The sequence below is a fragment of the Helianthus annuus genome, chromosome 13 (genome assembly GCF_002127325.2).
Source record: "Helianthus annuus cultivar XRQ/B chromosome 13, HanXRQr2.0-SUNRISE, whole genome shotgun sequence".
Taxonomy (NCBI): domain Eukaryota; kingdom Viridiplantae; phylum Streptophyta; class Magnoliopsida; order Asterales; family Asteraceae; genus Helianthus; species Helianthus annuus.
Window position 1 is genome coordinate 160,061,504 of NC_035445.2, and position 72,089 is coordinate 160,133,592.

The window sequence follows — 72,089 nt, forward strand, 5'->3', positions numbered from 1 at the left end:
GTGGTTGAATGTGGTAAAAATGGAAGAAAAATGTGAGTTTTATAGTGAAAAGATAATTTTTTTAACATAGTCGTTGGCCAACGGCTATTTTGGTTTGGCCATTGAGAACCCGCCATGTCAGCTTGTCAAGATCGCCCCACGCCCAGCTTGAAACCCAAACCCAAGGGCCACGCTCCAACCCAAGCCCACCCAGGGTGATGGCTTAGGCGTTTTCTTCCAATCCACGTCCCAACCCAAGCCCCATACCCCATAGGTTTAAGGATTGAAAAAATAAAGAAAATAACTTTTCTCTTATGGATATGGATATATAATTTCTTTTTTTATGGATATGGATTTATTTGCTGTTAACAAGGTTTATTTTTAACTGATCTGTTGATAAAGGTAAAATCTTTAAATACCTAGGTATAGGAAAGTTTTGGGTTTAAGTCTTACTGACAATATATGATAAGTAATTAATTTGTGGAGATCACTGGTTTTCATAGGTTTCAAAGAAAACTAAAAACTTAGCAGTTGAAGAGGGAACTATTCTACTAAGACCACCCGTAGTGGGAGGTTATTTTTCAAAAAAAAGCCAAAAAAAACGCCCCCACACCTATTACATAGGGCGTTTTGGGGGGTTATTTTTGAAAAAAAAAATTGTGTTAGCGTTATTATTAAAACGCCAAGAAGGGAGCGTGATGGGTTGACTGATCTTTGACTGGCCAATAAGAAATTAGTTAGCTTTTTTTTTTGTTTATTGATTGGAAGGGGCATTATTTGGGCATTATTCCCACTACGCCACTTTTGCAATAACGCCACATGCTGACTGGGTTGCCACGTGTCGGATAATGTCCCATGGTGGGGGCATTATTTTTCTTAACCACTACACATGGTCTAAGGCCACCCGTAGTGGGGCGTGATTTTAAAAAAAAAATTGAAAAAAAGTGTCCCCCATCCATTACACTAGGCGTTATTTAAAAAAAAAAATTCAGAAATTTGATTTTGGCGTTATTAAGAAAACGCTGCATAGCTCCATTTGATTCTTGCATGTGGCCAATGGGAGAAGAAGTGGGTTTGACTAGCTAATGATCATTTAGTTTGCCTTTTTTTAATGATTGGAAGGGGCATTATTTGGGCATTTTTCGCACTACGCCACTTTTGCAATAACGCCCCATGCTGACTGGACTGCCACGTGTCGGATAATGCCCCATGGTGAGGGCATTATTTTTCTTAACCACTACACATGGTCTAAGGGTCGATGGGGAAAACCATCATCTGATCACTCGGCACAAACCAATCAAGCTATGCCACCTCATATCCACTTTTCACGGGTTCTGGTGATCCAATGGGTTGGGGCAATGTTTCACACAATCACTTGATCACTTGGCACCTTCCAAAAATTTCCCTCACAATCCTTCACTTTTTCTCCCATCTAGGCGTGATGGTGAACACAGATAAACCATATACCGTGATCGCCACAGTTACGACAATGTGATAACATAAACCAATCCTTGGAATGCCCCGCCCCTACGATAATTAACTTATTTTCAAAACAGAGTTTTGTGGTGTTTCAATAAAAGATACTGTGGTACTTATATTATGTAATTTTAAAGTAAAGATATTGTGGTACTTGTATTATGTTATGTAATTTTAAAGGGATTAGAATATTTAGTGGTTCATTCGAATACCCTAATTAATCTGTGAAAAAGTGACTATTTATATCTACTAATTTGAAGGTAACATTAGTTTCCCAAGGTCACATGGTTCCATTTTAGTAAATATCGAACTTTATTGACAACTGAAATAACTTTCTTCATTTTTGGTATGTTTGGCATCAAAAACTGCTTTGTAGGTTCTCCATCTTCATCGATGTGATGGTGGCTTTGTTTGTAGGGATGCTAAGAAATTTAAAGCTTATATCTATACTATATAATAAAAGAAACCACTTTAGGGACACTTGTCATCATATTAGGTCATCTCTTATAGATAATTATTATTTTAATTTAATTTCTTCTAATTAATTATAGATAACTCTTCTACTAAATATTATTTAATTTAATATTTTGTATTATAGATAACCCTCAAACTAAATATTATTAGTTTAATTTTTTATTAAAAATATTGAACTACTAACACAACCATGAAAGTAAATTACGCATTGAGAAGACAATGGATCATGAATATGTAAAAACCTTTATCCATTTATGTAAGACATTCTCTAAGAAAAATATTGAGAAGAAAAATGGATTGAATGAAATTTAAAGCATAACTTGTATAAATAAAAAGGAAATTGGGCTTTGTATATGAAAGGAATAGAGCTAACTTTAGTGGACAATTATAATCAAAGCCCAAATCGATTCACTAAAATGGTTTTATTTTTTTGAATCACTTATATCTTTGACTTAAATCTATACAATATATAATAAAAGAAACCACTTTAAGGACATTTGTCATCAACTAAATAGAAATGAGTACTTGCTACGGATGAAGGAGAGATATAACTTTTTATTATTTAATATATAAAATTATATTTATTCAACCTGTACAATAAATAAGGTTTTTAAAGATATATTGTTTTATTATTTAGTATATAAAATTTATTTATTCAACCCCGTGTAATACACGGGGTTATAACCTAGTATATATATAAATGAGATGGATTTGGGCTATGTGTCCTTTGTCTTTGGCCATCTAGGCTGATGTGGCAATATGGTTTAGGAGGGAATCCATTCTCAATACACTAAATCTTTAATTCACGCGGGATCCATTTTTGTTCGGGTCATTTGATACCCGTGTTTTCGGATATATATATATAAAATCCACAGAGACAACTTTCTTTCCTATTCTCCCTGTAAACCCTAACCAAAAACTTCATCGCCGCTTTCATTTTTGTGGCAATCAGAGGTAACATAGTTGGATTCAAGTGATGTTGGTTTGATATGCCGACCATGATTCATCGCCGCTGATGCTTTCTGATTATCCTACCGGTAAAGTTCACCGATGATGGTGGTTCTACTTTCTCATTCATCCAATCCTACTGGTAAAGTTCACCGATTTGGGGTTTTTTGATGATATATGTAACCATTAAAGTAAATTTTATTCAAAGTTTCAAACTAAATCTTTGAAAATTTGATGAAGATTGCTGCTTCACGGTTTTAGGTAAGAGATTTATGGCGATTTGATGAACATTTCTGCTTCTTGGTGTTCTGGTAAGAGATTCATTACGCTTCATCATTTTCTTTCATTCGGAATGTTCTGCAAAGGTAAGCATTAGGGTCGTTTTTTTATTTCTTCAATTAGGGCTTCATTTTCTTATGATTAAATTCTTCTGTTCGTTTATGTTACATATATATGTGTCTTAATTGCCAGGCTACGAGCAAATGTAAGGGTTTTGAAGAACATGAAATTAGGGTTTAGTACTGATTAGTACCGATTTGGATATGGAATTAATTTTAAATTAATCCAGTAATTCAATCCCTTGAATCAAATATAGATATTTATCATATTCTGATATTCATCTTATCGTTAATGAGATGAATGCTTGGATTTCAAAATTCGGTTTCATTTAGTTTGCGTAACAAGATAATTTGCTTAATGAAAAGTGAGAAGGAAAAGAAGTCATAGGGTAACTGAAGGATCTATTACTATTGTCCATTCCATTTCCGTCCATTTCCGTGTCTTTTTCATTCTTATTACATATTTATATGTCACTGAACGATGGGATAATGTATCTAGAGACCATGCGTTTTTTCAAACAAATTTGTTAAGGCGGCCCATATTAAGAAAAAACAACTTTATTGGCCACAAAAGTTTGTATATGTTTTTGTATATACCAATTCCGCAAAACTAATACTGGAATAATATAAAATGACAAAAACACCCCTAATTTTTTACAAACTAAGTTAGTATCGTATAATGATCAAAATCTGAAAAGCCACCCTTCTATCATTTCTAAGAAGAGAAATATGCATTGTAATGAAGGATGTTTTAAGAGTTTTTTTAAAGTTAGAACTGTTTTAGCCATTTTATGATTTTCCGGCACAAATGTGACCTCAATTTCTATAAAGAAAAAAAGTACATATTTTCCTATCATGTAAGATTGTTATTACAAACAGGTCGCCTTAATGAAAGTCAATACTTGGATAGCCTTCACACATATTAACTGTGTATTAACTGTATAACATGCTTCAGCTGATCGTCTTCTTCATTGCATTTTATCTGATTAACTACTATTATGTATGTGGAATCGTGGACTGCAAAAATGGTATTAGTTTTTTAGATTTTAAGCTAAAGTAGCAGCCGAAGGTTTATAATCCAGTTTCCTTTGCATTCATATATACTATCTTCTATAAAATTTGAAGATTAATGGGCTTTTGTTAAATTTGCAGCTTTATTTAATGGGCTTTTGTGGAATTATGGAATTATCATCGATGAAAATCATTGTCCATCATTCTACAGCGGTTTTTTATTTTTTATTTTGAGTTATATAATCTGCACATCCTTTCATGAACTATCATGCTTTTGTTTTATGCATGAATTATCATACTGTTGTTTTATGCTTTTCAAGACTGATATAATCCGATTTGGGTTCCTTAATCGACAGATTTGAAGCTCTTTGGGTTTTGGTCAAAGTTGTCATATATACAATCAATGAGATTCATATTCATCGATCGATTGTAAGAGTTAACACTAACCTTTTTCCTTTTCATATTGTTCATATATTTTATCTTAAATCGTTGATTTTGATGTTATTAATGATGGTTGCATTTTGTTCAATTAGAAAGAGGAAGAGTACATCATCAAATTGAAGGTATGAGTTATGGATTCCAGTTCTGTTAGTAATCCTTTCAAAATGTATTCATATACAGATTATTGACAACTATAAAGTTGATTCCTCTTCACTTTTTGTTGTGTTGGGGAATTAGGGTTATGGAACTATAAAGTGGTATGATTTAATCATACCATGTTGTCATACACATTTTGATAGTAATCCTTTCAAAATGTATTTTATACACATTTTGATAGTAATCCTTTCAAAACTTTAGCATTTTGATATGACAAATGTTAACTCATACTATAAAGTGGTTGATTCCTCTTCCCTTTTTGCCATGTGTTTAACAACATGGTATGATTTATTAAAACTTTGTTTTTTTGTTTCATGTATGTTAATATCTTAGTCAACTTTGAATTGTGCATAACTATTTTGGCTATGTGGTTAAAAAGAGCTATTTTTATAGTGATTTTAGCTTATTTTTGTTGTTTATATTGTTTGGTAGGTATCCTAACATGTCAGAAGAGGAATTTGCTGAGTGCTGCCCTGTTTGCCTTGACAATTGCAACTGTAAAGCGTGCTTGCGTGATGTGCACCCTAAAGTTTGTTCTTGCACCTTTTCATCTGTTATATAACATATTATTGTTCCCATATAAGACTTGCAATGCTGAATCTTTTGGTGGCTTTTAGGTCAAGAAAAAGATTGATTTTAAACCTAGCAGTGAGCAGAAGTAAATTAATGTGATTCGGATCGGGTTAGAGGGTATAACGGTTAATGATGCAAATAAGTAAGATATATAATGACTGATTTGATTAATGAGGTTTTTGATTGTTTGGTTTAACGAGTTGATGTTTTGATTGTAGACCGTTTAATGGAGTCTGTTCTATGCTCGAGGATATGCTGTGTTGAATAAAGATGAGTTGGTTCAGTTGGCATTTGATGCTATTTAGTTAGTCAATTCGGTAAGATTGGTTTAAAGAATTTATTAACCTTCCCAATGCATATAAAATTATCAAAAATAATGAGATGAGTTGGTTCAGGGTATTACTTGGACTTGCGACAACATTAATTTTTATTATGCGTTTGTACATTCTACGATTCTCGTGCAGGTTACTTTTAACTGGTGTCGTAAACACCAACCCTAACCCAAGCACTTTTAAATTTGCGTAACCCGGAGATGTCCCGTATAACCCGTTTATTTAATCGTGCCAAATGAGTTGGCGAGTTTTTTAACGAGTTCATAGGTTAAACTGGCTGCCATATAAACCCGAGTATGATAAGCTATTTAAATTAAAGTCTACTTGACATTTTAACTGCATATACGGTATTGTTCATTGTGTTTTAGTGATTGTTTTTTGCTTTTTTTGTTGCCTTTGACTTTGTGTAGTTGTGAATTATTGATTGTTTATTGTTATTTTGTTGCAGATGTAGATGAATTTTTACGCAATTTGCAATCCAGGTTTATTTTTTTTTGTTTAAATACAGTTAAATAAATCATGTGCTTTTGAGCAATTTTATGATATTTGGACCTTTTGTGCCACCGTCATCTGGACTATTTGCGCCACTGTCATCTGGACCTTTTGGGCCAGCACCGTCATCCGGACCTTTTGCGCCAGTACCGTCATCCGGACCTTTTGCGCCAGTACCGTCATCCGGACCGTCTGCACTGTATGCACCAGCACCATCATCCGGACCATCTGCATCAGCACCATCATCCGGACTGTCTGCACCAGCACCATCATTCGGACCACCTGCACCGTCATCCGTACTGTCTGCACCAGCACCGTCATCCGTACCCTATGCACCAGCACCATCACCATCATCTGGACCATCCACACCAGAACCTGCACCAGCGCCGGCCCCTGCACCAGCACCGTCATCTGAACCGTCGGCACCAGTTTCGGATCCTACAGAAACTCAGCCTCCAATATTACCATTACCAACTCAAACTGGTAATCATTCAAAGGTACTACGCTTCACCCTTTTTCCATGGATTTTGTTGATTTGCAGAAGATTTGATTCGTGGAACTTGTCTTTTAATTTATCCATTTAAAATTTATATTAAATTATTATACTAGCATAACTTGAAAAAGTTTATTTACTCACTAATAATATGTTAATATTTAATTTAACATTTAATTAACTTTGCTCTTACAAATGACGTGTCACTAAGAAAATATTTTACAATTCGGTGATATAATTGCAAAAATTAAAAACAAATGATAGAATATTGTTTAAGTACATGATTATAGAAAAGTGAAAGTATATTGTTTAAAGGCGGTTGTACGCCGCGACCTGTTGACCTCTAAGACGACCCTGGTTAATGGTACAGCCAAAGGGCGTTATAAAAGCTCGGTTGCTTCTTACTATGTGTTTGACCTTGGTGTGTGTCGTCAAGAGAATGCTTGAATGATCATACTACATGATTACCCGCTTCACATGGTTGAACACACGGGGTTCATTACTTTTGTGCATAACTTACAGCCGAGTTTCAACCTGGTTAACTTTAATAAGGTTCAAGGTGACTGTGTAGCAACTTATATTAGAGAAACATAGACTGTTCACAAGGTGATTAAATGTTACTAAATGGTAAATTTGACAATCGGTCAAATGTTGGTTCATGTGATGAAGTGTTAGATTCCAGTTTCTTTTCTGATAACATTAACCATTTGCTTTTCGAGTTTGTTTTTATACGTTTATTATTATATTAATCGTGTGGGACTAACTCATCTGTATAGGTTCTTCTTCTTGATGAAATTACGGTTGACCTAGATGTACTTGCCAGGGCTGATCTTTTGACTTTCCTAAAAAAGGAATGTGAAGAGCTCGGTGCTACTATTATATATGCTACACACATATTTGATGGCCTTGAGAATTGGCCTTCACACATCGTAAGCTTTTAATCATTATCCATTTATTTTAAGTCCAATATGCTATCATGGTAACAAAGTTATAATCTTTATTTTAGGTTTATGTTGCTCATGGGAAGTTGTAGTTAGCATCGACTATGGAAGAGGTCAAAAAGATGAGCAACCTATCTTTAATGGTCAGTTTCACTTGGTTCACACGTCAACTTGGTTACAAAATAAATTGTATTACCACATTATAAAGATATAATTTTACTTAACATTGATGTATACGTTTCTGATAACCCCATGTTAGTTTCAAGCTTGAGAAATAATATATTGACCTAAAAAGTCAAAGTCAATGGAGCAATCAACACAGCTTCTTTGTATTTACAGAGAACAGTAGACCAATGGCTGAGGAAAGAAAGAGACAAGGAGAGCAAGAGAAGGAAAGAGCGAAAAGCAAACGGACTTTCAGAATTTGATAGGCGTGTTGATGGAACAAGGGTAAGTGGGGACCTGGTTCGTGTGGTCAACAACGTTTGTGCTGCTGGTAGGCTGAATTCCACAGTTGCCGGTGAAGAGAATTTCGTGTATAGTTCAAACATGGTTATTAGACAATAGTCAAAATTGAAATCCAAGACAGTATCAAACATCATTGAATCTTACTATGAAGGTTTGTAAAATGGTACCGGGGTACCGGTAGCGAATTTCCGAACCGACATAATTTTCTGCAATGATATTTAGCGTTTTTTGTACCGGTACAGTGCGGTACCTTCAAATACTGGTCTGTACCGGTACCAAACCATACCGGGTATTTTCGGTACGAGTATTGATACCCATTTTTTGGGATTTTAGGTACCGGTTGGTACCGAGCTATCCGTAGGATATAGAGGCTCAGGTTTTAAACAGATTCAGGAAATCATTTTGTTAGGCTTTGTTTAAGACACAGTTAATTTTTGATCTTTTAAATGAAAAGTATTAACGTTAAAGTATATAAGATTACTGATTTATTATGTATCTACTAATTAGTATGGTTGCTTAAATTGCCAACAAGAATAACTATTTGTGTATGGTACAATTTTCGCCATATAGCCGACCCATTGATTGTTCCTTTTAATATTTCTCATTCTATGTAATCACAAACATCATTCTACAACCGATAGAGTAATTTTATGTGGTTTATTTTTGTTCCGGCACTTTTTGCTAAAAAAGTAAGGTGTGTTCGTTCATATTCTTGAATCATTTACAACAAATTAAGTCGGGGATCACAAATGACATTAACAAACAACGACCAGATATGATTCGATGGTGTTGCAAGCATATCAAGGTATGTCGTTGATGATTACATTTTCTTTTATTTATTGGCTGGCGTTTTAGCATGGAAGGACCAGCAAGTTTTGGTACCATCTCTTCAAACCGTATAAATACTGGTTGTACTTTAGCCCTGTCATGTTAGAAGTATATCTTATTTTATTGACTTCTTGGTTTGTATTTAAACATGTGCAAGAAACTTCCATCTGATGCTGTTGATTTTGTTATGGATGCTATTCCTTTATTGACTAATCTTTTTTCTACCATTACCATAATGCCAAGGTGAGTACTACAAATATTTAATTTTAGCTACCTAGGATGGTTAAATGATTTTTTTTATTAAAATATCATTATATTTACAAGTTTTGGGGCATGCTTCAGTTTGTTTGACTCAAGTTGCTGAGGTACTTGTAGCATCTCCTGATCAGCAGGACGAGCTTTAGGGTTGTTCATGGTCCGGTTTAGTCAGTTTTTGGGTCAAACATGAACCAAACCGGTAGTCACAGTTTTTGGTGATTAAAAACCGAAACCGAACCGTTGAACTATTTGGGCCTTAATTGCTAAAAGTGAAAAAATAAAACAAAAGAAAGAAAAAAATAAACTGTCCAAATTAGAGGATATAATAATACTTATCCATAATTCTTAAACCAAATTGTTTCAAATATGGACTGTTAGATACTGTTAGTTTGTTACATCAAAAAGAGATGCCCATATACATCAAAACAAAAGATGTTGGCTGCTGTTGTGGATGGTGTCCAAAAGGTTGTTGTCCAAAAGGATGTTATCCAAAAGCTTGCTACCCTAACTTCAAACTGTGAACATTCAAAACAAATAAAAATAGGCTGAAGTTGGGCATTCATATATGTGTAAGAATGATAAAATCAAGTTACCTATCAATAGATGTCGTCCGTGCAAATATTAAGCATGCTTGCAAAACCTGAAATAGAAGTTATATATTAATTAATGAAATTGAAAGTGGCCCATTTTATAGTTAACACTATTAATTTACTTAGATTAAATTTAGTTGTCCTTTTTTTATGTCTATATATATAATATGTGATGATATATTATAAATAAAATAAAATATGTTCTTACAGTCCGGCCCGGTTTATTATGGTTGGTTTTTGCTATAAACCGTAAACCAAACCGTTTGCTACGGTTTGCAAATATTGAAACCGACCGACCGAAAGATAACTAAAAAAACCGACCGTGAAACTGAACCAGACCGGTTTGGGCGGTTTCACGGTTTGAAACCGAACCGTGAACACCCCTAACGAGCTTTGTACCCATGTATTGCTTAAATGATTTGCTTTTTTAGTGTGCAGCTTTTTGAGATTGTGACTTCAGCAAATGAGCTTCTTCCTTGGTTTCCTAATGGAACCATAACTCTTCATACAAGTAATAATGCAATTAATTACTTACAAATCGTATCCATGAATATATATGAGGAACAACGATGATTTTGTCCATCTTGCTCAAGCTCAAGTATCAAGGGTCTTTAATGTTGGTTTTTTCTCTCCTTTAAATTCCTTGAGCAACATATCCTTTTATATATAATAGATTATTTTACTAAAGTTTATTAATGTCAATTTTCTATATTTTTAACTGTAAGTTATTCCTACCTTTTGTAGTTTAAACTGTGGCTGGCAAGGAGCTTGACAAAAAGGCTATTTATCTTGGTAAACTATTTATTGCTGAGTGGTTAGAAACCAAATGTATGGATACTCCTCGGATGAAGAAGTTATTCAACATTTGTCAAGTGCACTTGTGCTGATGATCCACACAAAAAGATGGATCCAAGATTGGGACTCTCAACATTAAGCATGGCTGTGCTACGATCATTAATTTTTCTTTATAATTATATTACTTTGTTTTTTTGTGTTGATTAATAATTGTAAATTCGTGTGCTGTTTTTTATGCAGAAAAGAAAGAAAAATATAAATGGAATGAAGGGCCAGGTCAATATAATAGCTTTATGAGATTTCGCACTATGGTAATGCTGGATTTTTTTAAACTCTACTTTTGGCGTATGACTTAAAATTTGATTGGAGATTTGGCTCAATTGTATCCTCTCTATTGTTGATGACATACAATTAATAACAAAGGTGGTCACCCTTTATATTAAGCTTTTGCATAGTCATGAAATGTCCCAATAGTTTATAAAATTACCTTACAAATCAATAGTGAGATTTGGCAAGATGGTAATGATTGTTATGTTTAGTTGCACGCTATAAAGTTCACATAATTTAGAGTTAGAAGGCAACATCTATGATTTCACATATAAAGGATCAGATTACTTATTTAACTTCGGCTCAGTTTTTTAAGTTCTGAGTGATCGAAAGTTGCCATCATTGTACAGAGATCAATGAATCTGATAAAATTTTTGTTAAACAATTAGAGGAGATTGTAAATAAAATTCATACACATTTTTTGATTTTGTTCAAACATTATTCGTCTTTTAAATTATATATAAAGTTGTGTTTAATAAATTTTAAATATCTGAATCCGTGAGTACTCATTGGTGATAACCTATGTATTATAAAGAAAAATAAAGACGACGGTTTTTCTTCGGCCTATTTGATTCTAATACTCTAAGTTGGCTTTAACTATGCCTATGACTACTAACTGTATTGTATATCCTAAATTCAACAGTTCTTCTTCATAGTAGACATACCATTATTTAATAGTTCATTACTCAATGCCCAGTATGATGTTGCATTTTTATGACAGTACAATGGTTTTACTTACTCAATGCCCATTATGATGTTGCCTTTTTATGACAATATAATGGTTTTGCTTAAACTTGATGCTGCTGTGCTAATCTTTTTTATTTTGTTCACGGATCAAAATCAAGACCAATCAAAGAAACCAAAATTCCAAACTCTATAAAGTAAGTTATGGAAAAAATCAGGTAAACAGGTGCCGCATTTTGTAAACATAGCTAATGATATATTTACTTTGTAACATGTCGTATATTTGTATCACGCCACTACCAACTTTCAACATATTGGCCGAAAGCACTTCCGAACTAACTAAATCCTAACCCAGTTAGTTTTTTGTTGATATGGAACTTGTGTGGTGACATGACATTTTACGTAAAAAAATTTAATGATGTGGCAGCTGACGTGGCGTCTGAGTTAGCTTTTTTGATGATGTGGCAGCAAACGTGGCATCTAGCTTGGCTTTTTGATGATGTGGTAGCTTTCGTGGCACTGGTTTGGTGACGTGGCAGTTGTTGTCAGCAAACTAGGTTAGTTTGGAAGTGCTATCGGCTAATAAGTTAAAAGTTGAGAGTGGTGTGATACAAATCGAAAGTTGAGAGTGTTATCGACCAATTGATGAAAGTTCAGGTTATTTAAATCCAATATCTCTTTTAAAAATGTATATACAGTTGTGTTTGATACAATTTAAATGGTCCAACCCGCGAAGTTCGCGGGTGATAACCTAGTTAATTATAAATTTAATGATTTGATAAAACATTACCATGGTTAAACTTATATTACATCTAACAGACTTTATCTGATAAATAAGTCATTTGTTTCATCATGTGTCACAAATTTTGTGACTCCAAGATTTTTTCCCTGCCTTCCTTATTATTATATATATCAATCATAACATGGCTTTGCGCCAGTTTACTTCTTGGTTTCTCGAGTTTTGCCAATTTGTTTTCGGTGTTTTCTGATTTTGCCCTTGTGACCACTAAAAATAAGGATATCCATGCGGTGAATAATACAAAAATGCATCCAAATCAATTTCTTTTAATTTCATTTAATTTTATAATTTATGTTTCAAGTTTTTCACTTACAAACTATGAGTTAAGTTCACATGAAAATAAAATAAACGTACGAAACGTACGAAGTGAAAGAAAAGTCAAAAAAGTGGCGGTGTCATTTTGGTAATTATCACCAACTTCGAAATTACTCTAGTAGAGTAATTTTGAGCTTCTGTAGAGTAATTTTGGTCGTGTAGGGTAATTATCAAAATTACACTAACCCCCCCACCCTACAAAAACCTAAATCACCCCCTCCCCCCCCCCAAAAAAAAAAAAAAAACCTAAAAAAAACCTAAACCACCCCCAAAAAACCTAAACCATCCCCCCACCCCCCAAAAACCTAAAAAAACCTAAACACTCCCCTCCCCCCCCCCCCCCCAACTAAAAGCTAAAAACTAAACCATAAAGCTAAACCCCATAACTAAATGCTAACAAAATTACTCTACAAGACATTTTTCCAAAATTACTTTACAGAAGTCAAAATTACTCTACTAGAGTAATTTGATAATTACCCTACATTTCCCCAAATTACTCTACAGATGCTCAAAATTACTCTACAAGACACTTTTTGCTTTTTCCCCAGTTATTTTGAAGTTGCTCATAATTACCAAAATGACACCGCCACTTTTTGCCTTTTCCCTCAATGCGTACGTTTCGTACGTTAATATTATTTTTATTTGATCCTTTACCTACAAACTATAACTGAAATTATATTTCTTACCAACTTTTATTAAAAAACAAACATGTCAATTATAATTGATTTTTCTGCTCTTTATCGTGATAAACCGAATCGACACATACGGAAATATCATTAGTTAATACATACACGCGTCATGATATCTCTTTCGATTTCTATAACGAGTGTTTGTATCGTACTCATACCTAAGGATGAGTAAATGGTACTCGAAACCGAAATATTGTTGGTACCGATTCGGTACCAACTTTTGACGTTTTTGATACCGGTTTATACGGTACCGGTATTTACTGGTTTTAACCTTCAAATACTTGTATCGTACTGTCACCGAACCTTGCGAAGATGCGCGAGGAAACCCACCGAAACTCGTTGCGAAGCGCGAGAAAACCTTCTAGTTTCACACATTTGTATTACATCTTTTATTTATTTAATATACTTTATGTCCATATATTTTTTTGTAATTCTTAAATTTTTATTACTAACTATTTAGTACTTCATTTATTCAACTTCATGTAATACATGACTTTCTAACCTACTTTATCATATATAGTTAAAATGTATTGAAAATAATGTTTATACAAAATCATTAAGGTTGAAATTGTGGGGTGGCGCCTATGCCACCTCATCCTTTCACGAGCGTTAAACACTGTAACATGATAGTTAAAGGGAGACGTCAAAAGGGAAGAAGTTACCCCTTTACGGGAATGAGAGGATAAGAAGATATGGTCCACCCCTAATCAACCAATCACTCTTTTTATTTTATTTAATTTTTAGGTGTTGTTTGTTTTTCGGCCAGAAGCAATTCTGCCCACTTATGTCTGCGTCGCGCAGACACGCGCAGACCTTTGGGTCCTGCAGCTTGTTTGTTTTCCAGAAGCACTTCTCACCTTTTACCTCTTCCCCACCTCTTCCCCACGCAGACATAAGCTCACCTATTCTCACCTCTTCTCTCTTTCAAAACACAGACCACTCTCCACCGCCACATCTCCACCACTACCTCCACCACCACATCCCCGCCACCACCTCCACCACCACATCTCCGCCACCACCTCCACCACCACATCCCAAAATTTCCACCGCAAAAATAGTGGTGTACGGCTGCTTCCCCCAATCGATGATAATGATGGTGTTATTAATGATTCAAGAATCCAAGAATTCTAATATGTTGCTGCCATCTTTCGTGAATGGTAAAGGCCCATCAAAAATAATGATTCCCTTGACTTTTGTGGATGTTGCTGCCCAAAAAAAACGTGATGGTGGCTGCTAAAATATCGCTGGAATGGATGTGGAGGAGGTGGTGGCGGATGGTTGTGGTGGTGGTAGATGAAGGCAGAGAGAGAGGAGTGTTCTGTGTGTGTGTGTGTTGTGAAGTGGTTTTTGTAAAAGTAAAAAAAACAAACTCTCTTCTCCTTGCAGACTTTGGTCCACCTCTTCTCTTGCAGATGTCTGCAGATGTGGTTCGCAGACTGCAGACCTTTTGGGTCTGAAAAAACAAACACCACCTTAGTTAACAACAATTTGATAGCTAAAGCCTACGATGTGGCAAAACGTTCATGTACTCTTTAGTTAACCACAATGCATAGCGTAAGAAAAAACTGATGATAATATACCTAGTTTATTTATTACTTCAGTTACAAATATGATAAGTATCTTATAATTTCCAATATAAATATACATACATATTTTTTAAGTTTCGAGTCGGGAGTATCACTGGAAGCAGTCGCTTTATTCCTATGGGGTAGAGATAAAATTGTCTACATTTTACCATTCTCAGACCTTACATTTGCTTTGCTATTAGTGGAATATAATGAGTATGATGATGATATATATTTTTTAAGTTATTATTAAGTGAAAGTTTCAACATTACACGTTGCTTATAGAATTCGTATTAATTATTTCAAACATATATTTTTATTATAGTTGTTAAGTACCTAACATAAAAATATACACTGTTGAAAATAACTTTAAATGGTAGAATTAGTTTTTCACCACACAGGGGGTGGTCATTTTCACACGATACGAAAACATTCATGTATTTGGTTATCGTCTTTAAATCATTTAATAGCGGATCGTGTTTAGGCTGATATGTTTAATAAATGATATGTGTTTAAACTGACATGTTTAACCCTTTTAGTTACACATGCGAGTACTATTAACCTGTTTCACCTATGTAGTACGGAAACGGGTACGGGACTGGGGTACGGGGACGATACGGGTACGGAGAATGGCAAAACTCAAAAATTCAAGATACGGGTACGGCAAAAAAATATAAAAAATAAAAATATATTATAAAACTATTCATACATAATGAACTTGTCTGCGTCTTTCAATCAAAGTTAAACACATATAGATATAGTACATGGAATTTTTATTGATAAAATTCTAACACAGATCCGATTTTTACCCATAATAGATATATAAACAACTGAAAACGAATAAAACTTGCGCACCAAAAATTGGAAAAAAAATCACACTGTTAAACACAATTGACTATCCATTATCCAATAATAAAACTCACCACTTGTGTACCCAATTTAATTAGTTATATTAACACTTGATATAAGTTAACTTTAGGGAAGTTTAAAATTAAAATTGAACTAAAAGGTTATATTTGTAATTTTATTTAAACTAAAGGGTTTAATGTGAAAGTTGGTTTTTATTCATTTCAAATATCACCCACGTCTTCCTCAACCCTGAAACTTCCATTGCCGCCACCACCTGAACTCCATAACCGATCTCTTTCTTCTTTGTTTCTTATCATCGGCTGACGTTATGGAATCTCCAAGGCCTTGATTCAGTTTTATTTATAATTAAAACCCTAATTTTAATAAGGAAACGTCCCCGAAACGTGGAACTGCCGTCCCCTTATTCCCGGAAACGTCCGGGGGACGTCCCCATGGCGTTTCCGGTGCGTTTCCGTCCCCACGTCGTCCCCGGGACGGGTACTCATGGTTCCATCATGTCCCCGTGCTTCATAGTGTTTCACACATTTAAATAAACTAGCTAAATGGACGTGTTGAGTTACCCAATTATAAGTGTGTATGAGTTAATGTTCATGTTACATCAGTGGCGGAACTAGAAGAAATATTCAGGGGTATCCCAAATTTTTTTTTTTACGATACATTTAGAACAAAATTTTTTTTTACCTGAATTACGGGGCGGGGCCGATCCTGAAAATTCAAGTGCCCTGGGTGAGCCAAAAAAAGGCCCTTAGGCCTTAGACCATATGTAGTGGTTAAGAAAAATAATGTCTCCACTATGGGGCATTATCCGACACGTGGCAGTCCAGTCAGCATGGGGCGTTATTGCAAACGTGGCGTAGTGGGAATAATGCCCAATAATCCATTTTAGGCGTTTTTTTATTAAAAAAAACCAAGCTAGTTTCTCATTGGCCAGTCAACCCATCACAATCTCTTTTAGGCGTGGTTTTAAAAACGCCAAGCAAATTTTTTTTCAAAAAAACTGCCCCATAACGCCCTATGTAATGGGGAGGGGGCGTTTTTTTGGATTTTTTTTTCAAAAATAATGCCCCACTACGGGTGGTCTTACCGAATTAAATTTTATAAAGTAGTTTTTTTAAGTTATTAGTATTTAGGTTAACGAATCAATATTGAGCATATCACATTTGGGCTAGGCTTTATGAATTAATATTGGCAATAAGTTTTTAGATATTAGATTGGGCTAGGTTTATTTTTAATTTTTAGATCGAAATTAAAAAATACAAGAACTCAAGAAGAAAAGAAATAAAGAATACTCACAATCACAATTATCACAACAATCTAATACACTATTGGGTTATTATTTGGTTATTTGGGCTAATTACTATTGGGCTATCATTTGTTTTTTTTTGTTTGGCTAATATAATCAGTATTATTTAGGCTTGATTTCAGTTTGTATTTTTTTTTTCAGGGGTGTCCTAGTACTTGTTGAGGGGTGTCCTTAGTATAAAAATCGAAAAAAAAAATAAAACTTTACACTACCGGAAAAAAGTTGAGCCGTAACCCGTGCTACGCCCCAACCTACATTAGGTCCGTCCCTGTGTTACATAATTCAACCTATCAACCCATTAACACGTCAATTCGACATGGTTAACGCTTCTAATTTTAACAGTTAATTTTAATATGTTAAGAAGGAACTTAGTAATATCATTCATGTTATACCATCTTATTGTTATTCTTTTAACTTTAGCTTTATTCATCGTTTTGTTATTCTTATAACTTTGGCTTTATTCATCTTTCTTGAAAAATAATTCAATCAAACAGTAAATTAATATAACTTTATTAATTACCGAGTTATCAGCTAAACCGGTTTGTTCCAACTTGAGCAAACTGATTAAAGAAAGGTAGAAGGAGACTGTCCCGTTATCGGACGAATTTAAAGAACATGCAAAATAAAACCAACCTGGCGATTGAGAAAAAACAATCTTCGAACTGCACGGATGATTCCTGTCCTTAAAGGATTTTACGCGCTCGTATTGCTGTGAGCTGCAGCATAAACTCCCAGGATTTAATGCAGAACCGATCCGATATTCCAACAGCAATGGAAACCAGAAAACGCAGAAGCTGGAGAGGAAACTGGATCACACAAGGAGGAGGCTGCGAAAATTGTGGTATGGAATGGGTAGTAAGAGCCTTTTATTTATAGGTTGTGATCCTACCAGAGAATGAGAAAAACGGGGAGTGGGATAACCATCCATAACCAATTCGAATTACTAGAGATCATGGGATATCCCACACGAATTCGAATTACTAGAGATAATGGGATAACCCCCACTGTTTCGAATTCACCTCTATCTCCTTCTTATCTCATCTCATTCGGTTCACAGATCTGACCCACCTGAACCGGACCTTAGCTAAAAATAAAAGCTCCTCGCGACGTGCAAAGTGCGCCTCATTCGCGCCTCAAATGTGAGCTCGCGGCTCGGCTCGGCGTGCGTGTGGGCTTCACCCACTTCTCAACCCATTTAACACTATAGAGGCCCATAAGGAGTAATCCCTTATAAACCACTCAAACTTCACTCACTCCACCAATCTGAGATGAAAAAAACATACCAACTTGTATGTTCCTCTTTAATATTTCCAACATTACATATGTTCCTTTTATTATCATCATAGATTTCTATAAATTTAATATCGAAAAGCAAATCTCAAATAGAAAAGAATGAAGTGACATTCTATGAGTCTAATCCCACTTTTCTTGGCTAGCACTTAACAGGAGATCTAGAGATCATGATATGGTGAATCATTGGTGTAGAACAAACAAATGGATTAGCTTGTGAAAGAGGCCATTCCAACTTTTTTTCTCGTTTTGTTCTGTTTGTTTGTCTGTTTCCAGTCGCTTGCGGGCTTATATATATAAAGTGAGTTTGCTGTTCAAAAAAAAAAAAAAAAACTATCAAAATGATCACCGAGGTTTAGTCACTTTTGATACTTTAATCTAAAATTTAAATCTTTTGAATCTGGGTTCTTGTAGTTTCAATTTTGTTGTCATTTTCATCCAAAATCAAAATCAGGTCAGTTTTTTCAGTTAACATTCAGTTTTTTTTTAATTCTTTTTCCTCATTTTTAATGAATGGCAAAATGGTCTTTTAACGTTTTATTATAGCAAATTAAAAAAATCTAACCATTTCGCCCTTTATTAAAAGAGAGGAAAAAGACAAAAAATTGTATGTTAACTGAAAAGTCTGACCAGATTTTGCTTTTGGATGAAAATGACAACAAAATTGAAACCACGTGAACCCAGATTCAAAAGGTTTGAGTTTTAGACTAAATGCAAAAGTGACCAAACCTTAGTGACCATTTAGCAGTTTACTCTTTTTTAATTCTATCCCTTTTCGTGAAATTATAGTTAGAACATCCACAATAAGAAAATATAAAAAAACACTTAAAAACGTTAGTCATCTGTCATATCATCAAAAAAATATCATTCTTTTAAACACACTCCAAACCCACCCAACAAAAAAAACCAAATCACCCATAAATATTGCCATATCATTACCATTTTTTTATTTTTTAACAACTCATCTCTGTCTTTATTAATATTTTATAATTAAAAAGTATAATCACTCCATCTTCAATCCATTTTTTTCTAGCTTTTGGTCAAGAACATGCTCTATAATTAGGTGTAAAAACATGCTCCACAATAACAAAAAAAAAAAATGTATGATGTGGAAAACCTAGAAAAAAGATATGTGAAAAATGCCTTATTGGAAATGGTCTTATATTAAAATAAAACAGAAAAAAATTAACCGTAAATAATTGGATTTGAAAAACATAGGTTTTCTTTTATAGTGTGTGTTTGAATCTGCATCTCGTTTTGTGCGTATTGGAGAATGAATAGAGCGGTAATGAAGGAAACTGAAATATTATTGTTCGCGGGAGTAGAAAAAGAAAAGTCGTGAAATGGAGAAGGCACAAGAAGGGGATCCAAACCCCAAAGGCCACATCTAATATAGCCTGCAACGGTTACGTTTCAAATCTAAACCATCCATTCCCTCATCATCACCACATGGCACCTTCTCATAAGCCACGTGTATCCATGACCCATTCGTATCGCCTTTTACCCTATCCACCCCCACCCCATCCCCGTGCATTCTTCGCGTTGCATTTTCTACTGTTTAGCATTTACTCACTCAAATTTTTTAATTTTTACCATTTACAAAACATATTTTACTTATTTTGTTCCATGATGTTAAATTTGATTGATTATGTTGTATCACAACATGTTTGAAACTTTAATTCTAACTTTAAAATCTAAACATTGCATACGTTTGAAAAAATAACAATAAAGTAATACACATTAAATATTTAGTTTATTGTCGCGTATTACCGAGTACCAGTACTGTGTTTTCATTCATTTTCAGTTTCGTTATTGAATACCTTTTTTTTCTATTAACGTTCCAATATATATTTTATTGAAAATGAAATTGTATTAACAAATATTCTTTTGGTAGCATAAACTATGCTGCATATCAGTATCATAACAAACCGAACCGATGTCAACCGCTCAACATTGGTACAGGTATCCATATTATTACTATTATTATCGTTTTCGATCGATGTAAAAATAGTGTCGATGTCCTTTTAAGAGACAACTTTTGTATAATTAAGCTTGATACTATTGTAAATAAATTTTTATTTTGTACAACACAAATATTTTCCTTTTATCGCACGAAAGCATTTCCACTGGTTTATTTCTAAGGTTGTCATATCTGAACCAAATGAACTCAGCAACGAGGGAGTACCACTTCATTTTTTTTAAACCCAAATTGAACTCATTAAACCAAAATTGTAAGAGGCACTTAAAAAATGAATCTAATGAACCAAAATTTTATTTTCCCCAAATTGGAACAGTCGTCTCTTCGGTTTCAAAATCGGGTTCACCAACAAGAATTCCTAACCCGAATCTCATCCCAAGCCATTTGCAACGGGTTTCCCATCTAACCAATACCAACAAAACAACATTGGTATCGATACCAGTGTTTGGTTTTGTACTTTTTGGTCAATTTAAAATACGTAATTATATTGAACCCTGGTATTGATACTGTAACAAACTGAACTCATAACGTAGCAGACTCACTCGTACCGGCTGAAACCCGCTACAAACAGCGAAAAACCCCACTAGCTCATGTTAAAACATAAAGTTCAATATCGGGCAATACGGGTTTGGGACAAATCGGGTTAATCGACATGTCGGGTTAATCGACATGTCCCTTTTGTTTGTGACTCCATGACCATAACTGTAACTAAAGCTAAGAAATCCATTGATTATCTGTTAGATAACAGACTTCACAAAGACCTTACAATGTCATCATCATCATCATACCCTCTATCACTTAACACAATCTCCATGAACACTTCAACCCACACTAATCAACCAATTCACCCATCTTCACTACAGTTACCCCCACAATCCACCACACTTCCACACACCCAATTGACCAAAGATCACCCCCACCCACTTCACAAACCCCGAACAATCCGGTACCGGCTCAGCCAATTATGCAGAGAAGGCCACCCCCATCTTGCCCACCAACTGTTCGACGAAATTCCCAAACCAACAACTGTTGTTTGGAACTCTATTATAATCGGGTTTATCTGCAACAACATGGCTCATGAAGCTATATTGCTTTACACCCAGATGAAATCCAGGTCCTTTTTACCCGATTCGTATACGTACTCTTCGGTTCTTAAAGCATGTGCAGAAACTAGGGACATTCGGGTTGGTAAAGCGGCGCATTGTCATGTTTTGCGGTCGGGTTTGTATCCTAGTAAAATAGTTTGTAACTCGCTTTTGAACATGTATGCTAGTTGTTTGGATTATGGTGTGGAAAGGGTGTTTGGATGGATGCCGAAACGAAACGTTGTTTCGTGGAATATTATGATTTCGTGGTTTGTGAAAGTGGGATTGTTTGAAGAGGGTGTTACTCATTTTGTGAAAATGATGAAGGACGGAGTTAAGCCTACTGCGGTGAGTTTCGTTAATGTGTTTCCTGCTGTAGTGGGATTGGGTGATTCGAGACTAGCGGATGTTGTATACGGGTTGCTTGTTAAGTTCGGTGATGAGTTCTCGACGGATTTGTTTGCTACAAGCGCTGCGATTTCCATGTTTTCCGAACTTGGGTTCGTTGAATCCGCTAGGAACGTGTTTGATAATTGTTTAGACAGAAACGTAGAGGTTTGGAACACTATGATTGGCGGATACGTACAGAACAATATGCCGGTTGAAGCGTTCGATCTTTTCGTTCAAGCGCTACGCTCATCAGACGATGTTGTTATCGATAAGGTGACTTTGATCTCGGTTTTAACAGCAGCCTCACAATTGCAGCAGCTAGACCTTGCTAAACAGATACACGCGTATATTATAAAAAGTGTAGCCGTTTTACCTGTGATTGTGATGAATGCGCTTATAGTCATGTATTCACGGTGCGACTCTATTCAAGAAAGCTCGAATATTTTCAACTGTATGAACGAAAAAGACACCGTTACGTGGAACACAATGATTTCGTCTTTTGTTCAAAACGGAATGAACGATGAAGGCGTAGTTCTCGTACGTGATATGCTAAAACAAGGGTTTACGATCGATGATGTCACGATAACTGCTCTGTTATCCGCAGCATCCAATCTTAGAAACCGAGAAGTCGGAAAACAAACACACGGGTATCTTCTTAGGCGTAATATTCATTTCAAGGGAATCGAAAGTTATCTCATTGACATGTACGCGAAATCTGGTCTGATACGAGTGGCTCAAAATCTCTTTGAAAGAAGTTGCGCAAACGATAGAGATCAGGCGACATGGAATGCGATGATTGCCGGGAACTGTCACAACGGGTTAATCGATCAAACGTTTAGCGTTTTCCGGCAGATGATCGATCATGGTGTTTCACCAAATGCTGTTACGATAGCGTCGATTCTTCCAGCGTGCAGTATAATCGGAAGTTCACGATTAGCTAAACAAATCCACGCATTTACCGTTAGAACTTTCTTGGACGATAACGTTTTCGTACATTCCGCTTTAGTGGACACGTATTCCAAATTAGGTATACTCACATTGGCGGAAAACGTGTTTGAGTTTTCTCATCCGAAAAACGCTGTAACGTACACGAATATGATATTAGCTTACGGGCAACACGGGATGGGTGAAAAAGCTCTCGATCTATTTAACTCCATGCGAGAAAACGGCACACGACCTGATTCCGTAACGTTAGTTGCGATTCTATGTGCCTGCAGTTATTCCGGGCTGGTGGATGACGGTCTAAAGTTATTTGAATCAATCGAGGCGGAGTATAAAATCGTTCCGTCACTTGAGCATTACTGTTGCGTTGTCGATATGTTAGGGAGGGTCGGTAGGGTGTCGGAAGCGTACGATTTTGTTGAAAAGTTGGGGGAAAATGGTAATTATTTGAAAGTTTGGGGTTCGCTTTTGGGTTCTTGCAGAACCCATGGAGAATTTCGGTTGGCGAAAGTTGTTGCGAGTAAGTTGGTTGAAATGGGTTTGGGAAATAAGAATGCGGGTTATCATGCGTTGTTGTCGAATATATACGCGGATGAAGGAAATTGGGAGTTTGTTGATAGATTACGCAAAGAGATGTACGAAAAGGGATTAGTGAAGGAAACGGGGTGCAGTTGGATTGATAATGACGGGCGTTCAGATTATTTTACGTCGAGGGACAAAAATTACGCTCATGATGATGACATGAAGAAGCAATGGTGAAGGAAACAAACTCAGGTATGCTTTTGTTTTATGAGTTAATCTTTCATCTAGGCCTGTAAACGAACCAAACGTTCATGAACTTGTTCGGCGGGAAGTTCGTTTATGTTCGTTTATTTAATAAACGAACGAACACAAACAAAAACTTTTGTTCGTTTAACTAAATGAACAAACATGAACACACCTTGTGTTCGTTCATTTACGTTCGTGAACGTTCGTTTATGTTCGTTTAAATAATATTAAATACATAAATAGTTATATTTACATAAATATTAGGTTTTCTAACTACTTATATAAACATAACTAATTAGTAATTGAGTTTTCTAGTAATAGAAATGAAATTTAATTTTTTTTAGATCGTAACTGATTACTTATTTAATATTTATATAAAAAAACTACTCAATTTTAGTATCTATGAGCCCTAATTTAGATGTGTTTTCGGATGAACTGTAATATATTAGACTTGTTTATTTGTGTTCACTAATGTTAAATTGTGTTTGTTTATATATGTACGATTACGTTCATTTGTGTTCGTTTATGTCTGTTTAATAAATGTTAATTTATGTTTATTCAAATATGTTCAGTTAATTTTTTTATGCTCATTTGTGTTCGTTTATGTTCGTGAACTGTTCGTTTAGGCTTTAAACGAACGAACATAAACGAACACGAACATGCCTGATTTCTTAATGAACGAACATGAACAAAAAAAATGTGTTCGATTATATGTTCGTGTTCGGTTAAAGTTAAATAAACGAACACGAACATGCCTGTGTTCGTGTTTGTTCGGTTCGTTTACAGGCCTAATCATATTTGTTGCTTTTGTTTGAAAGGAAGAAATACAGTTTTGTGACATAATTGTTTAAAGTTAGAGTCCATAGGTTAGTGTTAGACCCTAAAGATGTTACAAAATGACAACTATAGATCTCAAACATTCAACTTTTTACCGTTAAACCCTGAATATGTTACTTCTGACAAACCACAGGGACTATATATGTAATTTACTCTTTTTCTTATGTTCTGTTTGAGAGTATGGTTGAGAGGAACTGGGTCAAACGATAGTAACTGGGTCAAATAAACATACTTTAATTTTGAACTCATTTTAATGATGTAATTGTTGAATAATATATACTTCAATTTGTTTAAAAAAACATAAAAATTTAGGAAATGTTATTTTTAAAATTATAAAAAAGCATGTGCATATCTGTGTTAGGCGCGTCAGCTCATTTCTTCTATTTATTAACTGGCTTAAACTATGTGATGTCAAATAAAGGTATTGTCAACTAAGCTAATTGATTTTTTTTTTTTTTTTTTTTATTTTTGTGATTTTCGCCAGCAACGCAATGATAATTTAGCTAATTGGAATCATCTACACGGAACGGTGGATAAACATAAGAAATATGGCGAATGAAGTTGCAGAGGTGATATTCATCCCTTCCCCTGGAGTTGGTCATATCAAGTCAACCATCGAGCTCGCAAAGTTACTCGTGAATCGCGATCAACGTCTCGGGATAACCGTCCTCGTCATCAAGCCACCCGGCGCTACTTCTGGCTCGGCTATCACTACCTACATAGAATCATTAGCTGAAAACACCATCGATCGCATATCCTTCATTCAACTCCCTCAAGATGAAACTCCACCAATTGTTGACCCGAAAGATCAAAGGAATTTCAAAATAGAGTTCATTAATAGTCACTGCAAATACGTTAGAGATGCTGTTGCTGACTTGAAAAGTCAACCGGGTTCGGGCCGGGTTGTTGGGTTTGTCGTTGACATGTTTTGCGCCAGCATGATTGATGTGGCTAATGAGTTTAATGTTCCAACCTTCGTTTTCTTCACTTCTAATGCTGCGTTTCTTGGATTTACGTTATATATAAAATCACTCTGTGATGATTTGAGCAAGGATGTTGATGTTGTTGAGTTGAGCAACTCAGATACCGAGATACTGGTTCCGAGTTTTGTCAAACCGATGCCAACCAAAGTGTTCTGGAGTCGTGTCAAGACTAGAGCAGGATTGGATTTTGATCGGTGGTTTGCGCAGAAACTTGGAGAGGCCAAAGCAATCATGGTCAATACTTTCTTGGAATTGGAAACACACGCGATAGAGTCGTTGTCTGCTGACTCCAGCATCCCGCCGGTGTATCCGGTGGGACCCATAGTCAACTTGGAAGGCGGTTCTGGTGGTGGGAAAGCTTTTGACAATGACGTCATTAGGTGGTTGGATAGTCAACCACCTTCCTCGGTTGTGTTTTTGTGTTTCGGGAGTATGGGAAGTTTTGACGAGGTCCAAGTGAAGGAGATAGCACGTGGACTAGAGCTAAGTGGCTACCGTTTCGTGTGGTCCCTACGTCGACCTCCGTCAGATCAAACATCAAGGTCCCCAAGCGATTACGAGGATCCAAGTGTGGTACTGCCGGAAGGGTTTTTGGAGCGAACACATGGAATAGGGAAAGTGATTGGGTGGGCTCCACAGGCGGAGGTGTTGCGTCACGATGCAGTTGGAGGGTTCGTGTCCCACTGCGGGTGGAACTCATTGTTGGAGAGCTTATGGTTCGGTGTACCAACGGCAGCATGGCCAATGTACGCTGAGCAACAGATGAATGCGTTTGAAATGGTGGTGGAGCTGGGATTGGCGGTGGAGATGAAGTTGGATTATATGAAGGATTTGTTTAATCCTAAGGCTAACGCAATCATCGTCACAGCTGTGGAGATAGAAAGTGGGATAAGACGGTTGATGGAGGATGACGAGATTAGAAGAAAAGTGAAAGAGATGAGTGCGAAGAGTAGATCTGCTGTGGTGGAGGACGGTTCGTCATATGCATCTCTTGGTTGTCTAATTCAAGATCTCACAAGAGACATCTCTTGATCTGGACTTCTGTTTATAGTGGTTTTTTGTTGCTAAAGTTTGTTGCTCATTTTAGTGTGTTGGTGTAACCACAAACATAGTGTTAAAGAGTTGATAGGTGGTCCATGTACCTCCATATCACTAGGTAGGTATGAATGATCATAGTTCAAATGGCAATACTATTCTCTTGGCAAATAAAAAGGTTTTTTATTTTTTGACTGGTTAACTCACACATTTTCTAATCTTACTTCTAAATTCAGACCTTTGCCCACTATGAGACTTGAACCCTAACCTATAAGGCGACACCTTTCCATACACCTTGGTATCTACAAATCCTTTGGTCGATGGTATCTTTCTATTGGCACACGTTTAAGAGCTTTCAAAACCCTTCCTTTCTAGTTACAAACACTAAACAAATCAAACAAAATGTACAAAGAGAGTGACACTTTGAAATTTAAACAGAAATCCTGGATGTATTTAATATTTAAAATTCATCATTTTATATTAACTAGTCTTAAATCCCCCGCATTGCCAGGCGGGAGACGTAAAACCGTGCAAACAATATTGCGAGGCTAGGGGTGTAAAACTATGCTATGTAGCAATATAACGACGACCAAAACCGGGAAAAAACGCAAAACAAAAACACGAATTACGTCGAATTTATACCAAAATGTATTAGAAAGTTTATGTTGTAAAAAAAACCCCGAGGGACCAAATATGACTACCAAATAGGGCTGGCATATCGTGTATACCCGTACACGATAAGACACGATACACGAAATCCCATACACGAACACGACACGATAACTTATCGTGTCCTTTTTTCAAACTCGAACACGACATGATATACACGAAAATTACCTGTTAATACTTGTTAACATGACTGTTCCAATGTTATACACGAAAATTACCTGTTAATACATGTTAACACGAACACGACATGTTATCTTAGAGTTACAGATGGAGTTTAGGGTTTTATTTATTTTTAATTGAATGATGAATGAAAATATAAAGGAATTAAGAAACCCACACGCACATGGCTGATGAGTTTTATTTAATTTAATTTCTTATCGTGTACTAACAGGTATTAACAGGTAAACAAGTATTTAACCTGTTTATACACGAAAATTAACAGGTAATCTTGTGTCTACCTGTTTGGTACACGATACCTGTTAAGGCCATATACACGATACCTGTTAACTTCGTGTAGGTTCGTGTCGTGTATTCATGTAAAATTGCCAACCTACTACCAAACACCATTCTAAGTAGCAACCGAATAACGGCCAAATCCAGGAATAAATGTAATACAAAAACTATTTCAAAAGATCAAAATTTTCTATAAAAATGAAAAAGACACAAAATTTTCTTACAAAAAAAGAACACACAGACAAAAAAACATGCTAGTACAGAAAGTCGAATTTATACTGAAATGTATTAGAAAGTTGGTGTTGTAAAAAAAATCTGAAGAACCAAATATGACTACCAAACATTGTACTAAATAGTAACCGAACAACGACCAAATCCAGAAATAATTTAAAACAAAAAGTATTATAAAAAATCAAAGTTTTTCTATAAAAATAAAAAAATATAAAAGTTTTCTATAAAAAAAGAACACACAAAAGACAAAACATGGTACTATTTCTCAATATGTTACAAATTAATATATATACATATATATAGAAAGTGTACTGTACAATATTCCTTATCGTACATTACGTACGCTACAATCTCAGCCGTCAGATCATCTTCCCGCATTGAAATCGCATGTTGTTTTTTTGTAACAATTTCGCATATGATAATTTTTGATGAAATCGCATGTTGTTTTTATTAACAATTTCGCATGTGATAATTTTTGATGAAATAGCATGTTGTTTTTTTGTAACAATTTCGCATGTGATAATTTTGATGAAATCGCATGTTAAAAAACCAAAATGCGAAATTGTTACAAAAAAACAACATGCGATTTTCAATGTGGGAAGATGATCTGACGGCTGAGATTGTAGCGTACGTAATGTACGATAAGGACATTTGTACGTTAACCTAACCCTATATATATGTGTGTGTGTGTGTATATATATATATATATATATATATATATATATATATATATATATATATATTGATGGGTGAGGTTCGGCTACAAAGTCCATTTTTCCTACAAAGTATACAAAGTCATAAAACACCACAATTTGAGCCATGAAACACACTCAAAGCTCACAAATAACAGAGTGAAGAGCACGAAAACACAATATCCAAACCCTAAAGGTCCATAAAAACTTCTAACACAATATCGTAGAACTATGAATATAAAACACAACATGATAATTAACATAAAACACACTAATATTAGTCATTTGATAATCAGAGCCTTATCATCCAAAACACAACACAAAACCCATAAATATGGCGTTTTAATAATCTTCACTTTGTTATTTGTGGGTTTTGAGTGTGTTTTATGGCTGAAAATGTGGTGTTTTATGACTTTTTACACTTTGTAGGTAAAATAGACTTTGTAGCCAACTCCCACCCTATATAGATAATTAATTATAGAGAAAGTGCACTAATTTAACGTTATTTGACTAATTTTGTGAAAATAACGTTAAAAGATGAGGACGGTTAATCATGCATCATGTAGTATCGTTGATAGCTGAAAGACAAAAGTGTACATGCACTGATCGGTCTTTGTCCCGATTGCTGAGTGTTACGTGTCTTATGTCCAAAGCTTGATGCAAAACTACTATCGAGCCGGGGGTCTCACTGGAAGCAGCCTCTCTATTCCTACAGGGTAGAGGTAAGGCTGTCTACATCTTACACTCCTTAGACCCTCCATTTGCTTTGCTATTGGTGGAATTTACTGAGTATGATGATGATAATGATGATGAGTGATGGTGGTGAAGTTGAAGTTTTCCTCAATTATAATGATATTCAATTGTGACTTTAGTATAAAAAACTTGGAATATGGTGTTCTGGTATCAACTTAAATAATCGGGGGCTATTTATATATGCTAAATGGTTGAAAGTTAAAATTTGAATAGAATAAGAGGGGTATTTTAAACGTTTTTTTTTTAAATCCAAATACCTGTTAGAAATTTGTGGAAATAGCATTTTTCACAAATATAGGAAAATGATTTTTTCCTATTTTGCACTAGAAATAAATATAATAAAATGAGAGGGTATTATATATTTATTTGTGGGTTTGTGTTATATGTTGGAAGAGCTTCGCAACGAACTAAACCACGTCCAAAACAAAGCTAAGATGAATGAGATATCGATGCTCAAAGAGTTTGGTGTTTGAAACTTGAATGCTGAAATAAGTAGGAAAGTGGCACCTTGTCCCACATTGGATGAGAGATGAAACTTAAAGGGTTATTTAAGTGGGAACTCTCCATCCTTATTGTTTCATGGAAGCACTCACTAGTGTACCCGCGAAGGGTGCGAAGCACCCTAATTCGCACTCGCACACGCGTGTGGTGTGGGCGACGAGGCGCAATGTGGCGCTTTGATGGCGCTTGAGAGCCGCCTTTGTATTTTTGACCGCGTGCGCGTGGTCAAGCACATGCAAGGAACAAGTGGTTGGTGATGTGGCATGCAGGTACATGACCCTGGTGGGTCCGCGCGCGGTGGCACATGACGTGGCAGTCATGCGCATGCGTGCGTGAGTACACATGGCGTGATGGCGCGCACTGGCGTATGGTGACGTGCGTGGCGCACCCAAGTGAACCAAAACGACGCGACTGTGTGTCGTGCTCATAGAGGCTAACAGGTGACGTGGCGCACACGCGCAGATGTGCATGAGACTGAGCTAGTAAGGCGCAGGCGCGCATGGTAGTGAGCCAAAAGGACGCAGCGCGCATGAGGGTTCAGATTTGCGCGCGCACCAGTGTGTCTTGCGCGCGCGCGCACGCAGAAGCTTCCAGCAACAGTTAATGTTGTACAGTTACGTTTTAGCATTCGAAACTGACGAAGTTAATGCGTTTGACTGAGAATTAAGTGACGAATTAAAATGCATTAAAGATGTTTAATGCAGTTTAATTGACCCATTTAATTCATTTTTTCAGTTTCTTCAAGACCTACAACTATAAATAGGAGCATCCTATTGCAGAACAAACACACCGAAAAACACACATCTCTACAATCTCCCTCTACATAATTCTTCTCTCATCTTCAAGAATCAAGGTACTCGTTCGGGTTGGAGTCAAGACCGGCAGTGCAACTGCTGCGGGCTGTTGTATCCTGGAAACAAACGTGTTCTCCTGGGAGACACGAAATTTGTTTTAAGGGATCCGTGTCTAACACGATCCTCAGCCAAGAACAGTGTTTCTCTTCATTTTCTTTGTTCTTGTTTTTCCATTTTTCAGTTGTAATTGTACTGTATTTTATTTTATTTTCATTCTGTTTGTTTCTGTATTACAAGTTAATAAAGCATTTTATTTAAATTTTGCACGAACGGATTCCTACAATACCACCTAACAAATATTTAGGGTTGGTATCTCTTCTACCAAATTTATCCTATAATTCCACTAAAAACAAATATATTTTTTCTCTCCTTTTAATTAAATATATTTAGCTCATTCTATTGAGGTAACTGTGTAAAAGAAATATTTACTTGATTTTGTATTTCTGAAAAAAAACATATAAACATAGGAACTATGTGATGTGTATAGAAGAGAAGTTAATGAACTTTTACATCATAAGTTAAAAAGTTCAGTTAACTTTTACACACAGCTGGTTTTAATAATTGTTGATGTCATGGTTATTTTGTTATATATAAGAGGATTGGGTGGTCATTACTCATCACTCATAACACCCAATCAAGTTTTTCCATGTCATCAACCATTTTTTCATCACTCACAACCTTTTTTAGTGACAATGATCATCACTCACAACACCCAACAATAAACCCTACACCCCCTCACATGTTCTATCACTCAAATCTTTGTCACGCGTGAAAAACTTCACGGAAACCATATTATAACGTGATGAACCATTTGGTGGCGCTGGTAAAAGTCAAACCACCACACGTGGAACTTTTCATCACAGTGGAAAAAACCACCCACCCCGCCTCCCCTAAGAAGAGACATAGCACTTATTATATAAAATATAAAGTATAGGGGTATCAATCCAACCTTAGACTACCCGTAGTGGATTTTTTTGGCGTTTTTTCCCTAAAAACGCCCCCACGTCCACACCCGCCCCCTTGGGCATTTTTTTCAAAAAAATTCTTCCAGACGTGCTTTAAAAAACGCTCCAATCTTGCCCCTTTTCAAATTATGACCAATGACACTTTTTTGATGTTTTTTAATTTAATTCTATTATATAATGCCTCACATCCCCACTATACTCATTTTAGAAAAATGCTTCATAATGTCCCATTACTAACTAGACTATCATATGACGCAAAAGACCAAAGAATAGATGCATTATTAGTGTCTTCTGCTACACATGATCTTAATGAAACCAAACATGACCTGCAGATTGGAGACTTATTTAATTTAACAGCTATTTTGAATAATATTCCGTTTTTTTAATTACTTTGGTGTAGATTGAAGATGCTCCAAGCGTCCACCTACCTTTGAACTCTATTTTCAACAGCTACAAACAACAGTGTCGGCGGCAATAGTGCCTACCGTCTATTGGATTAAATGGGCGGCAGGGGGAATAGTGTCAGACAGCTGCCTGACACTCCCCTATTGGCCTAACAAATTTACGATTTTATCCCGCTTTAAAATTACGATTTTGCCATCAGTTCAAAAATATGTTTTTACCCCTACTTAAAAATAAATTTGCGATTTTGCTCCCAGCTAAATATTTCGATTTTGCCCCCGGTGAAAATTACGATTTTTCCCCGTTTCAATTTACAGTTTTGCTTTTAGTTTTTTTCCCTTAAAAATACGATTTTGCCATCAGCTCAAAATTATGTTTTTACTCACACTTAAAAATAAATTAGCGCTTTTGCTGCCAACTAAAAATTTCGATTTTGCCCTCGGTTCAAAATTACGAATTTGCCCAGTAGAAATTTTAGTATTGCCATTAGTTTTTTTTTCTCACAGCCAAGTTATGATTGTGCCCTCAACTTATATTTACATTTTTTCTATGGTTTTTGTTTGTTTTCCTGATGAAATTACAATTTTGCCCCAGTGTAAAATTACAGTTATACCGGCAGATTCCTGGCACTCCCCCATTGGTCCATTTAATTTACGATTTTATCCCTGAATTAAAATTATGATTTCGACCTCAGTTAAAAATTACATTTTTCCAATCGTTTTAGTTTTTTTTAGCAAAACTATAAAGTTTTTTTGTTTTTGTTTTAATTGGTTTACTCGATCGTGTCAAGGAGCTGCCTAACACTTGCTCATTAGTCCTGAAAAATTATAGTTTTGCCCACGGTCTTATCATGGTTTTTGTTTTCTTTTTCCTACCAAAATTATAGTAGTCTTTTTTAATTGATTGAGAATTATTCGGCTATCGCCCCGCAACACGGGCGGGGCATCAACTAGTTATAATGTAAAAAATAGTCCATGTGATTTTCACCAGCAACGCGTTGACATCTGCTAACCGGTGTATAGGGAAATGTTCATTTGAGAAGAAAATTTAATTGAGAAGAAAAATAATAAATGGTAGTTTTGTAAAACATCAAATAGTTTTTTCATTTATCTCATTTATTATCATTTTTGACTAATTAATTAGCCATAAAGACTATTATCATCCACACTAACTTTTTTTGCCTACACACATCAAAAGTTATCCTACATATTTCGAAATTCATCCTATACGTTGAAATTTATCCTACACAACTCGTAATTTATCCTACACTTTAAGAAATTTATTTTATTTTTTTTGAAAAAAATATATTTTGAAGATAAGTTACAAAAAATTTAATGTAGTTAGCTATTAAAGAGGAAGACTACAAATTAAAAACCAATGTACCCTTTTAGTAACATTAAATATGTACTTATATTAAACTAGCAGGGTGCCCGCGCGATGCGGCGGGGGTGACACTTTGCATTGTGACACTCGTTTCTGAGTTTTCTTATTCGTATAATATTTATGATAACATTATTGTGGTGGATATATATGTCATAAGTTTACACATATGTAAAAGTTTTGTTTTTTTATATAAATTAATAATCAAAAGACAAAAAATAATGTTTTTTATAAAAATTAATAATCAAAAGATAAAAAATAAAAGATAAGTGGTTATAATTGTAAAGTTTGTTTATTTTATTGGTTAAATTATAAAGTATAATTTTATTCTTTAAAGTTCATAACTTTTTCTAAATATCCACATAGTACCCATCCAATAAACTTTAAGTTTAAAATTTTCGTTTTTATAAAAATAAAAAATAGTATTTGACTCGTATGTACGTTTTAGAGCTTTAACTTAAATTTGTAAATTTCAATTTTTTACAAATATAAAAATTTATATTTTTATAAAATTTCAATAACCGTTTTTATAAAAAAAATAGGATGAAAAGAGTTTATATCTTTATTAATTTTATATCATATTAAGTTCAAATTTTTAGTTCCTAACTAATCTTATCTATATGAGTCTACTTTTAAGTAATAATCCCTAAAAATATGCAATACAATCTACTACTATGTATATAGTCAAGTTGGTAAATAATTCTTTTTGAACTGACTAATATTATCTATAACAATATAGTTGAACTTATAATTTCTAAAAATTTTCAACCCAGTTTAGAATTTATCTAGTAAAAATTGTAAATTTCTGGAGTATTTTATTTATATTACTTGTTATAAAAATGTTTATAAATTAATTATTTTTTTATTAACTTTATATCATAGTAAGTTCAGTTTTTTAGTTTAGCTTTAAAGTTTCTTACTTTATTACTTTTTAATTAAGAAATGCAAATTATTAGATTAATATCCAATAATAACTGCAATATTTTATAATTTCAGCTTTACTATATCTAACTGCAATACCTATTTACTGCAATTTTAGAATATTAACTTATATAAGTTCAGTTGACTTGTAAATTTAGAATATATTAACTTTATTTTGAACTTTATTAGTATGGTTAATAACTACGTTATATTAACACCAAAGATAAAGTTCAAATATAAAATAAACTTTATTCATACGTCTAGGTCAAACATAACAACTGAAAATGAAAAAAATAATATAAAAACACTTGATAGATTTCATATTAGACTGCATGAAATCTGTTCCGCTTCTGAATTGACACTCGACGTATTTATAATCGGGTTTTCTGGTTTGTGCTTGAATCGACAATATCTTCTAATTCCTCTTCTTTGTCATTGTCCTCAGAATCGTCTAAATTAATAATCTCACTCCATTTCCATTAAGAGAGTCTCTTGGATCTCTTCATTTGAGTCTCAAACTTCCGATCCCTATGAATGACAAAAATTAAATACAAAAGTTAAAAAAGATTAAATAAACTTTAAAATTACATCTTCACTAAATTCACATTGAAGATTAAACTTGTATGGACTAAACATTGCACCATACGAAATAATATCAATACTTTTATTACCATCATCCTGCAATAAAACACATATATAATAACATAACGAACATGTTAATATGAAAGATATACGCAAAAATAATATTTAAAACCAGCAAAATCAATACCTTAGAAGATTGTTCGACAAATGTGTTGTTAAATTGGCATGTTCATCATGCAACTGAATCTGAAAAAATCAAATAAGTTAACATTCACATAAAAGTAAATAAAGGAAAAAAAATATTCACTGCTGCGACATAACAAAACTGACCTTTCGCAACAATTGAATTCAGATCTGGATCTTTTTTTTTTAACTTTGTTTAGCAATAGATATAGGAATGTCCTGCTATATTTATAGTAGTAACTATAGAAGTACATTAGGGTTTAATTTTAGATTTTCCACCCCTTTATTTAGGAAGTTTGTTGTGGTTAGTTTTAAGTTTTTATAAGATATATCTAAGTATAGATATTAGGCAGTTTTAATAAAATAAAATGTGACAGAAAATATCTTCATTTTATGTTACGGTACTTTTAATTCCTTTTGTTTTTGTTTGCATAGATGGAGCCCTCTTTATAGATTAGGCACATTAGATCACAAGTATTAATGTAGCAACTGCTTCACTCCAAAAGAATATCGGCAATTTGGAATCCGCAAGCATAGTTCGAGCTGTTTCGATCAGTGTGCGATTCTTTCTTTCTGCTACGCCATTTTGCTGTGGAGTATATGGCGTGCTGAATTCATGAAGAATGCCTCTGTCATTGCAGAATTCCAGCATACGATTGTTTTTAAACTCCGTTCCATTGTCGCTTCGAATTCTTCTGATCGACAGTTTGTATAGCGTCTCCATCTTCTTGAATAAAATCATCAACGAATCAAACGTCTGATCTTTTCTTTCCATACACATCACCCAGGAGAATCTTGAGTAATCGTCAATCACCACAAGACAATACAGATCTTCACTTACGCTCTTTACATTAACCGGTCCGAACAAATCCATGTGGAGTCGTTCAAGCGGTAGTCTGATGGAGTTCAAGAGCTTCTTTGGGTGTGGCTTCTTCGTTTGCTTACCCTTCTTGCATTCTAAACAAACATCATTTAGATGAAAATTTTTTAGATTGACACCCTCAACAAGATCATGTGTACTAGGAAATTCATTTTTCTCACATGAATGTGACCCATCTTACGATGCCACATTCTTGATTCTTTTTCTGTTGCTTTTGTTTTAGTTACAAAACATTGTTTCTTTTTTGTCTGATGTTGTTGCGACGCTCATATCTAGGACATACAAATCATGTTCACGTGGAGCTCGCATCAACACCATATCTTCAGGAATTTTAAAACCAGGTTTAATGATCAAACACTCATATTTGGTGAAATGAACTGTGAATGACTTGTCACAAATCTGTGATATGCTCAACAGATTGTTTTCAAGTTCAACGATGTAGTTCACTTTATCAAACGATACAACTCCATTGGTAAGAGTTCCTTCACCAACTATTCTTCCTCCCTGTGTTCCCGCAAAACCAACATATCCTCCATTGATTGATTTGACATCATAGAGTAGTGCTAGCATCCCAGTCATATGCCTCGAGGCGCCGCTATCCATGATCCACTTGGAGATTATCGACCTTGGAAGCCCCTGCAAACATCAAAGCTATTCACTTAAACAACGATGCCCAAGTTTTCTCGACATTTGAAACACTACCAAACATAATATCATGATTGTTAACTTTTGGAATATGAAACACAACATTTGGAACAACAGGTTTTGACTTTGATTTAAGATCTCCCTCCTTGATTGGTGGAAATTCTTCAATCATTTTGCCCAATTCAAATTCAAGATTTCCATTGTTAGTGACACCAACGGTTGGATCAGATTTTAAAACCGTCTCCATTTTCTTTTCTTCAAACGATTGTTTCGGTTTTACCACCCATGATTGATTTTCAAAAAACTTTGTTTTGGGATAAATCTTTGAAGTCTTTGGAGACTTTGAAGATTCACTAATCTCAAATGTTGATTTTGGCTTATCCTCGGACTTCAAAGATTCACCGCGCTTCAGAATAAGCACGGGGGAAATCATCGGTGTTTTTGCCTTCTCAATATTTGAAGTTTTAGATTTGGATTTCTGGAAAACCGGTTTTCAATCTTTTTAATGTTTCGCCATATGACCAATCTCATTGCAGCGGTAACAGACTCTTTTGTCATACTCAACAAAAGTAGATCTGTTGGTCTCTTCTTTCAACTTTTTCGCTACATTGAAATCGTCAACCGCTTTCTGACTAAAAAATATAATCTTTTTCAGCCACAGTATTCTTTCCTGCCACAAACACTTCACTTAACTTTTCTTTTGGCTTAAACTCTTGCTTACCCATTTTCTTTTCAAACCCGACACCTTTCTTTTTGAAATTGTTACCATGTCTTTTGTTGTTACCATATTTACCCACCCATTCTTTCTTTCCCGGGTTGTGTGGTTGTTGTTTCACAAAAGACATTCTCGGTTTTGAAAGAAATGCGTTGTTGTTAACCTCAGAAATGTCAATTTCCACAAGTTTGAACACCTTTTCAACATTTTCCAAATTTGCATTCTGAATTGGATATTCAAAATCAGTATAAAGTTTGTCAGTTCCGGTCATTGTGTAAACCACAATGATCGAATCGTCATTCACAACTTTATCTGATTTTGGTATGAATTTGTCCAGAAAATTTCCATCATCTTCAGAATCAGAATTGGAATTCTCCAAATGAGTTTTAACTGTACCAAAATCTGAGTTATCACTTTCTTCATCCAACACTTGATCAACAACAGTCTTAATTACTTGAGACTCATTGTCAGTGTCAGATGGAGAAAATGTAACATCAATGCTTTCAGGTAACTCATTTTCCACAGTTCTCAACTTGAGATTCAAAGCTGCTTCCACCCCATCTGGATATTTCTGTGTATAATGATTCCATATTGGGGGTGGAACATTGTTGAAAGCAGATTTAGCATCAGGTAGTTTAGGAACAATTTGATCAATCATATAAGATGAAGCACTATAACTGATCAATTTCTTATCAACTCTCTCTTTTTCAATACGCATTAACTCAAGTTCTTTTTTCAAAGTTGCGATTGTGTCTAGATGGATATTAATCTCCATCTGTTTTTACAAGACAATTTCTTTGAACAGTTTAGTTGCTTTATCATTTTCAATACTTTCTTTTTGAATCATTTTGATTGAGCGTGTTAAGGTGTCATAAGCTTATTTCACATCGTTAAGATCAAATTTTACTTCGTCAGTGTATTTCTTCAATTCTTGAAACTGTTTGTCTTTTTCAAGACAAACCATGCAGGGTTTTAAACAGTTTTCGCTTGGAGTTTCAGGAATTGAATCAATCTTTTCAAAAACCTTTTCATCTTTATCAGTTTTAATTTCTGTTTTACTAAACCCATCAGACTCAGACTCTGATTTTTCTTCTGATTTGATATCCAGATTTTCTGATTTGAACTCGGACTCTTTTTCGACTGATTCCTTTTCGTTTGACTCTGTTTCGACAGACTCCGTTTCGACACATTCGACAGACACTGATTGTCTACCTCTTTCAGCTTTATCATCAGCGCCCTGTCAGCTATCTCTTTCAGAGTTTCTTCATTCATCTCTTTAGAAACATCTATGATTTCTTCAACTGGAGCTTTTTGTAACACCTCGAAATTTTGTGTCCAATAATGTGTTAACACGTATCGTGAGTTTACACGTGGCATTAAATATTAAATAAAGGACTAAAGTTGACGAACCTTGAAAATATGTAAATTCGAGGGTTATAAATGTCAACGAAGGGGAAATATACTGTATAGTAACCCTAAATGATGCTCGTACCTTCAAACGAATAAATCATGGATCGTACGGAGCGAAACGCGGAAGAAAGTGTGAGATTACAAGCTATAGTGGTTAATTGTGTCAACATGTTTAATTTATACCTCTGAGTGACCCTTTGACGAACCCGAGGCTTTGTAACAGTAAAATACGCTCGCTAGAATATACGATATAAATTCCGCGAAGTTCCATTTTGAAACGAGAAAACTATGATCAAATTCGTATGCGAAGGGTTAAAAGCGTCAATCTTGAAAGTTAAGGCTTTTCGGATAGTAATTAAACTAACCGGGGGCTTAACAACGCGGGTAAAAGTCCCGAGGCCCTTAATCGTAAATAATCGAGGCCTTAATCGCAAAGTTACCCCTTCGAAACCGAAAGGTCAGGTTAATCATTACAAAAGATTTGAAAAATCTTGGTAATCAGCCCTCAGGCGGGCCGCGTGAAGGCAACAAGCCAGTTAAGGCGGGCCGCGAGCCACTTGTGGATACGTTTCCTGACATGAAGATTCAGGCGGCCCGCGTACAAGCTGCCTGATCTCTCATGCGGGCCGCGTACAAGTCCCAGATGCAGAATTCTTGGACAGACTTGCTGTTTGAAGTTGTGAACGATCATTTGAGCAATAAATGAAGCATGGGCGCCCTCTACATGCCCCCTAGCACCCAGGGCCACCTGCTGAACATCCATGATGCCTTGTAGGTTGATGTGTAATGATCTTAAGTCCATTTTTTCACTATAAAAGGCACCACATTGCACATAAGTGAAACACACCTCAAACCTGCATTCTAAACCATCTCTGGAGCTCTCAAGCACTCTTCTAACATTCTAAGTCGTGCACCAAGCTTCTGTAAGTATGCCAACCCTTTTATGGCTTAGTTTTTACTTAGTTTAGCTTAAAAGTCAATCCGTCGTAATTAACGATTAACTTTGCGATAAATCACGAATGGTCCAGTGGTTTTTCGAATCAAAGATAGTTATATGATGGTAATCATGTGGGCATTAAACCCCTAAAAGGGCACCCTCTGATTCCCAATCTAACTAGTCCGAATGTCGAGTCAAACGTGCTTAGAAAAAGTCAACAGAAATATCATTTTGCGATTTCTTGCATAATCTGTAATGTAGATGATATGTAACCTGTTTGAACACTCATAAAACATGATAATAAGTATATAAACTAGTCTAAGCTTGTTTGATTCGACCATTTTTCTGTTTAGACCCGGTTCGGAGCCGAAAGTCGCAAAAGCTTTGACTTTTGCTTTGACTTCAGTTCTGACCCGTTAAAGTTTGATTTAGATATGCCTTAGGACTCTCTTAGGACCAGGTTACATGATGGTATAACCCTCTGTGACCGGTTCGTTGTTTGTCCGAGTCTTTTACACATTTCCGTTAAATGCTTAAAAGTTGACCGTAACGCCCGTTTTAATTTAAAACGAGAATTTCGGACATGTGAACGAACCGTAACCTTAGTTACTGATTTCTAAGCACGTCCCTAAAATTTCACGTCAATCCGAGGTCCAGAATAGGAGTTATGCTAAATAGCGCAAATTACGGAAACTTTAGTAATTAAATAGCGCAATTAGCATAACGCCTATCTAAACCCAGATTTCGACACCAAACCTTTTACACACTGATGTAAAATAATATTTTGGGATTTTTAAAGATTTTTAATTATTTTTAACCTGCTCATAACCTGCGGTTATGGCAACGGTTCGGTAAATACCGAATATACCCTTTTCGGCCATAACTTGAGTTCTACAAGGTCTTTTGACCCGATTCCAGTTGCTACTGATTTAAAATAATAAATAAAGTATTTTAGACTTTATAAACTGTTCGGGAAACTCAGATTTCCTGTAGAACTCAGAAACCTCTTTTATAATCTTTAAAAAGACTGAAATACCCCTACGGGGCATAAAATGGATTTAAACTCGTTACGGGCATTATGGAAGGTATCCTACTGATACCACAACCTCTTAAAAGCATATTGACTTAGGAAGTCAGCGTAGGACTCTTACGGTTACCCGTTACGCCTTTTTCGCGCACGGCTCGGCTTTTGTAACTAGTTTACATAAACTAGCCGAAACGGGTCAAACCATATTGTTTTGACCCCAAAATCCAGAGTGTGATTATTATACCCATATAAAACAAGTCTTCAAACTTGTTGGGTCAAAATCACATTCCATTCCCGGTTTTCGCCTTTCACGCGATTAAACCATAACTATCCTTTGAAACTGACCGGTCTAAGCTACGACAAAATTAAAGACCTGTTAGGATCCTAATAGGTTATTTTAAAACCTTCGTTCCAGAATAGGAGACTAGTAAAAGCTATCTGCAATTTATTTCGATTAAGGTTTTATACTTGCAAAGGTAAATACTTTTAACTTATTTTCCGTTATACGGGCTTGGGTTACGGTATTTAAAATACCGCTTGGTCGGGCAATTGACCCCAACTCATTAGTAGTTGAGTATTATCAATGTGACCCGTTTAAAAACTTGTTTTGTTGGCTTTACGCCTTTGGGAGCTTAATGACCATGTCCCGGATATCCTTGGCCGCATTTTACGAAATGGCCACGACCCTGACATCCGAGTGTAGGCGTACACTCGGCATTATGTCCATAAATTATAAAGGTATAGCCGTTGGTTTTCCTACCACGGTTTTATGCTATGTGGTGTGTCAATTAAACTTTAACCCGGCACGGCCCGGGCGACCGAACGCATAGCAAACATGTAATTCTTTACAAGATTTAATTATAAATTATCCCAAGTTATAAAGAGTTTGTGCCTTGTGCATTTAAACCAATTTTATTAAACATTTTTCAAAAGTGTCAGTTGAATGTATTTACCAGTGTAAACTGACGTATTTTCCCAAAAAGACTAAATGCAGGTACTATGCGTAATTGGCTGAGATTTCTCCTTAAGCATCATTAGAAGTCTCGCAAGCTTAAGATGCCTGAAGTCTGTTGAACAATACTTTATTATTATTATTGATCCCCTGTGGATTTTATTTCAACAATGGTGATATTTTGATATTACAGTTAATGTTGAAATATATTTATCTTTATGCTTCCGCTGTGCATTTATATATTGTGGTTTGACTATATTGTTGCCAACTACATCACGGTAATCCCCCACCGGGCCCACCGGTGATACACGTGAAAACCGGGGTGTGACACTTTTTCTTCGTCATATCGTGGAGAAAATCCTGTAGTTGGCTCGCTGAAGAATCCTACAAAAGAATCAAACATGTTAGGAGGCATTATGGATTTGAAAGAATTAGTAATAATCTCCTATTCTGATTGATAATAATAAATTTCAGTTGCTGCCTCTTCAAGTTCTGCCAGAATCTCTTCACTCATTACTTCTCCGACTTCCTCAGCTTCAACAACACAATCTGGCTCTTCAACAATCTCTGCCATCATAGCAAAACCCTCACCAGGAACATATTTATCCCAACTAAAACCTTCCGACATCTTCTCATCATCCTGATTAACCAAGAGAGCCTTTTCTGGTTTGTTTTCAATTTGAGGTCTTGAGTTGAAAGGTTGTGGACTATTCTTGTGATAGATTGCTTGTCGGTAGTAGTCATTTGTGAACGGATTCTGATGATTGTTTATTTCCCTGTTTGGACACTCACGTTTGAAATGCCCTTTTTCTTTGCATTTGAAACATGTAACCTTTGCTTTGTCAAATCCAAGCTTTTGATCAGGTCCTGAGAGACTGTTTCGTCCGGTTATTTCCATGAATCTTTGTGCTCTTCTCACTAAGTTCGCCATTCCACATTTGATATCAATAAGCTCTAATTCTTCAGGATCAATTTCATCGTAATCCTCCTTTGTCATGTCTGGATTACCGATCCTCCCAGCAACTAGACTCTCATATGATTCAAGAACGGAACCTAATAGTGATATATGATGTTTTGCTGCTGATTCTGTAAACTCTTGACCATTCTTGATGTTCACAGCTATATTGCACAGAATCCCTTGACCGTGACCTTGATTGTTTGAACTTGATGAACTTTAAGGAGACACTTGTTCTTGAACCTTAGGATTTGGTTCATAATTTGCAAATGGTGAATGACTGTTGCTTGGTGTGCTTTGAGTAACTCCAGATGTAGGCTCAGCACTAAATGCTATCTGAATTTTTGGACTTGGGGTAGATGTTGCTGATGAGCTCCCTCTGTAGTACAACTGAACATCTTGTTGTACATTAGCACCATGTGATTTCATTTTTCTGATCTTTTTAAGTTCAAGCTCATGAGATTCAATTTTCTCGATAAATGTGCTAAGATTCAAACCAGCATACTCCAAGTTATTGTTCAAAACCAACAAATATGTGCCCCATTCATCATATGGTAAAGCATCTGCCAGCATGTCAACCCATTCTTCATTTGTTTTCTCAATGCTTAAACGCTTCATTTCTACAACCAAATGACAATATCTTTCAATCAACTCTTTTGTAGATTCACCCTTGATAGCAGTAAAGATATCAAAATCCTTTTTTAGTAAAGCCATCTTGCTCTTTATCATCCAAACACTTCCAATAAACTTGACTTTCAGTGAATTCCAGATAGACTGCAAATCACTTTGATTTTGTAGCAACACCAAAATATCTTCTTTGATTGCTTGTTGCAGAATACTCATCGTTTTCTTCTCAGCTTTGAAACTATCTTGTTCAATCGGAGTTAATTGATTAAGTGCTTTCTCAATACCCGCTCTATTCGTTGGAGGTACATACCTTGACTCAATTTTCATCCAACAATCAAAATGATTTGCTTGTACCCAGGTTTTAAACCTCTCTGACCACCCTGAATTAGGGGTGAGCAAATTAACCACCATAACCGATAACCGAACCATAACCGACATAACCGAACTACTAATAACCGATAACCAATATAGCCAATGGTTATGGTTATGAAACTTTGTATAACCGCTCAATCGGTTATGGTTATGGTTATGAAGCTTTGGTTAACCGATATAATCGAAACCGAACCGAACTTTTAATGTTAGTTTTACTAAGATAAAAGTATGTTAGTAATAAAATGATCTTGATGTAGATGCCATTTATTTTGATAAAGAACTAAGGTGTTATGGCCATAATTTTTTTTGTTTGAGAATTACCTTATTAAAAAGAACCCAAAATCGGTAGTTTAACCAAAAAGTTTAGTCTCCGTTATCTTCTAAAATACGCTCAAGCTAAGTTTAAATCGTGCACAACCCTATTTATTTCAAACGTTGCTTGGTTACTTAACCGAAATTAACCAAAACCGAACCATAACCGACTTCATAACCGATTAACCGTAACCGAAGTTTGGTTATGGTTATGGTTACCAAAACTCAATAACCGAACTAGTGGTTATGGTTATGGTTAATTGTAAAAACCGAACCAAACCGACCCATGTACACCCCTACCCAGAATATTCGTCAATGTTCATTAACTTTGGTGGCTTTTGCATTGTACCAAGCTCAAATGCCATGTTTACGTTCTGAATAATACTCGCTGGTGTTTGAACTGCTGTCATTCCCCCTCCGGAAAACATGTTATCAAATTCTTGATTATCTATTTTAAACTTAGAAAAATTTTCTAAATTTTTTGAAAAATGACACTTTCAAACGAAATCACTTCTACACGAAATGGATTTTCAAACGGAATGGTCCTTCAAACGAAATGGACTATTTTCATACGGAATGATTCAAACGAAATGCAGTTTCAAGCGGAATGGCAAATTTAAACGAAATGATAAGTCATTTCGTGCGAAATGAGTAAACAGTTTTTCAATTCGTGCGAAATGAACGTTTTTCAAACGAAATGGTGTTTTTTCAAACGAAATGGTGCCTTTTCAAACGAAATGGTGCATTTCGTACGAAATGAACAACACTTTCACACAAAATGATGTTTTTGCCATTTTTTTGATCAGTTTTAGTTTGAATTTAGGTCTGAATCTTTGAAGGATTGATTAAAATGGTGTTTTACACGTTATATCCAAAACTCAGTCCATTTTGTCCGTGGAATTATTCAAAAATCCAAGAATGAGTAGAAGTAGAGTGTTCTAAACCATTCAAAGCACTGATTCAGCCTATTTGACTCATCCTGAGCTCTGATACCACTTGTAGGATCGATATTCGACCTGAATGAGTCGATCAGAGTCAAACCTAAGTCACTAGAGAGGCGGAAACAATCTAGTAACTGAGAATCTGTGTAAGAATGTGAGTAGAAGCAGAGATATATACTTAAAACTTGTTTTCCATTGATTTTGAACGTTAATACACGGAGAGAAATCGGCAGCACTTCGTTACAACTTTCACCGAACCGTACCAAATGGAAAACCCAACACTCTTATTTATGGGAGATCCATTCCGCACGAAATGACCAGGTCCATTTCGTACGAAATGGCCAACCTCCATTTCGTGCAAAATGGTACATACACACAAATAACTTTAATATTTGACATTTAGACCCCTATTACAAGCTATTGACATGACCTAGACTGTTGACGTAGGCGATAAACACTATGTACCAACACAAATGCTAAAAACAGTCACGTTTGTGAATTGGACTGTTCTGTGCGAAGCCAGCTTCGTACGAAGCAGCTGCCTTTGTACGAAGGCCCTGATTTACACAACACAGCCCAATTTCCATTCGTGACACTATCAAAGATGTAACACCTCGAATTTTTGTGTCCAATGATGTGTTAACACGTGTCATTTGTTTACACGTGGCATCTATAATAAATAAAGGACTAATTTTGACAAACCTTGAAAGTATATATAAATTCGAGGGTTATAAATGTCAACAAGGGTAAATATACTGTATAGTATCCCTAAATAATGCTTAAACCTTCAAACGAATAAATTATAGATCGTACAAAAATAAAACGCGGAAGAAAGTGAGAGATTACAAACTACAGGGGTTAACTGTGTCAACATGTTTAATAATACCTCTGAGTGACCCTTTAACGTTCCAAAGACTTTGTAACGGTATTATACCCTCACTAAAATAATATATATGAATTTCGCGAAGTTTCGATATGAAACGAGAAAGTTACGATCGAATTCGTAGAAGAAGGGTTAAAAGCGTCAACAGCGAAAGTTAAGGCTTTCCAATATAATTAATAAATAAACCGGGGACTTAATAATGCGGGTAATTAACACGAGGCCCCTATCGGTAAATAACCGAGGGCCAAACCGCAAAGTTACCCCTTCAAAACCGAAAGGTCAGGCGAATCATTACGAAAGATTTCGTTATTAATGGCCAGATTCTGTAATAATTACAAAAAGATTTAAAAATTCAGAAAATATAACCTTAGGCGACCCGCGTAAGGTTTCAACATAAGTTGAGGCGGGCCGCGAGCCTCCTCTATTTCGCGTCTGATTTTTGAACTTTAGGCGACCCGCGTTAAAATGGCATGGAACTCCCATGCGGGCCGCGTAAAGTGCCCAGATGCAGAAAAATTGTGTTTTCTTGACTTTTGGAGCTTGTGAACGATCATGCACATAATTATGGGGCATGGGCACCCTATGCTCAACCCATAACACTTAGGGGACACCTACCATCACCCCTGGTCTGATAGTAGTGCTTGCAATGATCAATATGGCTTGGCATTTGGCTATAAATAGCCATGTTGTAGTTACAACCTTCATCACACTCAAAACACACTATCTGATCATTCTAAGGAGCTCTCTAGCTTTTCTTCTGCTCCATAAGCAAGAACACAACCTCTGTAAGTGATCTAACCCTTTGTGGTGTCACATTTCCTTAGTTATGGCTCATAAACGCAACCGTCGTAACTAACGGTTGTCATTGCAATATCTTGCAAATGATTCAGTCTTATGACGAATCAAAAATGGTTATGAGTTGGTATTTATGTGGGTATTAAACCTCTAAAATGGTTCCCCCTGATCACCACTCTAACTATGTCAAATGTCGAGTCAAACGTGCGGTTAAAAAGTCAACAGAAAGCTATTTTAGCGATTTATGCATAATCTGTAATATATATGTTATGGAACCTGTTTTGATAATCATAAAACATGATAATAAGTATATAAACATGTTTGCGCTCGTTTGAATCGATCATTTGCTATATAGAACCGGTTCGGAGCCGAAAGTCGCAAAAGTTTGACTTTTGCTTTGACTTCAGTTCTGACCCGTTTTAGTAAGGTATAAATATACCTTAGGACTCTCTTAGGACCAGGTCACATGTTGGTATAAGCCTCTGTGGTCGGTTCATGAGTTATCCGAGTCTTTTAGCGCATTTCCGTCATTCGCCTAAAAGTTGACCGTAACGGCCTTTTAAAATTAAAACGAGTATTTCGGACACGTGAACGGACCAAAACCTTGCTTGTTGAATTATAAGCATGTCCCTAAAGTTTCACGTCAATCCGAGGTCTAGAATGAGAGTTATGCTAAAAGGCGCACTTTTAAGAAAGTTTTACAATTAACGGCGCACTTAGCATAACGCCCATCTAACCCAAGTTTTCGTCACCAAAACTTTTATCCACTGTGGTAAAATAATATTTTGGGAATTTTAAAGATTTTTAATAAATTTTTACCTTGCTCATAACCTGCGGTTATGGCTACGGTTCGGTAAATACCGAATATGCCCTTTTTGGCCAAAACGAGAGTTCTACAAGGTCTTTTGACCCGATTCCAGTTGCCACTGATTTTAAATAATAAATAAAGTATTTTAAACTTTATAAACCGTTCGGGAAACTCAGATTTCCTGTAGAACTCGAAAAGCTCTTTTAAAGTCTTTAAAATGACCGAAAAGCCCCTACGGGGCATAATATAAACTTAAACTCGTTACGGGCATTACGGAAGGTATCCTACTGATACCAAAATACTTTTAAGGCATATTGACTTAGGAAATAAGCGTACGACTCTTATGGTTAACCGTCTCGCCTATTTGCGCACACGGTACGGCCCACGGAACTAGTTTTTGTGCAATAGCCGATATGGGTCAAAGTATACTATTTGAACCCCAAAATCCAGAGTATGAACTATAAACCCATATAAAACAAGTCTCTGAACTTGTTGGGTCCAAATCATACTCCATTCTCGGTTTTCGCCTTTTCGTGCGAATTAACCATATCCATATATATCGGAATCAACCGGTTTAAGCTACGGCTAATACAAGGACCGTTAGGATTCCAAGAGGTTAATTAAAACCTTCGTTCCAGATTAGGAGCCCCAGTAAAAGCTATCGGTGACTTGATCTTAATTAAGGATTTATACTTGCAAAGGTAAATACTTTAACTTATTTCCCCTATATGGGCTTGGGTTACGGTATATTAATACCGCTTGATTGAGCATTATATAATTCCATCGCTTAGGTGGTTAATTGATTAAATATGATCGGCTCATTTAAACAGTTTTGTTGCTTATAAGCCTTTGGGGGGTTTAATGACCGTTGTCCCGGATATCCTTGGCATCATTTTACGAAATGGCCACGACCATCGACATCCCGGTGTAGGCGTACACCCGGTATAAAGTGTCGACATTAAAACTAAAAGACGTAGCCGTTGGTTTCTGTACTACGGTTTTACGCAAACGTGGTGTGTCTATAAATCTTTAACCCGGCACGACCCGGGCTACTGAACGCATAAAAGAACATGTAAAACGTTCACAAGATTTTATTATAATTTTCCCAAGTTATAAAAGAGTTTGTGCCTTGTGCATTCAAATCGATTTTAATAAACATTTTCAAATGTGTCAGTTGAATGTATTTACCAGTGTAAACTGACGTATTTTCCCCAAAAAGATTAAGTGCAGGTACCTAAACGTAATTGGCTGGTATTAGCTCCCTAGCGTCGGGATAAGCCTCGCAAGCTTGATTGCAGTATCTAATGGAACAATACTTTATCTTTATTTTCGATCCACTGTGGATATTCAACTCTGTAATACATTGATATTATGATCAGAGGTTGAAATTTATATATTTATCTTATGCTTCCGCTGTGCATTATATAATTGTGTGGTTTGACTATATTGTTGCCAACATCGTCACGGTAATCCCCCACCGGGCCCACCGGTGAGACACGTGGAAATTCGGGGTGTGACAGGTTGGTATCAGAGCCAACATTGAGTGAATTAAACACTATCCTATTGTGTTTAATCTCAGTGACACAATTGCACATACTTGAGTCTAGACAAGAACTTAGGACAAAATTCGGATTGATACTCCTTTTTGTCTTTAATTTTTCGATTCGATTTTTAATAAGTTTTAAGCAGGAAAATGCCACCTGTTATATTCCGAGGAAGAGGAAGGGGACGTAGAGGCCGAGGAGAAATCGTGACGCATCACGATCAAGAAGCTGGACCATCTGGTACAAGACATCCTTCGATGACACGAAGCGAAGAGCCACAACGACGAAGAGATCTTTACGAACCAGCGAGGCATTCCACTTCGCACAGCTCGACGCCATCCTACCGGCACTCCTTTGGGCCAGATTCAGAAAATAATCCCAACAACCCACAACCTTCCTTCATACCTCTACAACGTTCGGTATCGCACCGAAACTACGACGACCCTAGTCCATACTACGTAGCTCAGTTTAATCCGGCTGACTACATACAGGAACCTTCAGGTTTTGTTCCACTAGGGCCACAAGACCACTTTTCTGAAGATCCCATGGAGGAAGATGAGGATCCAACTGAACCAGCTCGTGGTACGCCCACGCATCCGATAGAAGTATCTGATGGATCTTCATATCATGGTCCGCAGTATCAAGGCCCAGATAGCTTTATGGCCTTGTTTGACCGACATGAGTGGTACAACACACCATCTCATCAGACATCGCAACCGAGACATCCACAGGATCCCTCTGAGGATTCACGCTTTGAGGCAGTTACGCCACCACCTCCGCCACCGGCACAACCAGTTATACCTGATCCGCCGAGGCGTAGGAGGACCAATGCTCGTATGTCTACAAGAGGAGGAGGGGGTAACCACTTCAGCACTCCTCGACATTCAAGTAGCAGCCACTATCCGCCGCTACAAGAAGAAGGACCTTCAAGTCCTATACAGGAGGCGAACTCCGCACCTACTGCACGAAATTCGCCACCATTTGGGTATGACCAACCCATGCCAGCTTACACAGGTCCAACGGCTTACAACCCGTTCGAACCGTCGCAAGCACAATACAACTACGGCTATGAGCGCGACCCATATGTGGTGTCGGCTAGATATAATGCGCGCTACCCTGACGGAGCACATGGAAGCATGGGACCACCGGATTACTCAGCTCATGGGTATCCAATACCTCCCAGACCTCCCGTTCCGCATCAAGCGCAACAACCACGTTTTTCTCCTCCTGAACAGGAAGAAATACTCCATCGACTAGATCGTGTGGAGAGAGAGTTCGAGGAAGAGAAGAAAAGCCACCGAGGATTTCTCAAGGGCTTGGCGAACCTACTAAAGGGCAAAAAGAAGAAACGTGACCACTAGCCCTTAATAGTAGTACTACTGTAATTTCTACTTTAAAATAAGTCCCTGCGTGGACAACTTATCGTATTTCAGTCCCTACGTGGACTTATCTTTAGTCCTTGCATGGACACCTACCTTGTTTTAGTCCCTGCGCGGACTTGTCACTTATTTTAAAACCTCTATGGAGGTATGTATTATTTGAAAGACCCGTTTAGGGCAATATGTAATTGTATTTGAGATTTTGGAATGTATGTTATGAGTTTTGTTTTAATAGATATAAAAATAAATCAAAACCATTCCTTTTATATTGATCTGCCTAAATAAAGAATCTTAAGGGGGTGAAACCTAGCTTGGGGTCTTTTAAGATCAGTTAAGATGGTACGACCTAACTGAAAAGATTCTGATTCCCTGTTAACCTCTGTACTCATGTTAACATTCATGGCAGATGTGATTCGTTATAATCACGCACGTCATTCTTATACAACAATCCTTTGAGGATTTCAAAACCCAACTAAATGATATATAGATCGTGGGTTAAATCACCAATGAAGGTGATCAATATTATAAAGACATCCATTTAGTGATGCAATGCCTACGGGCCAGTACTATAAAGACATCCATTTAGTGATGCAATGCCTACGGGCCAGTATTATAAAGACATCCATTTAGTGATGCAATGCCTACGGGCCAGTATTATAAAGACATCCATTTAGTGATGCAATGCCTACGGGCCAGTATTATAAAGACATCCATTAGTGATGCAGTGCCTACGGGCCAATATTATAAAAACATCCATTAGTGATGCAGTGCCTACGGGCCAGTATTATTAAAACATCCATTAGAGATGTAGTGCCTACGGGCCAACCATATTAAGACATCCATTAGAGGTGTAGTGCCTATGGGCCATAATAATTGTCTTATAAGACAAAAGGCAGTAGTAGTCTATGACTCTCTGTCAGAAAGAGATAAAAGAACTACGGTTCAACTCTCTATGCCTTTGATTCTCTGGAATCTCGGCCAGTATTATAAAACATCATCATGATTAGGCTTTATGCCGCCAATACTATTTATATAGTTAAAATAGGATCTATTCAAATCCTAATATTTAATGTAATGAGTTAATAAGTTAACCGAATATGGTCTCTGTACCATGGTTGACAAATTGTCATAAAAGACAATCATATAATAATCTCCTAAATTAAAATTTTGTTATCTTCTGTAACAGATTCAAGTTACAATGGCGGATCCCAATGGAGAGAACAGCCACACAAACGAAGATGACTATGACAACGCGTCAGTACATTTGACAGGCGCACAGCTAAAGGCTCTGATCAACAATGCTGTCCAGGCAGCTATTGATCGTCAACATACTGAGTCTCAAGGCAGATCTGTGTCAAAACCACCCTCTAAACCAAAGACACACTCCAAACCACCCTCTGAACCCAAGAAAGATGGCGACAAGCATTCGTCTACTGAGCACAGCGTTCACCGCGATAGAGAATATACTGATGCATCTAGTGCTAAGGGTTGCACCTACAAATACTTTGTATCATGTAAGCCCCGTGAATTTACAGGGGAGAAAGGTGCGGTTGGCTGTATCACTTGGCTGGACGAGATGGACACGATTGTGGACATCAGCGGGTGCGCTGAGAGGGACGTGGTTAAGTTTGTGTCCCAGTCATTCAAGGGCGAGGCCCTGGCGTGGTGGAGAGCTCTGGTGCAGGCTTCAGGTAAGTCTGCCTTGTACAAAATGTCATGGGGGGAGTTTATTACCCTCATAAAAGAAAACTACTGCCCTCAGCACGAGGTTGAGAAGATTGAGGCGGATTTTGTCTCACTAGTGATGACAAACCTGGATTGTCAAGCTTATCTGACAAGCTTTAATACTATGTCACGCCTGGTGCCATATCTTGTGACACCAGAACCACGAAGAATTGCCCGATTCATTGGGGGCTTAGAGCCGGCGATCAAGGCCAGCGTAAAGGCCTCTAGGCCAACGACCTTCAGGTCAGTTACTGACCTCTCCTTGTCTCTTACACTTGATGCTGTCCGTCTGAGGGCACAAAGGAGCAAGGAGGCTGAGAAGCGAAAGCGTGAGGATGATACCTCACGAAAGTCCGGTAAAAAGCACCGTGGTAACGGTGAGGGCAAGAAAGGGTCGGAGGCAAGGAAGGAGGGGCAAGCTGATGGAAGACCTTACTGCAAGGTCTGCAAGAAACCTCACTCCGGGAAGTGTAGGTTTGCGTCTGGTTCACAGTCGCAACAAAGGACTCCACCCTGTGGGCTATGCAAGTCCAAGGAGCATAAGACAGTGGAGTGCAAAAAGATAAAGGACGCAACCTGCTATAATTGTAACGAAAAGGGGCACATAAAGAGTAATTGCCCGAAGTACGCCAAGAAGGCAGAAGAGACTAAAAAGACAAATGCGAGAGTTTTTCGCTTGGATGCAAAGGAAGCGGTCAAGGACGACAATGTGCTTACAGGTACTTTTCTCGTAAATAATATATTTGCAAGAGTACTGTTCGATTCTGGCGCTGATAAGTCCTTTGTAGACCAGAAATTTTGCCAACTACTAAATATGCCAATCAAAACCCTAGACATGAAATACGAAGTAGAGTTAGCAGACGGAACGATAGAAACCGTCTCTACCGTTCTAGAAGGATGTGAAATATCCATTAGGAACCATTCTTTTCCTTTATCTCTACTTCCTTTCAAACTTGCGGGTTTTGACATCGTGCTAGGCATGGACTGGTTATCCCGTAATCAGGCCCAAATCATTTGCGGCAAAAGGCAAATAGTTTTAAAGACTCCGAGTGGTGAATCTCTTACCATTCGAGGGGATACGCATTACGGATTGCCCGAAGACGTATCTATGCTGAAAGCTTCAAGGTGTTTGAACAGAGGCTGTGTAATTTACATGGCTCAGGTGATAATTGAAGAACCAAAGCCGAAGATCGAGGATCTTCCTGTCATTTCTGAATACCCCAAGGTTTTTCCTGAAGAACTACCTGGTTTGCCACCAGATAGACAAGTGGAGTTCAGAATTGACATCATTCCTGGAGCAGCTCCGATAGCAAGAGCACCTTACAGATTAGCGCCAACGGAAATGAAAGAACTGAGGACCCAATTGGATGAACTGCTGGCGAAAGGTTTTATCAGACCTAGTTCATCTCCCTGGGGAGCACCAGTTCTGTTTGTAAAGAAGAAAGACGGATCAATGCGGTTGTGCATTGATTACCGTGAGCTGAATAAAGTTACCGTAAAGAATAGATATCCTTTACCAAGGATCGATGATCTATTCGATCAACTGCAAGGAGCAAGCTACTTTTCCAAGATCGACTTAAGGTCGGGCTATCATCAACTAAGGGTCAGAGATGAAGATGTACACAAGACTGCATTTAGGACTCGCTATGGTCATTACGAGTTCCTAGTGATGCCTTTTGGGCTCACAAATGCACCGGCTGCGTTCATGGATCTCATGAATCGCGTTTGCAAGCCGTACTTGGACAAATTCGTCATAGTCTTCATCGACGATATCCTTATCTATTCCAAGAATCAAGCTGACCACGAGAAGCATCTCCGTTGCATTCTCGAATTACTACAGCGTGAGAAACTCTACGCCAAATTCTCGAAATGTGAATTCTGGCTACGAGAAGTTCAATTTTTAGGACACATTGTGAGTGAGCGTGGTATCCAAGTGGATCCCGCTAAGGTAGAGGCAGTCATGAACTGGCAAGAGCCAAAGACGCCTACTGAGATTCGTAGTTTCCTGGGATTAGCAGGATACTACCGGAGATTTATTGAAAATTTTTCAAGGATTGCTGCGCCCTTGACTTCCTTGACCAAGAAGAAAGAAAAGTACATTTGGGGCCCGAAGCAGCAAGAGTCCTTTGAAACTGAAGCAGAAACTAAGCAACGCACCTGTGTTGACCTTACCTGAGGGTACAGATGAATTCGTAGTTTACTGCGATGCATCACACACGGGCATGGGGTGTGTGCTTATGCAGAAGGGCAAGGTGATTGCCTATGCTTCAAGGCAATTAAAGGTGCATGAAAAGAATTACACCACCCATGACTTGGAGTTGGGTGCCGTTGTATTTGCACTTAAGTTGTGGAGGCACTACCTTTATGGTATTAAATTTGTGATTTATTCTGATCACGAAAGCCTCCAGCACCTGTTCAACCAGAAGGAGTTGAACATGAGACAACGCCGTTGGATGGAAACCCTGAATGATTATGACTGTGAAATCAGGTACCATCCCGGCAAGGCGAATGTGGTCGCCGATGCCTTGAGCAAAAAGGAAAGGGTAAAACCCATCCGAATCAATGCCAAGAGCATCGAAGTTAAAAATAATTTGATGGAAAGGATATTAGCTGCGCAGGGGCTGTGAGGCTGTGTTGGAAGCTAATTATCCAAATGAAAAGCTGGGAGTAACTGAGGAGCAGTTGACTCTTAGCAAGGATGGAATCCTAAGACTGAATGGACGTATATGGGTTCCAGTTTACGGAGGACTACGCGATGTTGTTCTCCAGGAAGCCCATAGTTCCAAATACTCAGTCCATCCTGGTGCTGATAAGATGTACCAAGGCTTAAAGGCAAATTATTGGTGGATAGGCTTGAAAAAGTCTGTAGCCGCCCATGTAGCAAAGTGCTTGACTTGTGCTCAAGTCAAAGCCGAGCACCAAAAGCCGTCTGGCTTGCTACAACAGCCTGAACTTCCCGAGTGGAAGTGGGAATGTGTAACTATGGACTTCATAACCAAGTTACCCAAGACCAGGAAAGGAAATGATACAATATGGGTCATAGTCGATAGGCTGACTAAATCAGCTCATTTTCTACCCATCAAGGAGACGTATAGCTCCGATATGTTAGCCCAACTATATGTTGATGATAAGATTGTAGCCTTACACGGCATACCTGTGCCTATTATCTCCGACAGGGATACTAGATACACATCTCACTTCTGGAAGAGTTTCCAGCAATCTTTGGGCACGCGTTTGAACTTTAGTACGGCTTACCATCCACAGACGGACGGTCAAAGTGAGCGTACTATACAAACGCTAGAAGACATGCTTCGTGCATGTGCGATCGATCTAGGTGGTAATTGGGATAAAAACCTACCCCTGATCGAATTCTCCTACAATAATAGCTACCACACCAGCATAAAGGCTGCGCCTTTCGAGGCATTATATGGTAGGAAATGCAGATCGCCTGTTTGTTGGGCGGAAGTAGGAGAGGTCCACTTATCGGGACCAGAGATTGTTTTCCAGACGACGGACAAGATTGTCCAGATCCGAGAACGTCTCAAGGCTGCCCGCGATAGGCAGAAGAGCTACGCTGATCCAAAGCGTAAGGATTTTCACTTTGAAGTAGGTGAAAAGGTATTGTAAGTATCACCTTGGAAGGGGGTGATGCGTTTCGGCAAGAAGGGCAAGCTGAGTCCGAGATACATAGGGCCTTTTGAGGTCATTGAACGAGTCGGATCAGTTGCCTATAAACTAAACTTGCCTGAAGAGCTCAATGGAATTCACAATGTGTTCCACATCTGCAATCTTAAAAAGTGCTTCGCCGACGAATCGTTGGTGATCCCACACACAGATGTGCATATAGATGAGAGCTTAAAGTTCATAGAAAAACCTTTGTCGATTGAAGATCGACAGGTGAAGAAGCTTCGCAGAAAGCACGTACCAATTGTAAAAGTCAAATGGGATGCTCGTAGAGGTCCTGAATATACGTGGGAAGTCGAAGCTACAATGAAAGAAAAATACCCCTATTTATTTGAGTAAATCTCGGGTCGAGATTTATTTTAAGGGGGTGAGGATGTAACACCTTGAATTTTTGTGTCCAATGATGTGTTAACACGTGTCATTTGTTTACACGTGGCATCTATAATAAATAAAGGACTAATTTTGACAAACCTTGAAAGTATATATAAATTCGAGGGTTATAAATGTCAACAAGGGTAAATATACTGTATAGTATCCCTAAATAATGCTTAAACCTTCAAACGAATAAATTATAGATCGTACAAAAATAAAACGCGGAAGAAAGTGAGAGATTACAAACTACAGGGGTTAACTGTGTCAACATGTTTAATAATACCTCTGAGTGACCCTTTAACGTTCCAAAGACTTTGTAACGGTATTATACCCTCACTAAAATAATATATATGAATTTCGCGAAGTTTCGATATGAAACGAGAAAGTTACGATCGAATTCGTAGAAGAAGGGTTAAAAGCGTCAACAGCGAAAGTTAAGGCTTTCCAATATAATTAATAAATAAACCGGGGACTTAATAATGCGGGTAATTAACACGAGGCCCCTATCGGTAAATAACCGAGGGCCAAACCGCAAAGTTACCCCTTCAAAACCGAAAGGTCAGGCGAATCATTACGAAAGATTTCGTTATTAATGGCCAGATTCTGTAATAATTACAAAAAGATTTAAAAATTCAGAAAATATAACCTTAGGCGACCCGCGTAAGGTTTCAACATAAGTTGAGGCGGGCCGCGAGCCTCCTCTATTTCGCGTCTGATTTTTGAACTTTAGGCGACCCGCGTTAAAATGGCATGGAACTCCCATGCGGGCCGCGTAAAGTGCCCAGATGCAGAAAAATTGTGTTTTCTTGACTTTTGGAGCTTGTGAACGATCATGCACATAATTATGGGGCATGGGCACCCTATGCTCAACCCATAACACTTAGGGGACACCTACCATCACCCCTGGTCTGATAGTAGTGCTTGCAATGATCAATATGGCTTGGCATTTGGCTATAAATAGCCATGTTGTAGTTACAACCTTCATCACACTCAAAACACACTATCTGATCATTCTAAGGAGCTCTCTAGCTTTTCTTCTGCTCCATAAGCAAGAACACAACCTCTGTAAGTGATCTAACCCTTTGTGGTGTCACATTTCCTTAGTTATGGCTCATAAACGCAACCGTCGTAACTAACGGTTGTCATTGCAATATCTTGCAAATGATTCAGTCTTATGACGAATCAAAAATGGTTATGAGTTGGTATTTATGTGGGTATTAAACCTCTAAAATGGTTCCCCCTGATCACCACTCTAACTATGTCAAATGTCGAGTCAAACGTGCGGTTAAAAAGTCAACAGAAAGCTATTTTAGCGATTTATGCATAATCTGTAATATATATGTTATGGAACCTGTTTTGATAATCATAAAACATGATAATAAGTATATAAACATGTTTGCGCTCGTTTGAATCGATCATTTGCTATATAGAACCGGTTCGGAGCCGAAAGTCGCAAAAGTTTGACTTTTGCTTTGACTTCAGTTCTGACCCGTTTTAGTAAGGTATAAATATACCTTAGGACTCTCTTAGGACCAGGTCACATGTTGGTATAAGCCTCTGTGGTCGGTTCATGAGTTATCCGAGTCTTTAGCGCATTTCCGTCATTCGCCTAAAAGTTGACCGTAACGGCCTTTTAAAATTAAAACGAGTATTTCGGACACGTGAACGGACCAAAACCTTGCTTGTTGAATTATAAGCATGTCCCTAAAGTTTCACGTCAATCCGAGGTCTAGAATGAGAGTTATGCTAAAAGGCGCACTTTTAAGAAAGTTTTACAATTAACGGCGCACTTAGCATAACGCCCATCTAACCCAAGTTTTCGTCACCAAAACTTTTACCCACTGTGGTAAAATAATATTTTGGGAATTTTAAAGATTTTTAATAAATTTTTACCTTGCTCATAACCTGCGGTTATGGCTACGGTTCGGTAAATACCGAATATGCCCTTTTTGGCCAAAACGAGAGTTCTACAAGGTCTTTTGACCCGATTCCAGTTGCCACTGATTTTAAATAATAAATAAAGTATTTTAAACTTTATAAACCGTTCGGGAAACTCAGATTTCCTGTAGAACTCGAAAAGCTCTTTTAAAGTCTTTAAAATGACCGAAAAGCCCATACGGGGCATAATATAAACTTAAACTCGTTACGGGCATTACGGAAGGTATCCTACTGATACCAAAATACTTTTAAGGCATATTGACTTAGGAAATAAGCGTACGACTCTTATGGTTAACCGTCTCGCCTATTTGCGCACACGGTACGGCCCACGGAACTAGTTTTCGTGCAATAGCCGATATGGGTCAAAGTATACTATTTGAACCCCAAAATCCAGAGTATGAACTATAAACCCATATAAAACAAGTCTCTGAACTTGTTGGGTCCAAATCATACTCCATTCTCGGTTTTCGCCTTTTCGTGCGAATTAACCATATCCATATATATCGGAATCAACCGGTTTAAGCTACGGCTAATACAAGGACCGTTAGGATTCCAAGAGGTTAATTAAAACCTTCGTTCCAGATTAGGAGCCCCAGTAAAAGCTATCGGTGACTTGATCTTAATTAAGGATTTATACTTGCAAAGGTAAATACTTTAACTTATTTCCCCTATATGGGCTTGGGTTACGGTATATTAATACCGCTTGATTGAGCATTATATAATTCCATCGCTTAGGTGGTTAATTGATTAAATATGATCGGCTCATTTAAACAGTTTTGTTGCTTATAAGCCTTTGGGGGGTTTAATGACCGTTGTCCCGGATATCCTTGGCATCATTTTACGAAATGGCCACGACCATCGACATCCCGGTGTAGGCGTACACCCGGTATAAAGTGTCGACATTAAAACTAAAAGACGTAGCCGTTGGTTTCTGTACTACGGTTTTACGCAAACGTGGTGTGTCTATAAATCTTTAACCCGGCACGACCCGGGCTACTGAACGCATAAAAGAACATGTAAAACGTTCACAAGATTTTATTATAATTTTCCCAAGTTATAAAAGAGTTTGTGCCTTGTGCATTCAAATCGATTTTAATAAACATTTTCAAATGTGTCAGTTGAATGTATTTACCAGTGTAAACTGACGTATTTTCCCCAAAAAGATTAAGTGCAGGTACCTAAACGTAATTGGCTGGTATTAGCTCCCTAGCGTCGGGATAAGCCTCGCAAGCTTGATTGCAGTATCTAATGGAACAATACTTTATCTTTATTTTCGATCCACTGTGGATATTCAACTCTGTAATACATTGATATTATGATCAGAGGTTGAAATTTATATATTTATCTTATGCTTCCGCTGTGCATTATATAATTGTGTGGTTTGACTATATTGTTGCCAACATCGTCACGGTAATCCCCCACCGGGCCCACCGGTGAGACACGTGGAAATTCGGGGTGTGACAAAAGACCTCTCCGACTCTAAGCTCAATCAATAGCTTAAGGTTGGAGGGATGAACACTCGATTTTCCAAAGATGACGCGAAGACGCTCGATTTTGGACAACAGAAGCAGCACGTGTACGAAGACCCACTTCGTACGAAGTTTTTGTTTCCCCACCGACACTTCGATTTCCGACCGTTTCAGCACTGTGGAGGACTTATGCTTCTGTTCCCATACGCAGGCTGTCCCGGCTCTCCTTCAATCCATTGAGGATCGTGTTTCTTGATTAGTACACGCTTTGTGAGTATACTCGAACCCATTTTCGTTTAACGCACTTTTGGGTGTTACATGCGTTCTCTATCAAAACACAACACACAATGCAAACACTTTATAAACGCCATCCGCTCCCGCATGCTATACGTGATTTGTTGAATGCCTGTTACTATGCTTGCACAGTGTTACACTAGACCGCCTTTAGCAACGATAGTACTATAGTTTGGACTTAGCACCTGTTGTGAACTGGGGTTGCTAAGGATCACATTACTTTTCTTCACGTGTTCGCTTTCGGTGAACATGTGTTGCGCATACTCTACATCGCAGTCACGTGGTTAGGTGGTATCATTGTTGATCGTTACATGCTTCGCCCGTTACGTGTTACATGTTGGTTATGCGTAAACGCTTTTTATACTATATCTATGCAAACTTGTGTACTCACCTTTACTTTATGTATTGACTTTTATTTTAACGTATGTGACACGTTGATGGTATGTTTGCTGCAATGGGTTAGGAAGTCTAGAAACCCACGAATAAAAATCTAGGTTGTCGGACTTGTTTTGTTTATGAGAACTCGCTAACTGTAATAATTGTTTGTTGAATACTTGTTTGTTAGTATGGGATGATGAACCTTTAAAAATATTGGTAATGAATATTTGTTATGGATTCTCTTGAGCAATTTGGTTCACCTAGTGCCGGGGTCCGATGATTTCGCCATCGGTTGGGGTGTGACAGTGACGTTCGTAAAAAACTAACTGGGCTAGACCCTAGTTAGAAATGGCTCGGTGGAAGAAAATAGTTTGCAAGTTGGGGACTGTCATGGGGAATTATTGGGTTGAGATTATTGTAGGACAACAAATGAACGTTAAGATTATTAGAGTCCAATATCCTAGAAAATAAAACACATAAAAAAATTATGCATGTTATCTATGTCTGACATCTTATATCTTTAATAATTAATTAAGGGCAAATACTATATAAATAGAACTTATTTTCTGTTTTGTCTCAAAAAAGTCTTTCCGCTAAAACATTGGCTTGAAATTCATTAGTTAGGGCTTTCCCCTTGTTTCCCGTTATTAAATCTAGGATTAATTTCATATATACCCTTACAAACTTGAAACAAATATAACTAACAAAAACGAAAAAAACATCATATTTGCCCTTATAAAAACTAAAAATACCATATATGCCCTTACAAAATAGGTAAAATATCAAATATAACAATTTAATAAAGAATCATTTTACACTTATTTTTTTAACTTCTAAGTTTTCATATATGCTTATCTTTTAACTTCATATTTTTATATAACACATTTTAAGCTTAAATTTATTTTTACTCATTTTTTGTTTTCATTTTTTTTTCATAAACAATAGTATTCTCCATATATATAACATTTAAGCTAAATAAATTAAGCTAGAAAAGAGTAAATATAATATTTGAAGTTAAAGGTATATGATATTTCAAAGTTATAGAAAAATATTGGTAAAATTGTCTTTTATTAAATTCTTTTTAATGAATTGGTATATATGATATTTCAACTACTTTGTAAAAGTATATATTATATTTATAATTTTGTAGGGTTTATATAATATTTTACAAGTTTGTAGGGGTATATATGAAATGGCCCCTTAAATCAAAATCAACTCTTAAGGCCCATAAACAAAATATGGAGGAACCCAAAGAACAGTAAAAAAGATAAAGAGTAAAATGCTCGAATGGTCCCTGTGGTTTTGTAAAGTAACAACTATAGTCCCCAACTATTAGAAATTACATCGGTATTCCATGTGGTTTACTTTTTGTTACTCGGATGGTCCATGGAGTGGATGGCGGTTAGTTTTCTCCGTTAAGTCCATTTGAAATTACAAAACTACCCTTTCTTTTATTATAATATAAGAAAAAATATTCACACACACATATATATAGCTACATAAACACACATACCCTTACTCTCTTTAAAACACTCACAGACTATCTCTACTCTCTCTCTCTCTCTCTCTCTCTCTCTCTCTCTCTCTCTCTATCTCATGCAAACCCCCACCACCACCTGCCGCCACCAGCACCACCACCTGCCACCACCCCCACACCACCACCTGCTACCACCCCACACCACCACCTGCCACCACCTCACCTGCATCCACAATCAAACCCTCTCTGAATCTCAACTTTAATCCAAGACATGAAACCCTCGCACCACTACCACAACCACCGACACTGTCGTCGTATGCTTCCCATCGCAGCTCCCTAGGGTTCCGGTTTGGCCATCCTGTTCTGATCCGTGGCTAGGGTTTGACCGTGATAATTATTAGCAGATCAGCAATGATCTGAACTCGCCGGTGACATTTCAGGTAGCAGCGAGTTTTCCGTTCTCCCATTTTCTGTGTATGGGGTTGTGACAGGCGGTGGTGGTATGGTGGTGGGTGGCGGTTGTGAGAGATAACACGCGAAATTGTTATGGGGTTTTTGATCCCTATGTAAACCGATTAAAACGATGTTAAAAAGACTTACAGGTTTCAAGTGGAAACGATGAGAATGAATCTTCTGGCGGGAACTTGATTTCGGCGACGACGACAATCACGAACAGAAGACGAAACAGAGAATATAAGATGAAATTCGAAAGCGCAAAGTGTTGGAATAATGTTCTCATGGTTATTCTTATAACGATTCGGACCAACACAAAGAATTTGGAAATAATTCTAGGTTTTTGAAGTGGTGATATCCGGTTTCTGATTTGGTATGATTTAAAACGATTTGGGTCGGATTCGGTTGTTTTTTTTTCTAGTGGTATAAAGAAGTGGATGAACAGAGTCGTTCGGCGGTGTTTGGTTGTTGTGGGGGCGGGAAGAAGGTGGCAAGGGTGAGGGTTTGGTGGGCGATGAAGGGACGGGGTGGATGTTTGTCCGGCGGTCAAGGGGTAGGGTGGCTATGGTGATGGTGGGTGTGGGTGGCAGTGGAGGTGGGTGGCCGGTTGTTTAAAAGAGAAGGGTAAATAAGGTGGGCCCCATACTTTTAATAATCCATATTTGTTTATTGGGTAGATTACTTTTTGAGTCCCTGTATTTTATGGGTTTTAACCACTTGAGTCCAAAAGCAAAAAGTTTAACGACCTGAGTCCCCATAAGCATTTTCTTTAACCATTTGAGTCCAAATTTCTAACACTGTTAAAAATTTTTGGTTAAGTATCGTTAAATGACCAAATTACCCTTATAATTAAAAAAATTCTCTGTCTCTCTTATATCCCCTTATCTCTTTCTCTCTCTAAATTTTCACCTTCATCTTTCCCTCTCATCTTTGTTTCTCTCTCTAGACCACCATCAACACCACCACCGTCACCACCACAGCCACAACCACCATTGTCTCCAACACACCTGCACAAAAGTTGGTCGCCCCTCAAATATTTTCTCGATTCACTATCGGAACCACACTAACAAACAAACAACATATTTGTTAACCTTCACAGCTATAAGCAAAGCCCTAAAGGAGCGTTTGGTTCGCAGGAATTCAAATAGAATTTAAGGGAATTGTAATCTGAATTCCATCGGAATTTGATGGAATTGGTATCTCAATTTCAATCATCATTTGTTTGGTTGACAATGGAATTAGAATTGGAATTAGACATAAATTCCTTGAAATTTCTTTAACTAAAGAATTCAAAATCCTTCCTATATGTGAAGGAATTAAAGTAAATTCATTGGAATCTTCGACCGTTTCGACCCGAACGCTTTCGACCCGTACTGGTTTCGACTCGTAGCGTTTCGACCCGAACTGTTTCGACGTGAACTATTTCGACCCGTACCGTTTCGGCGCGAACCGTTTCGACGCGAACTCACCTGTACCGTTTCGACCCGAACTGTTTCTGCTCGAACCGTTTAGGCCCGTATCGTTTTGAAGTGAACCGTTTTGACACGAACGGTTTCAAGGCGTACCGTTTCGACGCAAACGTTTTCGACCCGTACCGTTTCGACACAAACCGTTTTGACCCGTACTGTTTCAAAACGAACCGTTTCGACCTGTACTGTTTCGGCCCGTACCATTTCGACACGAGCGGTTTCGACCCGTACCGTTTCAAATCGAACCATTTGACGCGAACTGTTTTGACCCGTATCGTGTCAACACGTACTGTTTCCGGTTGTACCGTTTCGACTCAAACCAGGGGTTGTGGGTGCCGGGGTGATGGATTCCAATTCATTTGACGACCAAACACAACAAAAATAGAATTGATATTCCAATTCCAACAATTTCGAATTCAAATTGGAATTTTTAAATTCCAAATCCAATTCCTTCAAATTCTAATTCTATACAAATTCCAATTTCAATTCTAAAACATTCCACGAACCAAACGCCCCTAAATTTAATTGGAAGACTACGATGTTCGCTTCCTTTTGTTCAATTTCTTTTTCATTAGTTTTATAAAAAGGTATATAAATGGTTTGTTTTATATATTTCTTCTCCACTCTGTTTTCACGTCAGAATAATTTGTTGGTTTTAGCAATAAGAAAATACAAAAGTCCAAAAAAAGAAAAGTCAAAAATCAGTATATTAATTTCTTTTTCTACATGATATACCATCATCTTCAAAAAAAAAAACACAAACAAAATCTGAAATCGATATATTACAATATTTAGGAGACGGCCGGTAAGGTAAAATCTGATTTTTTTATATAATATTCCATTCTCCTTCCAAAAAAAAAAAAAAGTCCAAAATTAGTATATTAAAATATTTTATATTATATAATATACATCGCCTTCCAAAGAAAAAAAAAACAAAAATATATAGAAATATTTAGCAGACAGCCGGCCTGCACATTAGTAGCGCCCCCTAATGGTTATTGTACATTTATTTATTATATCTAAATATTTTATATTTTTAAATTTATTATTCTAATAACTATACACCTTATTCCCATCTTGTTTTTTTTTCACCATTTCCCTCACCTTCCTTATTATCACATCAATGAATACAACGACCTTTAGGGTTGTAAACGAACACGAACAAATCCATGTTCGTGTTCGTTTGTTATAGAAATGCAGATGTTCGTAAACTATTCATAAACACGTGTCGAACAAAAGTTTATGTTCGTGTTGCTTTTTTAAGTAATTTTAGTTGTTCGCGAACAGTTCTTGAACACTGGTCATAAAAACAAAGGAACACAAACACACACTAAACTTGAAATTTAAAAAAAAAACATACAACAAATCAAGTTTAGCTAGCTTAAGACATAATTATCTAAAGTTACCTAGACGTATGCTAAAAATATGTCTTTAATGTCTAACTTTTTCATATGTTTAGATAAGGGTTTACATTACTACTTTTTAATATAATTATCAACTAATGTTTTAGGGGAAGTAAAACTTAAGAGGGAAAGTGAAATATTAAAAAACATTAAAAACTTTTAATGAAACAAATGAACACGAACCAACATAAACAACATAAACGAACGTTCACGAACGCAGTCTAACGAGCGAGACCTTTGTTTCTGTTCATTCATTAACTAAACAAACAAACAAACTTTCCGTCGAACACTTCACTGAACGTTTGGTTCGTTTACGGCCATAACGACCTCTGCTCCATTAGGATTTCAAGTTCCAGCGCTACCCTTCCGCATCCGTTTTTAGCCTCCATCGATTTTATTTGTGTTTGTTTGTGTTCGTGAACTTTTCATGAACACGTTCATTTTCATAATGAACGAACACGAACGTTAAATCTTGTTCTAGTGTTCATGAACGGTTCGTGAACTCATTATTTCATTAGCGAACGAACATGAACAATGTCTTATTTCGTACGATTCGTTTGCAACCCCTAGGTAACACCCCTGGACGGTAACACTCATATCAGATTTGAGTGTGCAAAACAATATTTGAAACTTGATCATAATTCTGAATGAAACTTGAAACGACACTCATAGCTCTCAAGATAAATGTTGTAGCACTTAAATGGTCGGAATTTTTATTCCATAGGCATATGGGTGGTTATGTTTTAAAATACCTTGTCACAATCAAACAGAACTCTAAGCCGTGAATTTCATGTTAAGTTTGTGTCGTGTTATGTTGTCATTTACACTCCCGTATTTAGAACTTATGTTTTATCGTTCTTTTATATAATTGTAAAAGTCTTTAGGGTGTAAATACAAAAGAAAAGAGATCAATTATTGGTGCTGATTTGTCAATAATAGATGGGTATATATTTAAAAGAAAATATCTTATAATTTCTTTTCTTTTTTAACGGTGTATGCCAGATTACTCCAAAATGATCCACTTAAAATATTAAGGGGCCAGGGTTGGTACCGCCCCTGCATGCTGATTGGTGATCTGCTCTGAGCGTGAAAAACATTACTTGGAACAACGTTGACCTTATATCTGAATGAATATCTAAACCACTCACTGTACACAACTCTTAACTCTCAAGCATTCACAACATCATACCTTTCATTTACAATCTCACCACCATAAGCAAGCAACCAATGGCTGAAGTCGTGCTTTCTTCCCTCCTCCCTGTCCTCTTTGACAAGCTGACTGATGCAGCTTTGAAAACCATTGCTCGCCACAAGGGTATTGATGCAGAGATCAAGAAATTGCAGAAATCCTTAGTCTCCATCCAACTTTATCTTACTCATGCTTCTCAGATGGAGATAACCGATCCATCTCTGAAACAGCGACTGAATGATCTCCAGCATCTGGCTTATGACATTGAGGACGTCCTCGATGGTTGGGCAACTGACGCTATGGACCCTGAGTTCAAGCAAGAGCCAGAAGGCATCACCGGCAAGGTAAGAAAGCTAATCACCCCAACGTGTTGCACAACTTTCTCCCGGACTACTACTATGATTGCCGAGTTAGATGATATTTCCACCAAACTACAAGATCTAGTTAAGGAGAAAGATAACCTTGGTTTAGATAATCTTGGTTTGAAAGTGGAAGAGGAAGCCAGGCCAAGAATTATTAATAATAATAGAAGATTACAAACCTCTGTTGTCAACCCTTCTAGTATTGTTGGGCGCCAAGCTCATAAAGATGCACTCGTTCAACAGTTATTGTTACCCGCTGATGAACCATGTGATCAAAACTATAGCATTGTTCCCATAATTGGTATGGGTGGGCTTGGGAAAACTACTCTTGCTAGACTTGTGTATGACGAACAGCTGGTCAAGGATCACTTTGATCTAAAAGCATGGGTTTGTGTCTCTGATGAGTTTGATACCGTTCGTATAAGCAAAGAGATCTTTCAATCTATGGCAAACCAGGAAGTTGCAGATTTTAATCGGCTTCAAGAAGCTCTTAAAGATCACGTAAAGGGTAAAAAGTTTCTGTTGGTACTTGATGACATATGGAGCGAAAGTTATGAGGATTGGGAAACCCTCGTTAGACCGTTGTATACATGTGATCCTGGAAGCAAGATCATCATAACAACTCGGAAGGATAAGTTGCTTAAAAAACTGGGTTACAATCCTCTAAACAAGCAGCTGGAGAGCCTCTCAGATGATGACGCCTTGTCTTTAGTCGCTCGAAATGCATTAGGTGTAGATAACTTTGATTCACATTTGTCGCTCAAACCATATGCTGAAGGTGTTGTAAAAAAATGTGGAGGATTACCTTTAGCTTTAATAGCACTTGGTAGATTGTTGAGAACAAAAAAAGACGAAGTAGAGCACTGGAAGGAAGTGTTAAACAGTGAGATATGGAGATTAAATAATGAAGATGGAATTCTCCTAGCCCTTAGATTGAGCTACCATGATTTGTCTGCACCTTTGAAGAGGTTGTTTGCATACTGCTCATTGTTTCCCAAGGACTTCCTGTTTGATAAGGAGGATCTGGTTTTACTTTGGATGGCAGAAGGGTTCTTGCAGCAGGCAACTCCAAATGATTCAACAGAAGAACAGTGCTTGGGTCGCAAATTCTTTGACGAGTTGATGTCAAGGTCGTTTTTTCAACATGCACCTAATAATGAATCATTATTTGTGATGCATGACCTCATGAATGACTTGGCAACATCTGTTGCTGGTGAGTTTTTTGTAAGGTTAGACGGTGAGGCAAAGAAGGATATTGGTGTGGAGAGGTTGAAGTACCACCGCCATATGTCATTTGTTCGTGAAGAATTTGTAACTTACGAGAAATTCAAAGGATTCACCGAAGCCATAAAATTGAGGACATTCTTGGCAACGTCTGTTGGGAAGGTTGAAAGTTGGAGAAGTTGCTACTTATCCGGTAAGATTCTTACTGACTTGCTTCCTGAGTTACCATTTCTAAGGGTTCTAAATTTGAGCAACTTTAAAATAAGTGAGCTACCGGAGTCCTTTGGTACATTGAGGCACTTGAGATATCTTAATCTATCTCGAACTCGTATCACACATTTACCGGAGAAAGTTTGCAATCTCTTTAATTTACGAACATTGATCCTGTTTGGTTGTGATAGATTAACTAAGTTGCCCAACAACTTCCTAAATCTGAAGAACCTGCAACATCTTGACGTTAGGGACACCCTCATTTCATTTCAGATGCTGTTAGAGATTGGTAAGTTGAAAAGCCTACAAATTTCTCTCTCGAAAATCGATATCGAAAGTGAAAGGGGAATTGAAATAGCCAAACTTAAAGACTTTGAGAATCTATATGGGAAAATTTCTGTTGTAGGTTTGGAAAAAGTGCAAAATGCAATTTATGCACATGAGGCGAACTTTTCAGAAAAGAGGCTTAGTGAGTTAGAGCTTGTGTGGGGTGATGAGCTAAATGATTCTCGAAATGACATGCTTGAAAAGGAGGTTCTAAATGAGCTGAAGCCTTGTCATGATAAGTTAATAAAACTCAAACTTATGTCATATGGGGGATCAGAGTTTCCAAAGTGGGTTGGGGATCCCTCGTTTCTTCATTTGAAGCATGTGTCAATAAGTGGTTGTAAGAGATGTACATCAATACCGCCACTGGGACAGCTATCATCACTTAAGGAGTTGTTTATTCAAGGCCTAAATGCAGTGGAAGTTGTGGCTTTTGAGTTATTTGAATCTGGTCGCGCATTTCCATCACTTGAAATTCTGAGTTTTTGTGATATGCGTGGATGGAAGAAATGGTCAGGGGCTGTGTTTCCACGCTTGCAAAACCTTGAAATAAGAAATTGTCCTAATTTGGTTGAAGTCACACTTGAAGCACTGCCTTCATTGAATGATCTAGAATTAGTCAACTGTGACAGTGGTGTGTTGAGAAGTCTGGTTGAAGTAGCATCAGCAGTCACCAAGTTGGATATAAGGGTTATTTCAGGGCTTGATGATGTGGTATGGGGAGGTGTTATAGAGTCTCTTGGGGCAGTCGAAGAATTAAGCATGCATAGCTGTAATGAAATAAGGTACCTGGTGAAATCAGATGCAGATGCAAGTAAGATTCTTGTGAAGCTGAGGAAACTGGAAGTGTGGCATTGTGAGAATTTGGTGAGTATAGGAGAGAAAGAAGAGGAGGATAATTGTAGAAGCAACCTCCTAACGTCTCTTAGGAAGTTGGAAGTGTATAACTGTAAGAATATGGAGCGTTGCAGCTGTCCAGATGGCGTTGAGGAGTTGACTGTCTCTGGTTGTAGTTCAATGAGAGTTGTGTCGTTTCCAAAAGGAGGACAGGAGAAGCTGAGGTCACTTACAATATGGAATTGCAGGAACCTATTGGAAAAGGAGTGGGGAGGAGAAAAGACGAACAACAGAAGCAGCATGCCCATGCTTGAATATGTATTTATAAGTGATTGGCCAAATCTGAAATCAATCATTGAATTGAACTGCTTGGTTCACCTCACTGAATTGTTTATATCCGACTGTGAAAACCTTGAGTTATTTCCAGACACTTTAAAATCGTTAAAGAAACTGGAAATAATCAGGTGTCCCAAATTGGAGGTTTCCTTTCCTGGTGACAATTTGACATCATTGAAGGAACTGATAATAAGAGAGTGTCCAAGAATGGATGCTTCTTTACCTGGTTGGGTTTGGCCTCCTAAACTGCAATTCTTAAATATTGGGTGGTTGAAGAAGCCCTTCTCAGAGTGGGGCCCACAAAGTTTTCCAACATCACTTGTGGAACTATCCTTATACGGTGGTGGTGAAGATGGAGGTCGTAGTTGTAGTGAATTTTCTCATCTTCTTCCTTCATCTCTTACTTCTCTTCAAATAACTGAATTTAAGAACTTGGAATCAGTTTCAATGGGACTCCAACACCTCACCTCCCTCCAATCTCTCTCTTTTGAAGATTGCCCTAATCTGAAGAAAGTGGCTTCCCATCCCCAGCAACTCACCTCCCTCCACCATCTCACTTTTTACAGATGCCCTAAGATGATGGATCTACCAGAAATGTTGTTGCCTTCACTCTTGAGTTTAAACATCTGGTATGATTGCCCAGGAGGAGGTCTGAAAGAAAGATGCAGTAAAAACGGGAGTTACTGGCCCCTCATCTCCCATATCCCCTGTATCACCATACAAGAATTCTTAAATATGAAGGTATCTCTCCCTCTACCATTAATAATTTTAAATTAAGTTACTTATATATATAATTGTTTTTCGAAACAAACAATTTCAAACATAATCTCAAATATATGGTTTACTGTTTTCTTTGTGAAAATTGTCTATTAAATTAATTAATGTTTGCACTCGTATTAATAAGGCCAACTAATATTACCTGTGTTTCAGGAGTAATATTCAATCTTAACTTTAAACCCATAATAGCCCATTTAAAATTAATTAATGGGGTTTAATGGATTAAATAATATGTCCATTCTATAAGCATTTGTTTATATACAATTAGCAAAACCATATCAAAAAGCTATTATTTGTTCAGTTTTGATTTTGATCATTTTTACTGCTAATCAAATTCATATGGCTTCTCTTTGGTTTCATTTGAATGGAATACTTTTTCCAATACAGTTTTGTTAATTTAATAAGACTTACATTTAATAAATATAATACCATATTGGTCTATGGTTTGATAAAGTCAAACTTGAAAGTGGCACAAAAAAGGGAAAATGTAGCAGTAAGTTGAGTTTTATTAGAGTCCATTTCATTTTGGATGGAAAGAGAGCATGTAACTTTTGTTTCTTGAGTTATCTTCACTTTCTTTCTTTATTTAGTAAATCAAGATCTGAAATCATTTTTACAGTTATATGAATATGTAGAAATCATGAAGTCCTTGAATTATGTTTGTCGTGATATGGACATTGCCAATTTTACTTTTCTGATTATTTAAATTGACAGTATGAGGAAACTGACCAAGATTATTATATCCATGACAGATTTGATGCTGCAGCCTGGAAACATTTTACAGCAGGGAGCAAAAAGTTAGGCTTCATTGGAAGATTATGATGCTGGCTACCTTTTTCCTTTATCGTTTTTTTTTGTCGATACCTATTGTGTTGGTAATGGTTCAGACTGCAGATTGTATTTTGTGTGTAGTATACCTATCTATAATAGTGATTGGTGCATCACTAATGTTAGTTGTGACTATTTCATCATTTTATTTAACCACCCATTTCCCTCATTTTTATCACTCTTGCAATGGTCAGCGGTGTGTTTTGAATGAAAGATCAGCTTTTCATTGGTTTTCTAAAAATCTAATTTTCGATTCCAAAACATAAACGGTGGCAAATTTAGACTTGTGTGTGTCAAAACGAGTCAAGTCAAAATAACTCTATGGCTGTTTAAAATTCATATCAAACTAGAAGATTTGAGTTATAATTTTATTTGAATTAAGGGAAATGTAGATGCAAATCATTGGTTATACATTCTACTGTCATTTCAGTTATGGTTCTATTAACCCGCTGTTTAGCTCCAATAACATTAAGAGTTAAGACAGAATGATTAATCATCAACCAGCAAATTAATATGACAACTAGATAAGTTGCAAACAAATTGAAAGAAAGCAAAACTAAAACAGATATACAAAATCCAGGAAACCAACTTACAGGAGACCCAAAAAAATAAATAAAAGAAAACAAAAGCGCAACAATCGGTCATCCATATTTCAAACAAATCATTTTCGTCCGCAGATTGAAAAAACTGAAAACCCATCTTTCATTCTGAATACAATGAAAATTTGTCTGGTTGTAAGGAACACAGTTAATGCTTTAGATTTTGATTAAATTTATAACTATGCCTATGCGACTGTTTATGAAGAGATGAGTAATGCTTCACGTGGACTCATTTTCCTTTGGTACTTCTAGCTGGCGGGGTGGGAGGTTGAGAAAGCTTCTGTGAGTTTAATCACAAATTGTGGGTCAATTCTGTTTATGCTTAATCTTACGGGTCAAAGAGGTAATCACAAATTGCCTTTACGGTTAGGAAGTTGACAAAAGTAAATAATTCTTATACATAAAAAAATCTTGTTGAATTATTTCAAAAAAATCACATTATTGTAGATTATGGAATAATATATATTTGTAAACATTGACAAAACTAAATATTTCATTAAAAACGTTGGACAACAAG

The 72,089-nt window shown here is 36.9% G+C and overlaps 3 protein-coding genes across 5 annotated transcripts; all 3 read left to right on the top strand.

Annotated features, from left to right (window-relative positions):
* Window positions 1-2,823: 2,823 nt before the first annotated feature.
* LOC110899995 (vegetative cell wall protein gp1-like) lies at window positions 2,824-8,861 on the top strand. Of its 2 annotated transcripts, XR_004876471.1 has the most exons (9): window positions 2,824-3,019; window positions 3,118-4,655; window positions 4,760-4,789; window positions 5,256-5,352; window positions 5,441-5,713; window positions 6,177-6,717; window positions 7,537-7,642; window positions 7,720-7,797; window positions 7,994-8,861. XR_004876471.1 is itself a non-coding variant. In XM_035981691.1 (5 exons), exons 2-4 carry the CDS (start codon window positions 6,268-6,270, stop codon window positions 7,744-7,746), a joined length of 630 nt encoding a protein of 209 aa, XP_035837584.1. In that variant the 5' UTR covers window positions 5,604-5,713; window positions 6,177-6,267; the 3' UTR covers window positions 7,747-7,797; window positions 7,994-8,861. The 2 variants fall into 2 exon arrangements, 1 of the variants encoding a protein (XP_035837584.1); XM_035981691.1 differs by lacking the exons at window positions 2,824-3,019; window positions 3,118-4,655; window positions 4,760-4,789; window positions 5,256-5,352 and having other exon boundaries at window positions 5,604-5,713; window positions 7,490-7,642.
* Window positions 8,862-21,045: 12,184 nt separating this feature from the next.
* Window positions 21,046-26,657, top strand: LOC110899994 (anthocyanidin 3-O-glucosyltransferase 2). Of its 2 annotated transcripts, XM_022146900.2 has the most exons (3): window positions 22,739-23,604; window positions 24,920-26,468; window positions 26,548-26,657. In XM_022146900.2, exon 2 carries the CDS (start codon window positions 24,984-24,986, stop codon window positions 26,448-26,450), a length of 1,467 nt encoding a protein of 488 aa, XP_022002592.1. In that variant the 5' UTR covers window positions 22,739-23,604; window positions 24,920-24,983; the 3' UTR covers window positions 26,451-26,468; window positions 26,548-26,657. The 2 variants fall into 2 exon arrangements, with proteins under 2 accessions (XP_022002591.1, XP_022002592.1); XM_022146899.2 differs by having other exon boundaries at window positions 21,046-23,604; window positions 24,920-26,656.
* Window positions 26,658-66,030: 39,373 nt separating this feature from the next.
* Window positions 66,031-71,142, top strand: LOC110900021 (putative disease resistance RPP13-like protein 1). The gene is made up of 2 exons (XM_035981692.1): window positions 66,031-70,109; window positions 70,898-71,142. Exons 1-2 carry the CDS (start codon window positions 66,111-66,113, stop codon window positions 70,901-70,903), a joined length of 4,005 nt encoding a protein of 1,334 aa, XP_035837585.1. The 5' UTR covers window positions 66,031-66,110; the 3' UTR covers window positions 70,904-71,142.
* The last annotated feature ends 947 nt before the right edge of the window (window positions 71,143-72,089 follow it).

Excerpts from the sequence above, each read along its gene's own strand:
- LOC110899994 (XM_022146899.2), top strand. The coding sequence starts at position 21,106 with ATGACCATAACTGTAACTAAAGCTAAGAAATCCATTGATTATCTGTTA.
- LOC110900021 (XM_035981692.1), top strand. The coding sequence starts at position 66,111 with ATGGCTGAAGTCGTGCTTTCTTCCCTCCTCCCTGTCCTCTTTGACAAG.
- LOC110899995 (XM_035981691.1), top strand. The coding sequence starts at position 6,268 with ATGATATTTGGACCTTTTGTGCCACCGTCATCTGGACTATTTGCGCCA. Across the intron at positions 6,718-7,489 it reads AAACTGGTAATCATTCAAAG|GTTCTTCTTCTTGATGAAAT; the intron begins GTACTACGCTTC and ends TCATCTGTATAG. Across the intron at positions 7,643-7,719 it reads AGAATTGGCCTTCACACATC|GTTTATGTTGCTCATGGGAA; the intron begins GTAAGCTTTTAA and ends TCTTTATTTTAG.